The following is a 71,532-nucleotide window of genomic DNA, read 5'->3' as shown; positions in this document are numbered from 1 at the left end:
AGTAATCCCATGTGTAAAAACTAATGATATCTCAAGAATTTTATCGGAAAACTGGTATCTCGAGAATGTCATCGAAAAAATGAAAGATGAGAGATAAGGCGAGGAGGAGTGGAGCGTGGTGGTGACTGGTAGTCGGAATGGGCGGAGGCATGGGGATGGACGATGCCGGCAGGCGGCAGCGGCCACCATGCATGCTAGATTGTTCCAGAGACTTACTCCCTTTTTAATTGCTGAGCAATGAGGTTGCTGGAGATAATGATGTGGGGAGAGGTGCGGGTATCTTTTGTAAAATTATCATAGTTTGCTTTCTATCCTCAGATATAGATCATACGGTCTGTATTACAAGATGGCAGGCACACCATCACCACCAACTCGTTTTTTTATAAGGGTACAGATGATAAGTTTGCTGACTACTAAAGTAAAGTGGAATTTGTCCATGTTATGCAAGTAAATAAAGCTGATTGTTCATCATATGGGTAAGGTTGGATGAAGGGTGGTAGGAACACATGCTCCACCTAGAGCATGTGTGTGTGAGATGGAGTCTTAGTGTGTGTGTGTGTGGGGTGTGTGTGTGAGAGAGAGAGAGAGATGGAGTCTTAGTTTGTGTGTGTGAGAGAGGGAGAGAGATGGAGTCTTAGTGTGTGTGGGGGGGCGGGCGTGCGTGCTTGCGTGTGTGTGTGTGTTTATGTGTGTGTGTGAGAGAGAGAGAGAGATGGAGTCTTAGTGTGTGTGTGTTGGGGGGTGCGTGTGTGTGTGTGTTGGGGGTGCGTGCATGTGTGTGTGTGTGTCGCGGGGTCCTCTGTGGCGGATGTAATTTAAGTGTCCATGGCTTTCATCATAGAGAGGTGATGTGTATGGCAGAGGCCACCAACGATGGGGTGCGAGAGAGAAAATGCCCGTAGAGAGGGAAGAGAAGGTGTGTGCGCGTGAGAGGAGTCGACTTCGAGAGAACGTGTTTGTTCGAGAGACACCGAGGAAGACTACTATATATCAATGGTGCATGTAGGCGGGAATTAAACTAATGGATGGTCTTATTGGTTTCAGGGATATAGGGGAAGAGTGAGAGGCGGGGGGTAGCTAGAAGGAGATTGTTAAGTGTGAGTGTGTGTTTTACCCATCCAGGCGGAAGTTATGTGCACAAAAGAGGAGAACGATTCGATGTGGCGTTAGGATTGAGGGTAATTAACTACGTATGGAGACATAGAGACCTTGAACATGCATGTGTGAGAGGTATACATGTATACGTGGGATGTGTGTGTGTGCACGCGCGCATGATCGAGATAAAAGAAAGAAGACATAAGTCATAAGATCAACGACATGGGAGAGACGGATCGGTATGACAATATGCATGCATGTGAGAATGCATGGAAGAAGTCCCGACAATTGAGCATGTGTTTTTGTCTTTAAGAGATAGTGGCGTGGGCTGGAGCATGCATCTATGGCGAGCAGAGGGAGTGAGGTGCAACGATTGTGCAAAAGAGACCAACCTATAAATGCATATGTATGGAGAGACATATATAGTGTGGGTGATAGGAAGCAAGACTCCGTGCGAGAAAGAAATGTTGATGGAGAAACTACAGATAGATACAGAGATGGAGATGCTAGCTAGAGGGACATCCACTAGTTTGGGTGTTGGAGATGACCGTCGGGTGGTTCAAAGGGTGAAGTTATATATGTGTGTGAGAGGGCACTTGACTGCATGTAGAGAGAAACATATGTAGTGTGCGTGATAGGAATCAAGAGTGAGGGCGAGAAAGAAGGTTGATGGAGAAACAGATAAATAGAAAGATAAAGATGCTAGCTAGTGTGCGTTAGAGATAGGAGTATAGTGGATCAGAAGGCTGGGTTATGTGTGTGGGTGTGAGAGAGAGAGGGTGCGTGTGAGTTACATACAAACAGATATCAGAGAGAAATGAGATCTAGAGAGACGGAGTTTTGTGTCTGCGAGAGAGAAAGATATTTCACAACGAGAGTGATAGCTAGAGAGACATATGAGGGAACGCAAGATATCTCTAGGGAGAGAGGGTGTGTGTGAGCGACATACAAGAGAACAATGGAGAAATATGAGACCCTGGGAGACAGAGTTTGTGTTTGTGTGTGAGAAAGAGATATTGAAGAGGAAGAGTCGTAGGTTCTCATATCTAAGGAGCGAAAGACATCTCTGTATGAGGGGTGTGTGAGTGGCACACATGGGAATAGTAGAGAGAAATGAGACCCTGGGAGACAAAGTTTTGTGTTTGTGTGAGAGAAAGAGATTCCACGTGGAGAATCATAGTTAGAGACACATAGCAGGGAGCGAGATATACTTAGAGAGAGATAGAGTGATGAAGGTCGAGGGAGAGAGTACCGTTAGTGTGTTATGAAGATAAAAGATCATTGTCGACATACAGGTAGCACAAGAGATACCTGAGAGACGATGAACGCGTATAGGTCCAGAGAGATAGTCCTATATAAGCATGAGTGATAGCTATATGAGACGGATATCTGGATTAAAGGGGATTCAAATATTTAAACTGGAGATCACGACATCGATAATATCATAACGCAAATTGGTGTATCAAACATGCATATTCATTTGAATTTGGGCACACGTGTAATGTTATAGAGTTTATCAATATTGGTGATCCATAGATTCTTCAATTACAAACAATGCATGGTTTATATGCAATTAATGTCTAAACAGGATTACACTATATGTTGCGTGTGTGAAACACATTATACATGTTTGAGAAGTAAAAAACCCCGCATGAAACACACATTAATTGGAGACGGTTAGCGAGGAATGCATACATTGGATTTCAACATAAAGTGGTTTCAAATATTTGAAAATCCAAATTGATGGATACAACCTTAAGAGTCTGAGATCATGCCATTTGTAAACCATATTTATGTATAAATGGTGTTGTGCTTTTGAAAGTATATATAAAAAAATGATGTATATAGAATGTAATTCCAATTGAAAATGGATCTCGCCCGAAAAAAATAGAATGCAAACGGGATTCGAATTGAGTTGGCACGGTAAACGTGCACTCTGCAAAATTTGAACAAAGCGGGGAAAGTTGCAGTAACCGCCCGAAACCAAAATATGCGAGATGGAAATCACTACTGCCTATCCCTGCCACGCAAAGCCTGTATGCTGGATTTCTATAGGTTTCGATAGGGGTAGGTTTGTAATTTCACCCCAAACGTGGCGTAACCGCCTCACCCGGATTCATACATGGTGGGCGCCAAAACACAGTGTGTCCTCGGCCGAAATCGACTCCCTCCCCGATTCATATTCATACATGGTGGGCGCCAAAAACAAACTCTCGTCGGCAAATATTCGGTGTATGCGAGATTACCGTCCTATCTGTCACATCCCTAGTTCTGGTATGACCTAGGCTAGCCTTCATGTTTGCATCATGTTTAAATTCCATTTAAATTTGAAATGGGGATTTGTGAAACCCTCAGAATCATTTCTGAAAATGACCCAAGTAAAAATTGCTCCAAAAGGGTCCAAGAAAATGCTCATGTTGCTCTCTGAAAATATTGGACAGAGATAAAAATCAAACCAATATTTTAAAGAGCTCATAAGTATTTATTTTGGGCATTTGGAATTAATCCAGTATTTATTTGCGTTGGATAAATATTTTTATATATACAAAATATTGTCCAATAATTCTGACTTTTGGTGAGGGGCTTTGGATTAATTCCTTAGGTCCCTACAAAATTTGACAGAATTAAATAAAATGATTTGGTATTTTTATTAAATCAAAACAAATGTCAGAAAATAGAAAACAAAAACAAAATAAAAGAGAGAGAGGGAATCGTACCTGGCCTCACCTGGCGGCCCACCTGCTCTGGCCCAACAATCCAGCCAAGCTGACTGGCCACGCCAGTCATCCCCTACCTCGCGCCAGTGGGCAGGGGCGCATGGCCTCCGCACGCCAGCGCGCGCGGCCACCTCCTGCTTGCCGCCGCTGCTGCTGGAGGGCGCCAAGAGCGCCACACAAATCTCCCCGACCGCCTCGCACTCTCCCCCGTGCTCATCCCCGCCTCTGCCGCTCTCTCTCCCAAAAACCGAACGTCGCCGTCACCGCCGTTCTCTGCCAACGCGCTCCCCGCCATCCCCTTGACCGCCCGTTGTGCTTGCGAGCTCCGCCTTATCGCCTGCTACCTCCCCGTCAAGCTACGAGGCGCCGAACACCCCGTGGAGCCGTCACCACCGCCTTCTTCATCGCCGGCCGCCCAAGATCGACATCGCCATTCAGCCCACGTCGGACCACCTCCGAGCTCGCCATTGGCTCCACTGCAACCATTGTGAGCTTTCGCGTTGACCCCCCCTCTCCTCTGGCCCTTTTGCTTCCGCTAACGCCATTGTCGTCGCGGCCAGGAGCTTGGCTCCGCCGGCCATGCCGCCACCGTGGCCATCGTCACCTAGAGCCGCAACCGACCATGCCATAACGCTCAGTGCAACACCAGGTGCCGTAGCACCCCTCCGTGGCGCCTGCCGTGCAGTATAACGCCGACCCCGAGCACACCCGCACGCCGGCCGCTGCCACGAGCTCTTTTCCGGCGAGCTCCGGCCACCCCAGCTACTCCCACTTGCCCCGTTGGTTGCGCGCGTTTGCCAGCTTCACGTAGGTAGTCTCCGCCGCACGTTTGGTCGCCGGAAGGCGATTTCCAACGCCTCCGCCGCGTCTGGCCTCGCCGGCGTTGAGTCGCCGGCGGGCTTTGACCCAGCAGACAGGAGGTTTGACCTCTCCGTGGGTCACCGACATGTGGGGCCTGGCCCTGTTACGTTTTAGTTAGGATTAGTTTAACAACTAATTAAACCCTGTTTAGCTAATTGGGTCACTGGCGCGTGGGCCCAACCCCATTAACTAAACCAGTTTAGGTTTATTTTAAATCAGGATTAGCCACAGACACTGACGTGTGGACCCCACACGTCAGGTTTGACCTGGTCAGTCGCCTTTGACCTGCTGACCTAAGCAGGACGATGTGCTGACGCAATATATCATTTTCTGGTATTAATTTAAATCAGGAAATTCCAGAAATTGTTATAAACTTCAAAAATTCATAGAAATTCAACCGTAGCTCAGACTGAAATAATTTATATATAAAAAATGATCAGAAAAATTCGATCTATCCATTTGTACCATTTTCATGCATGACAAACCAACCTATACATGCTGTATATATGAAAACATATAAATGGCATATTTAAGAGCTTAATTTGGAATTGCCTTTGAACCCTTGGTTCAAATGGACTTCAACCAAATAAATGCTAGATGCATTAACTCAAACAACATCACATACTCATGCCATGTTCATGCATCATATTGTTGCATATGCTTGTGTTTGATTTCCGACACCGTTCCTTCTCGATAGGTCCTGCTCCGGAGAGTGTTCGAGAGTACCTGTCTGAGGAGCAGTGCCCCCTGTTGATCTACCAGGCAAGCAACCCCCCCTTGTTCATTCCGATACAATCCTACTCTCTCGCTCCTGCTCTCATTTATTGCATTAGGACAACAATGATTCAACTGCTACTTTATGCTGCGGTAGTTGAACCCATTCCTCTGCATGACCTGTCATTGCCACAGTAAATAGTTAAAACCCACTAGCATGTGTAGGAGTTGATTGAGCCATGTTGTGTTCTTGCCATGCCATGCCTGCTATTGCTTAGAGTATGTCAGATCTGATTCATTGGGAATGAATTGGAGTACAGTGCTATGTTCTGATGTTGAGAGTTAAGCGTGTGAACACGATTTGGTAAAGGTAGTGGTGAGAGGCCATGTAGGAGTACATGGTGGGTTGTCTCACTGGAACTGTCCCTAAGAACTGAGTTCTATGTATGTTGTCCAAGGACTAGCTACTACCACACATTGGGTTCCGGTAACTCGACCCCTCTCGACTTATTAGCCAACTTGATCTCTGTCCAGGAGTTGCAAATAGTTTCTGGTGTTTGTAGGTAGTGCTATTTTTCTACCGAGTGGCACCCGGCAGGGTGGACTTGGGACAGACTAGGCACAGGTGGCCCGGTGTACCGAGTGGCACCCGGATGGTGGGCTCGGGAACCCTGTACACATCGTTTGGGGCCGTGAGCGAAACCCCGGCCGGATCTCCTTGCGGATGGAACCCGAATAGGCGATAAACCTGGACTAGAGTCTTGTTTGGTTAGTTAGGTCGTGGCCGACACCCTCGCCAGGCTTCCGCTTGAAGGTTGCCGAGATACATGACGTGTATATGGTGATAAGTGGTGAGAGCGTGTGTGAAGAAGTACACCCCTGCAGGGTTATCATGATCTATTCGAATAGCCGTGTCCTTGGTTATGGACTTCTTGGATGCTTACGTGGTACATAGACAACTTTAAGTGGATACTCTAAAATGCTCAAGACAAGTGTGAGTGCTATGGATGGCCTTCTCGTAAGGAGACGAGGATGAATCCATAGTAGTGTATTGATGTGGTGATTAGTGGACTCGTGTGCGCTGCCTCATCTCAAAGAAGTTTCTCGTTGTCATAGAACAGGATAGCCACCGAGTCAAAGCTGGCTTGCTGCAACTAAACCCCACATTACCTTCTTGATACAAATGCATGTATGATAGGATCTGATGTAAGTCTTGCTGAGTACCTTTGTACTCATGTTTGCTTTATTTATGTTTTGCAGGTGAGACATCTGTCTCACTAGTAGTACCGCTTGGACTTCGACGAGTAGCTTGTTACCTCAGCTATGATCTTGTACCCTTGGGAGGGTCTTGTAGATAGTCAGGCTTCTGAGCCTTTTTCCTTTTGTAGTTGTCTGTACTCAGACATGTAATGCTTCCATTGCTTGTATGCTCTGAATGATGGGTCATGTGACCCCTGTTTGTATTAATGCTATGTGGCTCTTCTGATCCTTTATCTATATGAGTTTGCGTTATGTTGTGATGCCATGTTGTATAGCACATACTTGCATGTTATGCGTACGTGTGACGTGTATTGCTATGTGTGGGATCCGATAATCTAGTTGTTTATCCTTGGCAGCCTCTCTTATGGGGAAATGTAGTCTAGTGCTTCCTTGAGCCATAGTAGTCCGCTACAGCCCGGTTCACCGGAGTCCTGCTAGCCCAGCACTACTGCTCAGGACACTTGACTGGCCGGCATGTGTTTCACTTCGTTCCTGTGTCTGTCCCTTCAGGGAAATGTCACGCGGTGACATCCGGAGTCCTGCCTAGCCTGCTACAGCCCGGGTTCCCGGAGTCCTATTAGCCCAGTGCTACAGCCCGGATTCACACGCTGCTGACCAACATGCTCGATGTGAATCATGTATGCCTGTCCCCATAGGTTAGTGCCGCTTTGGGTTCACGACTAGCCATGTCGGCCCGGGTTCTCTGTCATATGGATGCTAGCGACACTTTCATATACGTGAGCCAAAAGGCGAAAACGGTCCCGGGCCAGGGTAAGGCGACACCCGTGGGGATACCGTGCGTGAGGCCGCAAAGTGATATGAGGTGTTACCAGCTAGATCGATGTGACTTGGAATCGGGGTCCCGACACTATCCCCAACCGACTAGTGTTGCTGTGATGTAGTAGAAATTTGAAACGGGGGCTAAGTTTGTAAATTTCCTCGCATTTGAGACAAGCGCGCCCTGAATACATGGTTCCCCCCTTCCTCTCTACCTCCCTTTTCCCCATTCGTACTCCGTGGGTGCCAAAACACCCTCTCCACCCCACCCTCCTCCGTCCGCCGCCGTCTGCCACCCCATCCACCGCTGTCCTCCTCCACCATGCCGGAGCTGATACCCCGATGCTGCCGTCCATTACGAGAGATCGACCTCTCTCATCCACGGCTTCGGACCGGGATCCTTGCATCCCATCCTCTCGCTTCATCCCCGCCGTCGTCCACCTTGTCGGTGCCGCTCCTACGACTGTCTCGTCCACTGCGCCCCGCCGCCACCGTCTACCCTCCTAGATCTGCTTCCACGCCGCCGACAGCCATCGCTACCGCGGCACCGTCAAATTCTCAGCAGATGCGTACACGGCGCCGCACCAGAGGCGGTACTCTTTCGTATCTGCCCAACTTATTTATCGCCGCAAGAAAATAGATCGCCACTGTTTTACTCTGATTTCTTGTCTTGGTTGCGAAGTTGCCTTTGTCCGGTTTGCACCTTCAGATCCGCCATGGCATGCTCAACACCATACTCACAATGCTCATGGTTTTCCCCTTTTATATTCCACACTAGTTAAATCACAGTAGACTAAATTTCAAAATTGGGTCAGTCAATTTTTCAGAGCTCTCCGGAGTTCGCCGGTGCGATTTAGGGGGCTCGGGTGGGGACGGTGGTTTTGGGGGGCAGTGGTGGGGCCTCGTCGAACGAAGAAAACTCGACGCGAGTGGGGGCGGGGGTGGTGGAGGAACACGGGCGGTGGGGCCGGTGGTTCGGCCGGCGGCCCGTGCGGTGTTCTGTATGGGAAGCACAGTATGTTCCTTGTCAGGAAGGGGAGCAGGGACATCTGCAGCCTAACAGCTGATAGAGCTGGCCTGTACGTGATCGATAGGCTTTCAATTACTAGCGGCAATACAACACCGTAATTTCCAGCCAGTTCCACTTTCCCGATTTATATATATCCTGGTTATGGTGTACCCCTGTTATGTACACTATGATCTGCCTAGTTGCTGTGTGCTCTTGTTATCATGGTTTGGCAATAAACTCTCTATACAGTATATTATGAACCTATCATCTGCCAGCTATCCTTACTTCTGGAGCCTATTTTTTGTGTACTTGTGCCAGATTATATAAATGCACGCACCATATTACAGCACACATGAGCTCTCTCATCAGAATCCAGTGATAGCACACAAGTGTTTACAGGGGCGCCCCTATATTAGAATATCATCTGCATTACAAAGATAATCTCACAACTATTTATGTTTTCATGGTTCTCAGATATCATACGCAATTACAGTGAATATCAGAATCCGCGCATCAGAAGAATATTGTGGAACACTGCAATGACTTACAAAATTGGCACCAAGGCATTGAGTGCCATTCTGGAAGCAATGAAACTCGTATGCTCCCCATCTGTTGATTCTTGTTCAGAATATCATCCTAATGACTATTCTAACCTCGAGGAGTCAAAGGCAGATGGCCTGTCCTGTTCACCCATCAAGGTGCCTGTTCTAATTTGGCAAGGTTTTATCGATTGCGCGTATCTTGCATATGTTGTCTTGTATTTCTTCTACTTTGTTGCACCGCCATCTGCTTAGTTTACTAATCATATATGTCGAGATGCCATGCCCATCCATTATCAATACATATTCCATCTGTCATCGTACCATGTTTTTCCACTCAAATGCTTACATTAGTGTAGAATATATCCAATGCCAATGTTTTTATCAATTGTTCGCTCCAAATTATCTGATCTGTATGAATGGTTACATTAGTGTAGAATATATCCAATGCCAATGTTTTTTTAGCTCTACATTGTTCTTGTAAGTACATGTTGTCCTTTATCAGTGTACTTATAATGACAGGTAGGTGTTCATGTACCATCACTCTGCAGCTTATTTTCCTTTGCCCTCCATTTTCTACACATCAGATCTATATTTACTCTTACCATAAGGTTGGTACTAAAGAAGTTTAGCTGTGCATTGCTCTTGGCTATACCTTTTGCCTGTATCGCTGCACTTACATTTATAGCTACTTGGTTATGTAGCATCACTCTTCATCTTATCTTAAATATTCTCCATTTTTTCGTATATTATCACATCTATGTTTACTCTTAACAAAATGTAGAATAAAGGCAATGCTTTTGAAGAAGATTATGTGGTAAACTTCTTGAATTCCCCCCCCCCCATCAGCATGGACAAGGACTTTATAGAGCATGTCTTCACCAATAATGTAAGTTTGTCCATCTCAAGCCTTCAAACTTTGTTGTATATATTTGGTTAGGCATGACTGCAAGAGCTGTTTATTTTTGGTGTTTGCATCAAATTGCTTGTTTAAAGTTTATTATATGTAGTTCATAAACAAAAGTTCGTCCTTTCTCAATTTAAGTTTTCAATTGTACAACCAAGTTCCTTCTTCATACCATGTAAATTAAACTATACAGAGCAAGTGACCTTCTTTTGCACTGCATGTATGCTTCTGTTCTTCATCTGTAATCCAGTGGTGTGATGAACCTACCCACTACAGCACAATGTCATATTCTGCAATGTCTTAACTATGAACAATGTCATATCATTCTACTATTATTTAAACCGTCTCTTTATTTGCCAATCTGAAATGGTATAAATTGATAGCACACTAACCATTGATACTTATGAGTTCTTGATCTGTAATCCAGTGGTGTCGTGAAGCTGCCAACTCCTTCACAATGTCATTTCCTACCATGTCTTGACCTGAACAATACCATATTGTGTTAATGCAAATTTAAACTGTGTCACTTTATTCATCAGTAAGAAATGTGATGAATTGTCAGCACTGATACTTTTATGTGCAAAACCTGTCATCTGTCTGCTTGTTTATCTTTTAGAGTGAGAAAGATATAAGTGTTGAACAAGCGCAGTCTCATCATCTTGCTCAGCTGCTTGCGCTGCAGCTCCCCAGCAGGGCTAACCTTTCTTGAACTCTATTTAAGTGCTGTCGGTTTTGTATATTATTTTGTCGGCGTGTTTATTTGCACTGGTGGCGATCTTTGATGCCCAGTGTATGTAATCTGTTGTCTGCTTGTGCTTTATTATCATAGTGGCGAACTTTGATGCCCAGTGGATGTAATATGTCGTAATTTCTTTATTGTATAGTATAGGTTTTTTCTTATTCACGATGCTGCAGTTATTTTACTGTATATATATCATGTCTTCGCAGTAAATCGGCCAACCCGTAAAATTACGGTACATAATCGGGCCGTCATGCAATCACGATGTAGGTTGGGCCTGAAACGTGTCGATCAGCTCACGGGCCGGTAGCAGCCCGAAATGAACCCCGGCCCATGATTGTGCGAATCAAATCACGGGCTTTTAACAGGCCGAAAAATTGTCTCGGTCCTTGTTTGGCCCAATCAGATATCGGCTGCGAGCAGGCCGGATGCAAACCGGTCATAGTTAGGCACAACTATATGACAGGCTTTTAACAGGCTGAAATTAATATAGGGCCGAAATGTTAAACGGGCCCTTAACAGGCCAAAACTAATATCAGGCCGAATTACTAAGTGGGCCTTTAGCAAGTGGGCCCAAAAGCATAGTGTCCAGTTGACGGGCCGAATCTGATACGGGCCATAATTGAGCCCAAAGCCTCTTAAAGGGCCAGACCTGATCTGGGCCATAATTTGGCCTAGAACGTGGTAGGCCTTTAACGGGTCGGATCTCATATGGGCCACTATTAGGCCCGGAGCGTGGCAGGCCATTAATGGACCGGATCAAATATGGGCCGGCATTTGGCCCAAAACATGCCAGGCAGTTAATGGGCCAGCCTACTAGGGTCCACAAAATCTTGTGGGCCTACAGCTAGGCCGGCCCGTTAATGCCGGCGAAATCTCGTGGGCCTTTAGCTGTGTCGGCCCATTATGACCCGTAAGAATCTTGTGGGCTTTACCTGGGCCGGCCCATTATGGCACAAAAAAAATCTTGTGGGCCTTTACCTGGGTCGGCCCATTATGGCCCGCAAAATCTTGTGGGCCTTTAGCTGGGCCAGCCCATTATGGTCCGCAAAATCTCGTGGGCCTTTAGCTAGGCCGGCCCATTATGATCCGCAAAATCTTGTGGGCCTTCAGTTGGGCCGGCCCATTTAAACTTGATGGGTCGGTCCACGTGTCAACATATCATTGGCGCGTCTCGCCCATTGGATGAGTTGACACGTGTCTCCTCCAGCCAATGATGATTTTACACGTGGAAAATCCCCATTGGTCGGGTTTGTTAACGGGTTATGATCCAAAACCCGACCCGGTAGCTTAACGGTGTTCCGTTACGGTGGATGCCACCTGTCGGTCACCCTTGACGAAAGCACTTCTGTGACGCGCGATTTATTTTCATGGAAGTGGACACTTCCGTGATGATAATTTTGGTAATGTCATGGAACACTTCTACGATAGCATAGGTATGACTATCTTGATTCTGTCATAAATTTGTCATGGATGTACATGCATGACAAAAAAATGACCTACTATGACAAACACGTATCATCACGGAAGTGTTTTTTTTGTAGTGGGGGCTTCCTTCTCAATGAGCATAGCTATGCTTACCCTCTTGATCAGGCTTACATGCCTTCTCGCGGGTCACTTGGGGGCTTCCTGCTCAATGAGCATAGCTGTGCTTACCCTCTTGATCAGGCTTACATGCCTTCTCGCAAGTCACTTGGGGGCTTCCTGCTCAATGAGCATAGCTATGCTTAACCTCTTGATCGGCTTACATGCCAGGTGTAAACACCAAATTTTGGGTTATCCGGCATGTATGTCATTGTTACTCCGCTCAGGTAATCCTGGAATGACCCGCTGTACTCTTGACAGTCAATCTTTTAAATAAGACCCTGAACTCGCTAAAGTTAAAACGGCGGTTTGTCATGTGAGGGCCGGCTTACAGGTATGCAGGAATTAACCCAGTGGTTGTGCGTCCCATGAAAGCACTTGGATTTTTAGGCTTGGCGGTCTATGAAAGCCTCATTTTTTCTGGATTTCTATTTTTCTAAAAAAATTGGATTTATATCCTTCTTCCATGTTACCGTATGGTTTTCACAAATTCAGGACATGTACCTTGATTATATGACTCATAATTGAGCATATTGGGCTTGGTAACCCGCCTTGAGATAGCGGACTTTAAGTCGCCAAGATATTTTTTCCTTGAGCGATCAAAATCATGATATTTCATGACTCCGAGTTGATACCCACTTCGGATTATAATTATCAAGGTATCACCATGGTATCAATCTACAGGTATGTCTTCCAATAATTGTATGCATATTTGGGGTTTGATAACCCGCCTTGGCTTTTGACGTTAAGTCGCCAGTATACTTTGGATTGCGCAATTGGAATCATGCGTTCACAAAATCTTTGAGTTGTCACCCTCACTGGATATGGCGATGTAAGCCGGCAGTATGAGACAATTTTACAGGTATGTTTTTAATTGTTATAAGAATATGCGAGGTTTTATAACCCGCTCTAGCTTTCGAATTTAAGTTGCCAATATATTTTGGCGTTGATGGACTTAATTCTAGTCTTTTCCATAATTGCATAAGACTATATTATGTTTCGGTTGTTACCCGCCCTGCCTTTTAGCGTTAAGTCGCCAGGGCATATGTTGTTTAAACTTTGTGCAGGACATGAAGAGTTATGGCTTACATAAATGATTAAGTTCAAGCCCATCATCAAAGATTAAAATTGGTGTTTCAAAAGGGTTATCAATTATTGATTTTTACAAAGGCTATAAGCCGCCGGGTTGCATCCGGGAGTACAATGGATGCGCATTAAGTTGCCATCGGCCAAGAGCCGCAGGGTATTTCACTCCGGATTTACTTTTCATACCAGATTAATTTATTTCAATCTTTAATAGCCAAACTTGGCTGGATTTTCATTATATTATTGAATGATTGAGGTTTTCATACCGGATTATATTATTCAAATCTTTAATAAGCCAAACTTGGCTGGATTTTTATCATGGTTATCAATAACTAGTATTATGATTGAGGTTTTCAAAAGCCGCTCCAGAGCAATAGCTATTATTTATTTATCCAAGAATACCGGCTCACAACAGAGAGCATGGTTCAATATTGAATATGCAAAGGCTTTCAGCAACATCATCCAAACAATGCATATGGTTTTATTTTACAATGGAAGGAATAGTCCCGAGTCGCTCCAGGCACACGACCCGGCACTTGGGGGCTACATTATTCAAATCATGATTATATCAAATATGAAAGTCCCATGTCGCTGCAAGCATGCACCACGACACTTGGGGGCTAATGCAAGGTCATTTTTAACTCACCTCATTGAAAGACCCGACCCATCACATAGTGATGAGCCGGCCTTGGGGGCTACTAATTGCTCCTGTCAAAGTTTATGATTGGCGACTTACATGAACAACCCGGATTTCTCCAAAGTTGCAGCATTTATATTAAAGCAAGTCTTAAGCTATCACTACGTTCTCCTCTTAAGACTTGGGGGCTACAGGTGATATGCATATAAGGGACGAACATCTTCAAATTCTCTATTTTGAGCAAACCAGGTATTATATTATTATTGGAGAAATTTGCAAAGTTTATTTCCTCTAAGCTATTCACAGAAAGGTTTAGAGAGCCGACTCAATGATTGGAAAGTTGCATTTACAAAAGGAAGCACCAAGTCGCCATAAGATTGACCCGGCATCAGTAACAATCATGACCCGGCATCATCTGTTTTATAACCCGGCAATTTTGGCAAGCTCTATATCTTTAAGCCGACTGAAAATCAGATGAGTATTTCAAAACCAATATTTTTGTCAAACTAGAGCATTGGAAGCCTAATCAAATGGATTATTCTTTATAATATTTTTCTACAAGAAACCAATGTCACCAAATTGATTTTTAAGATGGCCTATTGACCCGGACTTTTCAGAAATGGATTTTTTGCATTGGCAAAGTTTGAACATATCTGCTAAAGGAGATTTGCTATGAGGTCATGGACACGTATCAAGAAGGAAGTGACAAGGACTTAAGGATGATCAGGTGCCGGTTCAGAAAAACTTTTAACCTGGAGCACAACCTGTCAAATTTGTTCTTGTGTTTATTTTGCATGATCAGTTTAACATGGATAAATCCAAATTAAACTGGGGGCTAATGTCGGGGATATAACCCGCTGTATAACTCGGCCAGATGTATGACCCGGCTGGGACTTGGCGCTTCATCGGTAATCCTCCCAAACACTGGCGACTCACTGGTCTGACGACTCACTGATGACCCCGATGGCAGGTCAGATAGATGACAAGGCCAAAGGCCCAAAAGGTCGGCTCATGTTATGGTAGGCCGGCTTAAGACGAAAGGCATAAGTAATATTCCCTTACAAAGGAAGCAAGACTAGGACTCTACTTGTAGTAGAGTAATCCTAATCCTACTATGACTAATCATGTAACCTGCCCCTCCAACTTATATAAGGAGGGACATGGCACCCCAAGGGGGACAAGTTAAGATAGACAAGTCAATAGCTCTCGAGGTAGAGGTAGCGAAAGAGCACCCTTATAATCATGAGCATCACCATGATCAATATCAATGAAGTAGGATGTAGGCTTTTACCTCCGCCGTGAGGGGCCGAACCTGGGTAAATCCTCGTGTCTCTCGATTCCGACCAACCCCTCTCAAGCTACCAGTTAGATGCGTTGGCCTCATGACTAAGTCCTTTTCACGAGGACATCTGGCGTGACAAACCCACAACAAGGGGCAATACCCAAAATAGTATCGAATGGTTAGACATAAAATTGCAACAACCCTACGAGTCCTGGGTTTTTTCTTTTGAAGCTCTAGACCCACTAACTTTGTATTAATCAAAAGGCAACAAGTTACAAGTCCTGGGTCAATCCAAGCTCGATGTTTCTTTCTGTAGGAACTTATTGGAGCATTGTCTTGTTACGTGAAATGAACTGCTCACACGTTTGGAGTCCATCCTATCAAATGAGACAAACATTTTTAGATGAAACTTGCACCAGAATGAAAAGCTCCACGTCAAATCTATATATGCGTTGATTGCCCATAGTGATGTCCCTAATAATAATAATAATAATAATAATAATAATGATGATGATGATGATGATGATGATGATGATAATAATAATAATAATAATAATATGGAAACTCGAAACACCTCTTAGAGTGAAGATATTCTTCTAGTTTCTACACCGAGGAGTGGTCTTGACTAGGACAATCTTGTGCATCATAATTGGCAAGGTAGCAAGTGGCATGTCTTTTGCGACCATGATGTGTCAATTAAACACCTATTTTTTAGTGTAAAAGTTTGCTCATGTGGTGTGGTTCATTGCTCAGGTAGTTTGAAAATATTTAATTCATCCCCACCCCTACCCATGTAGTGTTAGTTATATGTTCATATTGCAGCTGATATCATAGACAACGCAAAAGGGCTGCGCCAAAGGGGACCCCCTATCGCCGCTCCTCTTCGTAATAGCCATGGACACCCTTGCATCAATGGTCAGCTATGCTGCAAAGGCCGGAGTCCTCAACCAGCTCGACAAGACCTGCTCTAGTTTGAGGGCGTCACTTTATACCGATGATGTAATCTTCTTACTCAATGCAAGAGAAATTGAATTCTGGGGAGTCATGGAGCTTCTTCGTATGTTCGGCGATGCAACGGGACTATATGCAAATTGGAGCAAGAGTGCGGCCATCCCCATGGGTGGTGCTGATGATCAACTCGCAACCAACCTTGTCCAGGACTCCGGATGCCCAGTGGCAAAGTTTCCGATAACTTGCCTTGGTATGCCACTCTCCGACTCCCGGCTGCGGTGCATCGACCAACAACCGATCATTGACAAGTTGTCCAAGCGCATGGGTGGCTGGAAGGCGAGACACATTGCACTATCGGGCCGTGTTGAGCTCATGCGCGCCATGCTCTCGGGCATGGTCATATTCCAGCTCATGGCTTTGGATCCTCTGGTTTGGTTGGTAAAAAAAGTGGACAAGCTTCGCCGTGGTTTTCTCTGGGCGCAGCACGAGGAGGCAACAGCCGGTAAATGCCTGGTGAACTGGTCAGCGGTGTGTCGCCCATGGGAATACGGTGGTCTTGGCATCCCAGACTTGCAGAGGCAAGGCAGAGCTCTACGCTGCCGTTGGAAATGGCTTATCTGGACTGACCGCTCTAGGCCATGGCACGGACTTCCCTTACCCGCTGACTGCACTGCCGAGGAACTCTTCCAAGCATCAACCAAAATCACCATTGGGGATGGTAGGAGCACCCCTTTCTGGGACTCGCATTGGGCAGAGGGTCTGCGCCCAATTGACAGATGGCCCGAGCTGCTGCAACACTCTACCAAGCGCTGCCTATCGCAGCGTGAGGCTATCACAGACAATCGTTGGATGCGCCTCATCAAGCCCAACCCCTCTGCACTGGTGCTCAGGCAACTTTGCTGCTTATCGGAGATGGCTGCGGTTATAAGCTTCAGCGACTCAGTGGTAGACACCGTGACATGGCGTTGGATGGCTGATGGAAACTACATTGCCAAGTCGGCGTACCTATGCCAGTTTGAAGGTGCTCTGCAATCCGACGCCAAGGCGCTCATCTGGTCTGCCAGAGCAGCACCTCGAGCCAAGATGTTCCTCTGGCTTGCTGCTCGCGGACGATGTCTAACGGCTGACAATCTGGCTATCCGGGGCATACCACATAACTCGGTCTGCTCACTCTGCTGCGCTGCACCGGAGACCGCCAACCATCTGCTTGTCAACTGCAGATTCACCAAACAGTTGTTAACGGTGCCTATCAATAAGCTAGCCGGCCCATTCCTAAACCTGACGACAGCGGTGAGCTTGAGCGATCAATGCTTATCTCTAAAGACCAACTGGATGACACGGCTCCAGTCACTCCCGGTGGATGAGAAAAAAGTTTGGAAGGCAGCCATCTGCTTGATCTTGTGGTTGATATGGAAAGAACGCAACAACCGTGTATTTAGTGGCGACAGGTGCTCCATTCCACAACTCATGGGCCGGGCTTACCCTGGTTGACAGATTTTTTGAGCCTCCTTGAGTGCTGCTGGCTGTATTTTTCTGGATGCCAGCTCCAGGCTTTTCACCTAGTCTCTAACTCTAAAGTCTTTGTATTTGTTCCTCTCCTAATTAATCAATGAAATACGGCTCTAGGGTCGTCTTTTCGTCAAAAAAATTGCCTGAGGGGTATTGATAGAAAAAAGGTTCACATATCATAGTAGGGTGGCGGCCTTATGTTGGCCTTGTGGCTTCATAGGATCGGTGTGGTTTTAACCAAAAAAAAGGTGTTTCAACTCTTGCGCAGGTTATTCATGTTATACACAATGACTACGGACTTTGTCTATCTTGTAGAAGCCGGAGGACAGAGATCTTTTTATGGTGATGTCTATCTGGTGGAGCATATGCCTAGTGAGGTTCTCTTCCATAATGAATGACGACGTAGTATTTGGATAGAACTTCCCCCATCCTATGTTTTTTTACTTATGTCATAAGACAATATCTTTTTGAACGTGTTGAGGTATGTCTTGTGTACATCTTGTTCTGAATATTTGCTTAACGCTCTTGCATGAGAACTATAGAATGAAAATTTTCAAAAATTTGTAGCCAATAAATTGTCAACAGTTGTTGAGTTATCGAGTCTCATCTCACAGAGAAATAAAACTTGAGTCAACTTACTAGTTCGAGTATGATTAATCGCTGACACCATGACGATATCAATTTATTCCTTGCATATACTATGAATAATGTCTCCAGAAGTGGGATAAGAGAGGCGAAGCTCACTGTACCCAGGTCCCCATGTGAATATTTGAGGCACCGTCTTTGTGGAAGTTTGGTATGGAAGATCATGAAACTGCTCTTATTGCCTGGGATAAAATTTGCAAACCCAAGGACTAATGTGGCCTTGGTATTCTGGATGTCACCGCTCACAATAAAGCTCCGCTTATTAAGCATCTTTACAAATTATGTAACAAGGATGATTTACCATGAGTTAAGCTTATCTGGGAAAAATATTATGGTTGAAGCTCACTTCAAAATAAACTTGATGGTTACTTTTGGTGGAAAGATGTTCATGTTAGCATACAGAGTGTGAGTGCGTGTGTGCATGGTCACTGCGCCTGTACGTGGCCTAGGTAGTGCGTGAGTGGGTTTGTGTACGTGCGAGTAGTGGCACACAATCTGGCCCCTGAGGCATTCTGTAACTGTATATATACGCCCTCAGATGGCTAATGCAAAGTGTGTTGAACCTCATTCCTGCTTTCATGGTATCAGACGCTTAGGAGCCTCATCCTCTCGCGCAACCAACCACCTTCCGCTGCCATGGATGGGTTTGACAACCACGCCCCTCCCCCCTCCCACAACGGCGATCTCCCTGATGATGGCGGCCACCCTGCCGCCGTTCCCCCGCCTCCAGTCGCGGCTCCAGCTGCGCTCCATCTTGCGCCGGCCGCTCCTGTTGGCGTTGCTCCCCTCCCGGCTGCCTCTGTTCTTCCCATCGTGGACATCCGGCGCCATGTCCCGGTCATCCTCGACCTCAACGCCGGCAACCACGCTCAGTGGCGCCGTCACTTTGACGCTATCCTCGGCATGTTCGGGCTTCGCGACCACGTTTCTGTGATAGCACTTCCCCGCCCCGACGGCCCCGAATGGCTCATGGCGGATCACACAGTGGTTCATTGGTTGTACTCCACCATCGCCCCGGAGCTGCTTGATGCGGTGATGCAGCCCGAGGACTCCGCCCTCGCCGTCTGGACTGCCGTCGGCAAGCTCTTTCACCGCCAACCATCTCTCGTGCGCCGTCTACGTCGACGCCGAGTACCACGCCGTCGTTCAGGGTGAGCTATCCATTATGCAGTACTGCACGAAGCTGAAGCTTTTCGCGGATCAGCTCTGCGATCTGGGGCAACCCGTCACCGAGACCCGCCAGGTTTTCCATCTCCTGCGTGGTCTTGGTCGTCAGTACCACCATGCCATCCCGCACATCACTGCTCGTGTGCCGCTCCCCACCTTCCTGCAGACTTGCGCCTTCCTCATGCTCGAGGAGCACCGCGCCGAGCAGTCCGCGCACCTGCAGACGGCGCATGCGCTGGTGGCTGGGTGTAGCACTTCTACGCCGCCCTCGCCTCCTTCTCCAACTGGTGACCCATCTGGCGCCGGACGCGGGCGCGGACGCGGCAAGAAGCGCGGCCGTGGGAACGAGGGGGCGCCCCCCAGCCGGCTCCTCTCCCGCCCCAGGCACCTGGCTACCCTGCCCCTGCTCCCGGATCCAGCTCCTGGACGGGTCTTGTTCAGGCCTGGCCCGTCGCCTGGCGTGCTCCGGGCGTCGGCGTGCTCGGACCGCGCCCTGGCACACCCCACCAGCAAGCCATGCTGGCTACTGCTCCCCCCGCGCCACCACCACCATATGGCTACGGAGGCTACTACAACAACTACGCGCCTCTGTGGGCTGCTCCGGCTGGTCCCGCCCCACCACTCGGCCTCGCGCCCGCGTGGGACATGACCTCCCTCCAGGCCACGCTCCACAGCGCTACTGCCGGTCCGTCCTCGTCAGGGAGCACTTCTGACTGGTACCTCGACACGGGGGCCACAGCGCACATGGCCTCTTCTCCTAGTAATCTCCACAACATCCGTCCCTCTCTTTCTTCCTCCTCCATCATCGTCGGTAACGGTGATCACCTTCCTATCACTCATGTGGCCACGGGCTCTCTCATCACTACTTCCTCTCCACTTATACTTCGCAATGTTGTCCTGTCTCCATATCTTATTAAGAATCTTCTATCAGTTCGTCAACTTTGTCATGATAATCCTGTCAATGTGGAGTTTGATGCTTTTGGTTTCTCTGTAAAGGACCGCCGCACCCGGACAGTGATTCTGCGCAGTGATTCGACCGGTGATCTCTACTCTATTGCTGGTTCTTATTCGGCTCCCCCGCGTTCTGCCTTCGCCGGCGCGGTCACCGTAGACCTCTGGCACCAACGTCTTGGGCACCTGCATGTCGCCTCGCTTCGTCAGTACCCCTTCAACTGCAGCAATTCCACTCCACACACTTGTCGGGCATGTCGATTTGGCAAGCATACCTGCCTCCCCTTCCATGCCTCGACGTCGCACAGTTTCTTTCCCTTTCAGTTGTTGCATTTAGATGTCTGGACTTCTCCCGTTGTAAGCATTTCAGGATATGAATTTTACCTTGTGATACTTGACGATTTCACTCATTACGTGTGGACTTTCCCACTCCAGCGCAAATCTGATGTGCTTCCGGTTCTGCGCTCTTTTTTTGCCTATGTTCATACACAATTCCAGCGTCCTGTCCTTGCACTATAGACTGACAACGGTCGAGAATTCAACAACGCTGTCGTGCGATCACTCCTTGATTCTCACGGCACTGTGTTTCGTCTTTCCTGCCCTTACACAAGTCAACAAAATGGAAAGGCTGAGTGCTCCCTTCGTACACTAAATTATGGGGTTCGCTCGCTCCTCTTCCCTGATTCCATGCACCCACGATTTTGGGCCGAGGCTCTCAATACTGCTACTTATCTTCAGAACCGGCGTCCATGTCGCTCGAGCTCACCGGTGACACCGTATGAACTCCTGCTTGGCACTCCCCCCAACTACTCCCTCTTGCGTGTGTTCGGTTGTTTGTGTTTTCCCAACACCTCCTCCACCGCTGCTCACAAGCTCACACCTCGCTCGGTCGCGTGCATCTTCCTCGGTTACCCTGCTGATCATCATGGTTACCGCTGCTTTGACCCTGTTACGCGGCGTGTGCTCACCTCTCGCAATGTTCGGTTTGATGAGCTCAGCTTCCCGTTCGCTGCTCCTAACCTAGCTCCGCCTCCTACACCACCATCTGCAGCTGCTTCGCCCGTTTTGCAGGTGCTCCGTGGCTCTGGTGCTGCCCCGGCCGTCTCTCCCGCGGTGCTCTCTCATGCACCGAGCGGGCCTGCCCGATCAACATCTGACGGTGCTCTGGAGCTTGTGCGTGGCGCGCGTGTTTCTGCTTCAAGCGGGAGTGCTCGATCCGCATCTGATGGTGCCCAAGGGTCTCCGCCTGGCGTGCGCGCTTCTGATTCAAGCGGCTCCGTCCGATCATCATCCAGTGGCAGCGCCGCCTCGACGCCCAGCGCCTCTGCTGCGTCCTCCTCGCCGAGCCCTGCTCCCTCCGCGGCGCCTGCCGTGCCGGTCGCTGCTGGGCCCCTGACTCGTGGCCGCGCCGGCGTCTTCCGCCCAAAAAAGCAGTTCATCGACTACGTGCTAGTCGCCACTTCCACAACCTCGCCGGACATCTCACCGCTCCCCAAGTCGGTGCGATCTGCTCTACGCGACCCCAACTGGCTCGCCACCATGCGCGACGAGTTCACCGCCCTCATCCGCAACCAGACATGGGAGCTCGTGCCCCGTCCTCGGTGCGCCAACATCATCACCAGAAAATGGGTTTTCCGGCATAAACCTCGCGCCGACGACACCCTCGAACGGTAGAAAGCACGTTGGGTCGTGCGCGGCTTCCATCAACGCCCCGGCATCGACTACGGCGAGACTTTCTCCCCCGTCGTCAAGCCTGCTACAATCCGGACGGTGCTCACGCTCGCCGCCTCGCGCGATTGGCCTGTCAATCAACTTGACGTGAAGAACGCTTTTCTTCATGGCAAGCTTGACGAGGAAGTTTTCTGCCTCCAGCCCGCTGGCTTCGTCGACTCCGGCAAGCCGGACCATGTCTGCCGCCTCTCGTGATCGCTCTACGGTCTCAAACAGGCGTCGCGGGCCTGGTTTCTGTGCTTTGTCGGGTTCCTGCGCACCATCGGCTTCGCTGCGACACGCTCCGACACGTCGCTGTTCACCTACCACGACGCAGACGACACCGCATACTTGTTGTTGTATGTGGACGACATCGTCCTTACTGCCTCGACCACGTCACTGCTTCAACTCGTCATCACCAAGCTCATTGCCGAATTTGCTATGAAGGACCTCGGTGCTCTTCACTTCTTCCTTGGCATCCATGACTCGCGGTCGTCCACTAGCTTCTTCCTCTCGCAAGAATAGTACGTCGATGACATCCTCGACCGCGTTGACATGGACAACTGCAAGCCAGCCGTCACGTCGGTCCACACCAAGGCCAAGCTTCCCTCCGCTGATGGTTGTAACACCCTCGATGAGGCTATATCTCCCACGTGTCGGAGCACGACTTAGAGGCATAACCGCATTGAAGGCAATGTCGCAAGATAGGTAATCTTCACACAACCCATATAATGAATAATGAAAGGGATACATAGTTGGCTTACAATCGCCACTTCACACAAAACATGAATATAACATTACATCATCCAGATACAATCAAGGTCCGACTACGGAACCAAAATAAAAGAAGACTACCCCTAATGCTACAGATCCCCGATCGCCCCAACTGGGCTCCACTACTGATCAACTAGAAAATGGAACAACATAACGAACACGAACTTCATCGAGCTCCTCCTTGAGCTTGGTTGCATCACCTGCACGATATCATCGGCACCTGCAAGCTGGTTTTGGAAGTATCTGTGAGTCACGGGGACTCAGCAATCTCACACCCTCGCGATCAAGACTATTTAAGCTTATAGGAAGGGTAAAAGGTATAATGTGGAGCTGCAGCAAGCGACTAGCATATATGGTGGCTAACATACGCAAATGAGAGCGAGAAGAGAAGGCAAGGCACGGTCGAGAATCTATGATCAAGAAGTGATCCTAGAGCAACCTATGTCAAGCATAACTCCAACACCGTGTTCACTTCCCGGACTCCGCCGAAAAGAGACCATCACGGCTACACACGCGGTCGATGCATTTTAATTAAGATAACTTTCATGTTTTCTACAACCGGACATTAACAAATTCCCATCTGCCCATAACCGCGGGCACGGCTTTCGAAAGTTCAAATCCCTGCAGGGGTGTCCCAACTTAGCCCATCACAAGCTCTCACGGTCAACGAAGGATATTCCTTCTCCCAGGAAGATCCGATCAGGCTCGGAATCCCGGTTACAAAACATTTCGACAATGGTAAAACAAGACCAGCAAAGCCACCCAGATGTGCCGACAAATCCCGATAGGAGCTGCACATATCTCGTTCTCAGGGCACACCGGATGAGCGCTCCGTACAGCTAAAACCAAACCTCGAGTTTCCCCGAGGGGGCGCTGCAAAGGACTCTAGTTTGGACCAAAACTCAAAGGAGCACTGGCCCGGGGGGGTTAAAATAAATATGACCCTTGGTTGGCTGACCCAAGGGAAAAAGGGCTAGGTGGCAAATGGTAAAACCAATGTTGGGCCTTGCTGGAGGAGTTTTATTCAAGGCGAACTGTCAAGGGGTTCCCATTATAACCCAACCGTGTAAGGAACGCAAAATCAAGGAACATAACACCGGTATGACGGAAACTAAGGCGGCAAGAGTGGAACAAAACACCAGGCATAAGGCCGAGCCTTCCACCCTTTACCAAGTATATAGATGCATTAATTAGAATAAGAGATATTGTGATATCCCAACAAATCCATGTTCCAACATGGAACAAACTCCAATCTTCACCTGCAACTATCAACGCTATAAGAGGGGCTGAGCAAAGCGGTAACATAGCCAAACAACGGTTTGCTAGGACAAGGTGGGTTAGAGGTTGACATGGCAATATGGAAGGCATGATAAGCAAGTGGTAGGTATCGTAGCATAGGCAAAGAAATAGAGCGAGCAACTAGCAAGCAAAGATAGAAGTGATTTCGAGGGTATGGTCATCTTGCCTGAGATCCCGCAAGGAAGAAGAACGAGTCCATGAAGAAGACAAACGGACGTAGTCGAACGGATCCTCACAAACACGACGTTATCGGAACCAACCCGAAGAATCACACCAGAAACAAGCAAACAACATAGTAAACAATCATCACATAATCATGGTATGATGCACAATCAAGTATGATGCATGTCCGGTTTAATGAAGCATGGCATGGCAAAGTGCAACAAGCAATACTACAAATTAAGTGGAGCTCAATATGCAACGAGTTGCATATTGACGGAACACCACATCAATTAATTTAGTTCGATCCCGTTTGTGAACTCAACAATATTAAATGTTGTTTAGCATGGCAAGAGGTGAAGCATAATAAAACTACCTATCTAGGAAAATTTAAATGAGGCCGGAACAACAAACAACAAGTCCGAAAAATCCTCATGTGCATATTATGAATTTGGTACTGTTCTGCCCTAAACACAATTTTAGAGTTTTTAAACATGAAAAGTAAAGCCACCATGATAATCTAGGCATTTTTCCACCCCATTTACATATAAAGTTTATTAAATTCCGAGTTACGGTTATTTAGTTACGAAATAAAGCATTTTAGCATGGCATAGGAGCAAATTTAATCAAACATCATTTTAAGCATTTTAAACATAGATGAAAAAGGCATATTATTAATCTACACATAATTCTAAGCATTTTCATATATAATTTATTTTAATCCGATGCATGGTTCTGAAGTTATTATATGCATGAACTCTAGGGACTTTTCTGCAAATCTGCAGTCTTAGGATTAATAGAAAAAAACGTTCTGCGGAAAAAAAAAACATGTCCCGGGCCGAATTTGGTCGGCCCAAAAGTGCACAGGGACAGGGGGCTGCTCACCAGGCCTTATGGGCCGGTCGGTGGAGAAGGGAGGCCGGCAGGGCGCTGGGCCTTGGCGAGGCAAGGAGGCCCACGCGCGGATCTGGCCCAATCGGGCGACGTGCGCGGTCAACGGGGATCGAGCGGGTCCAGGCGCGGGCAAAACTCGTCGTCGCGGTCACCGTCCTCGCGTGTGGGCGCAGCGACCTGAAGAAGGCGGCGCCGATGGCAGGGAACGGCCGGGAACAGGGGTCTCCGGCCCGGATCTGGTTCGTGGCGGATTGGGGAGGCGGACGAACTCCAGGACGGGTGCGCGGTGGACGGGGAAGTCCATGGAGGCGCGACGGGGCTGACGGAGGCTGGCCGGACCTGGCCGTTCCGAGGTCAGGCGGCGAAGCTTGCCGGGGTGGTGAAGGCGCTAGGTGGCTCGGCGCGCTGCAGGAGCACGTCGGTGCGGGAACGGCTTGCGGGTCCGAGCAAGGGAACTTGGCGCGGAGACGATGGAATGGAGCAGATCTTGGGGGCGGCTTGGAGCTCCCGGCGACGATGGTGAGCGAGACAAGGCAGGCGCGGCGTGGACGAAGACCGACTCCACAGCCGCGGGTCCAGGGAGGCACAGCTCCGGCGGGCAGGGGCCGGCGACGAGGTACGAAAGGGCGGCTTCCATGGCCTCGTCATGTTCCTGTAGAAAGAGAGAAAAAAAGAGATTTGAGATGGGAGGGAGCAACGAGATGAACAGGGAGAAGGAGGGGTGGAGCGGGGACGCGGGGTCCTGCTGGTGCGGTGGCTTGCTGCGGTGGTGGATCGGGCAGGCGATGAGTGGTTGGTCCGGTTGGATAAATCGAGGGAGGATTTGAATTGGGGAAGAACCCGAGGTGGGAGGAGACAAGAGGAGTGGCGGCGGAAGCTAGGAGGATCCCTAAAAATTAGGGATTCGGTCTCGGGTTAGTCTAATATATATAGCGAGTTGGTTAGGTTAGGGGCTATCTTGTCCCTCCGATCAAAATTGTACGGTCGGGAAAAATAGGCTAGGGCGTCTAATAAACAAAACGGAGATGTTTTGTAGACGTTTGGGGATGATCTGGATCCAACGGTGATGACTGCCCGGGTCGGGTCCGGGACAGCTTTCAGACGCGCGCGTGGAGGACCGCGGGCTGACGAGAGAGGTTAGGTTCAACCTGGTGGTAGGTAGCGGACTGTGTAAACGGACTAGAGAGGAAAGAGAGGGAAAGCCCGGCAACAGTTTTCGGAGACCGAAAACGTCCGACGTTAGACCGGCTACTATGCCGCTATAGTTTAACGGTTGGGCTATCAAACGAACTCCGATTGCGATGAAACTTGGCAAGCGGCCTACCTACAACATAACAACACCACATGCCAACTTTCAACCCATTCCGAGAACATTTTCCGGCCACTTATAAAATAATATTTTGGACATGCCGCGGGCGCGTGCGAGTGTGTCTGGGCTCAGAACGGACAACGGAAGAAACTGGAAGACCCGGGCTAATGCAAGTTTTGAAAGCATGATGATGCAATGCACATGATGACATGACAAGATGCAACACACAAGCGAATGACACGGCAACAAACAACGAATAACTGGAAGACACCTGGCGCATCGGTCTCGGGGCATTACAATGGTCCTCCTGTCGCTGATCCCACCGCGTACCGCAGCTTGGCCGGTGCTCTACAGTACCTGACGATCACCAGGCCCGAGCTTGCCTACGCGGTGCAGCAAATATGCCTCCACATGCATGACCCACGCGAGTGTCACCGCACACTCCTCAAGCGCACGTTGCGCTACGTCCAGGGCACCAGTGCGCTTGGTCTTCATCTTCACGCATCGTCGGCGGTTGATCTCCGCGCCTACACGGATGCCGACTGGGTCGGCTGCCCTGACACGCGCCGTTCCACCTCCGGATTCTGTGTGTTCCTCGGCAACGCCCTCGTCAGCTGGTCGTCTAAGCATCAGGCCACTATATCGCGCTCCTCCGCCGAAGCTGAGTACCGTGGCGTGGCCAATGCCGTCGCCGAGTGCGTGTGGCTCCGACAGCTGCTCGATGAACTCCACTGCCCACTCCGCTCCGCCACGCTGGTTTTCTACAGCAATGTGTCGGCCGTCTACCTCTCCAGCAACCCTGTGCACCACCGGCGTACCAAGCATATCGACCTGGACATCCTCTTCGTTCGGGAGTGCGTGGCGCTCGGCGAGTTCCGCGTCCTTCACGTCCCTACGCGTCAGCAGTTCACTGACGTGATGACGAAAGGATTGCCCACTGATATCTTCAGGGAATTTCGCTCCAGCTTGTGCGTCTCTACACCCGACGCTCCAGCTGCGGGGGGTGTTAGCATACAGAGTGTGAGTGCGCGTGTGCATGGTCACCGCGCCTGTACGTGGCCTAGGTAGTGCGTGAGTGGGTTTGTGTACGTGCGAGTAGTGGCACACAATCTGGCCCCTGAGGCTTTCTGTAACTGTATATATACGCGCTCAGATGGCTAATGCAAAGTGTGTTGAACCTCATTCCTGCTTTCAGTTCAAAACAACACTGTGTGTGTAAAGCATGAGGAAGGGGATACAATATTGTTCTCGCATGATAATTGGACTGATGGGGCACTTGCTCATAAATTTCCTGAATTGCACTCTTTTGCCAAAGATGTTATGGTGCCTCTTTCATTGGTCAAGGCCTCTGTTGACCTTTCTGAACTCTTCCATGGGCCATTTTCAGTTCAAGCATATGATCAGTTCATTGAGCTTCAAAACCTTTTGCCACAGGGCTCCCAGCTGGATGGAAAGGACATCTGGATTTGCAGTGATCAGCCTAACAAATACTCCTCCACCAAAATGTATACAAACGTTACGGGAAACTTTAAAGGCCATGTGATTTTCAAAAAAAAAAACTCAAAGAATGAAAGTAGACTCAAACGTAAGATCTTTTTCTGGTTGGCTCTCCACGACAGAACAAACACCAAAGCTCTGCTCAAGAGGAAAGACTTCTATATGAATAATTATAATTGCAGCCTTTGTCAACAAAGCACTGAGGAAACTCTTTTGCATCTCTCCTGGGACTTTGAGTTTGCTTTATCATGCTGGGATTTTCTTCTCCGTGACAGAAGAAGAGGTCTCTCCTTTTATGACGAGGCTGTTCTGGTTCTGTAGTAAATTCCCTACGTAGATTGCTATTGATATAATCATTCTCACTTGCTGGAATATTTGGATGCAAAAAAATATGACAAAATTCTAAGCTGACCCCAAGCCTCAAAATTCGCCTACTATAACAGGAGGACAGTTTACACACTCATAAATCAAGTCACAATGCCTCTCAAAAAAAATCAAGTCACAATGGCATACAAACAGGAACATAATATCAGCTACTTGATCTCCATCCATTTCCCACTCGCAACGGCAGCCCAAGATCCCACAGAACTACCTGTAGGACGCTGGCTGCGGCGCATACCCGACCTGAGGCGGCATCGGCTGATCGATGCGCGACATCTGCTGCATCGGAGGGACCGTCATCACAGCCCCGCCCAGCTTGCCGTCCCTCTTGTCCATCTCCACCTTGTGCTGCGTCTGGAAAATTCCATTAGATCGATCGCCGTGTCAGCGTCGGCTCAAGTGTTCAATGTCATCAAGGAATAAGAAAACTTCAGTTGTTTGAGAAGCAAAGCTCGTGTGCCATTACCTGCATACAGGAGCAAACCCTGCACAAACAAATTCATGCAGTTCAGAAAGAATGTTTCTTCAAATGGCCTGGGGAAGAAGTCAGAGAGTGCCTTACGTCCAGTAGACCGTGTCAGAGACGCAGGAGATCGCCTGCGAAGCCTCGGAGAGCTCCTGGTTGCCTACGATGCAGGCGACCAGGGAGCAGATGCAGGCCAGCTGCTGGAGGCAGAACATGGAGCTCTGCACGCACGCAGTGACCAAAACGGGTTCAGAGGTAAGTTATAATCACCTGCAAAGTTGTGAAACGAAGATAGCAGTGGGAATGAGGTGATGGTGGTAAGTACGATGATGCAGTTGTCGCACTGGGTCGTCTGGATGTTGAACTCGTCCTGCAGCAGGAACCTGGTCGAAGCAACCGAGCTGCCGAAGCAGAGGAACGCCTGGAAATCCGGTTGATCAGAGCTGAAAATCAAGAGGAGGCCAAGAGGTAGAAGAACGCATGTGTCACGCACGCACCTCTGTTGCGAGGCATAGTTCTGGGCATTTGCTCTCGCCGCACCTGCCGCTGCATGGCATGTACCCGGCGCAGCACACATATCTGGAACGCCGACAGAGACGCATGGATTAGCGAGACTAAAGAACAGAGAACTGCACCAGTACAAATCAAAGGAAATACTAGAAGAATCAAATTTAAGCCTCACCTCGACATGTCGTGGTAGAGAGCACGCCTGCGGAGCATGTAGGAGACGCATGGGCCGCTGGATAACATCAGAACACAAAACAGATACACATTTGTTAGAATTCATCCGCTGGGATCCAGAGGATCGGAACAGTGCCCACTCACCACCACAGCGACAGACAGCAGTCTGCATCAAAAGGAAGAACAAAAAGACACAAAAAGTAAGTCAGGTCCTGGCATATCTTAAGAAATCAAAACAGCTACTGCTTCATAAGTTGGAAGAATAGGATACGCACATGGGAAATCCGCCTGGATGGCGTTGGTGAGGTCGGTATGCCAGACGTTGCGGTAGCTCCGCCGGAGCAGCGCCTTGTCCATGTACTCCTGCGACGCCGCCATCTCGCCGCCGCGCGCGCTCGGTTGCTCCGGCTCTCGCAGTCCCACGCGATCGTCTTGGCGGCGACTGCGAGGGAGCTGTGGCTAACTTAGGTAGCAATGGCGAATTGGCGATGGCTGGTCGCTTAAGGTAGGCGCGCTTTGGTGCCAGTCCCGGTCGGCCGCCGGAAGAATGGTCGACGGTCAATGCCAGAGTCGTCGCCTGGAAAGTGAGAAGATGGTGCACGTTGGAAGCTTCCATTGCATGCGATCAAGCAGTGATCAGACCAAGGCGAAGGATGACCGGCTCGTGAAGTCTCTGCAGCAAGAGTCCGCACGATGGGTCCAGCAGGCAGTTCGTGACTTGAGAGCGTCCTTGCCGGCCGCGCGGGACACGCCAAGCTTTCTGAGCAGCAGAAGGGCGATGAGCTTTTTGTTTCCTCTTTCTTGATCTACGCAGGGGGATTCACACCTACCAGAAATAAATCGGTGGTACTTAACCCCGAAGAAAGTTTGGAGAGGCTTCGCAGTTTGCAGATCAGGTTGATCTTTTCTTCTTCTTTGAGGAAACAGATCAAAGTAGCTTGTTTTGGGACCTGGATTTTTCCCAACACATTTTGCGCGCAACTCATATCTCTTCCACACATCTAGCATGCACGTCAAATCAGCATGCAGTCAGGTCCCACAAAGATTCGTTGTATTCTAGCGTACATCAGTTTTCTTGTGACATTCTCTCTCCCGTATTGCAGATACCAGACTGGCCCACACAGACTGGCCCACACAGACAGGCACAAGGAATCGGAGTGGTGTGGGTTGGGTCTAGTACTGCACAATTCTAATTTTAAACTACATCTGCGCGAGAGACAGAAGGGCTTTTAAGGCTAATTGACCGTTAAATTAAATGCGTAATGAACGATAATCATGTGTTCAACTAAATGTGACAAATGATTATAGAAAAAATACCGAAATTATTGTCAGAAAAAACTAATGAAATTAACTACTGGATAATACCAAAGAATTTTTTAGATGAGTGTAGAGAACTCTATTGGAAATCCCACAGAACTTTACAAAATACAAAGTAACTATTACAGAATCTGGTGGTTTTCTCAAAAGTTCTTCTGATTTTTATTGAAAAGTTCATTAGTTTTTCAACTGAACTTTATGTTGACCATCCAAGAACTTGATTGAGACAATCCAAAGGACTTTATAAAATTAACGAGATAAGTTCTTCATATCTTAGAAAGTCCTTTGAGTTTCTTTTGTAAAGTTCAGTACAAATATTCTATTTGATTCATTTATTATTAAGTCCTTTGGATTTTTTTGATAAAGTTCTTCTGAAAATATTCATGTATTGTTAGAAAAATTCCCAAACTAGGTTAGTATGTTTCGTGTACAAAACCAAGGCAATAATAATTACAGTAACCAAACAGTTCAGAGATAGCAGTAGATCCTCGTTTCTTCCATTAAATTCAGGTAAGAATTATAAGATACACATTCAGATCAATAAAAAAATTCCTGAGTATGGAGACTGGAGAGGGGCAAAACGAGTGCAGTCAATTGCTGAAAACTGCAATGGAGGAAACAAAATAAGATCAATCCATATTCCTAAGTGTGCTGGAAGAAAAATACATCGGATAGAAGCTACTATCACACACGAAACCAGATGTATCTTGAAAGATTGAGAGAAGAATAAAAATCTTGCTTAAGAAAAAACAAGGAGAGGAATCTCTGCTACCTATACTCTTTGAAGAAGACAAACGGGGAAGATGAGGAGGAGCTCTTGACTCCTCACTGGACTCTAGATCTGGCCACCACCGAGCTGTTCCAGTGGTGGTGGTGGTGATGCTCGTTGTTCGTGGACGCCCAGCATCCTTTCACCATCCCCACCATGGCGATGAGGCAGCCACACTGCTCCATCTTTCCTCGATGGCGGATCTGGCGACAGAGGCAGCAGGGCATGGGCGGAGAAGAATTGCCTGCCGGTGAAGAAGCACATCTCACGGGAGGTGGTCTCGCGGCCATGGAGGAGGAGCGACCCGACGTTGTGTGGCCATGGTGGGGGAGAAGGGAGCCGGCGGTGCGCCAGAATCGACAGAAGATGGGGATGGGGAACGAGAGAGAGGAGGACTGAGCGGTGGGGAATGGCCGAGCGAGATAGGTACGATGTGACCTGTATTTCTACCGCGGTGCCGCGTATAGCGCTGAGAAAATTAGAATAGGGGTTGTTGGGTGGGACCAGGTGGAGCACGCTCGCGCAGATCCACATGACGCAGCGACGGCGACGATTGGAGTTGCGCGACTAACCAGTTAGGCATAGACATATTCGCTTGTTTTGTTCGAAGATTTTGTCCGGCTTAGGCTGGTCATAGTGATGAGTAATTTATACTTATAATAGTGTCATGCATATGACACTAGTTTAAGTTATTATTTTTATAGTGTAAAGTAACATAGTAGTAGTGTCGTAGAGGATTTCATTTATTAGTTTGTAGACTCATCTTGTATTGGGAAGCGCTATGTTACATTAACATATTATGTTACCACTTCTCATTAACTACATGCCATATAAGCAAAATTTTCTTGGAGTGCGCTATGTTACTAGCTAAGTTACTCTCAGTATGACTAGCCTTATATACACTTTTGTCACTTGACCGCTTTGCCTTTCCCCACTTTTGCCAGTTTACTGCTATTGCCACATACTCCCTAAGTATAAAGTTGAGTCATCTATTTTGAAACGGAGGGAGTAGCGCATAACACTGTAATTTTTCAAACAAATTACGTTAGAATTAAACTAGCACATTATCTAGTAGAACCCGAGTATGTATTTTTAACTAGGATGAGCTCGTTCAAATTAGTGTGATTTATAAACTAGGACATGGAAAAGTTCAACTCTAATGTAGATTCACCGGCTGATTTCTCTGGTATTTGTTTGTTTGTCAAGCACTTTTTTTTCATTTTTCAAAAAGGGGGAGCTTCTTGGTCTCTGCATCAGAACTAATAAGCAAATAGGTCCAACACAAGTCTTGATGTCTCAAACAAAAGAACAAAAAATGCTCACAAAGAGCAGAAAAAATAAAAGTAAAAGCCACGACCAGCTGGCATAAAAAAGATAGGAAAACTAATTGCTATCCTATTACATAACCGTCATCCAAACCGGTTGAAAATAGCCCGTGCTACCATCTCCCGTCGGATAGATCCAGTAACCATACGCTCCCTGGCTCCGTCGGAGTGAGTAGCGACCACATACGAATCAACGCAGTGGCTCAGAAGATAACCTGCAAAAAATGAATATTTGTTTGTTAAAGACCAAATCATTTCTGCAGTTTCAGACTGTGTCAAGCACATGGGTGTCAACTCTATGATAGTATCCATAGAATAGTGTAAGGTTGTTTTTGATTGGAAAGTATTATCCTACACCTAAGATAATACGGTTAAGAAACATTATTATGAATTTAAGCAACATGACAATGGCCATCTAGCCCAATCATGGGAACGAATGACAAAGATGCTTAGGATTTGTCCTGCTCATGGGTTGGATGAACCTTGGAAGTGGTATGTTATTATAATTTTTGCAACATTTTTTCTTTGGTGTTTCATATTTCCTGTTCAGGTCATATACTTCAATGTTTAGCTCTCCTGCTCGTTACAATAGTCGAATCTGGTCCATTTAATGGTCCCTAGCAGCAACGTCAGCCTCACGCCTTCGCTTCGCCTCCATGTTGCATGTCGTTGCTCGACGCTCGACTGCATGTGGACAAGCTCTGTGGTGGCCATCGTGTCGCCGAACTCCGTGCCTCGGGTTCGGCGGCAACAATGTTGAGGACACTGTATACCGAAGCGACCATGCCGAGAAACGAAACGAGAGATAAAGGAGGAACGACCAAAGTGACAAACCCTCTCACCCTCCGCCCACATTCCCATTCCAATCACCATTCACATGCTGGTGCTAGCGGAAGTAGGATGCGTGAATTGGCAGTGGTAGTAGCAGATGGGCGGGGTGAACTTAGCGTTGTTCACCCGGATCAATTTCACTTAGGATCATGTCTAAGTCCCGAACTGGTGTCCTAAAGAACCTTACCCTCAGTCGACCCATCATTCTTGACATCATCGACCCTTTGTGCCGTGACGGAGGACCGCCATGCTTCACGCCTGCAACGTTTTGGCCAGACGGTCTCTCAGTTCCTCCCCCCGCATCATATAAATACATTTACTCTGTAGTAAAGCACAAGTGTCATGCTGGTACAAGAAAAGAAGCAAGACGAGAAGTAGGAGTTTTATCCGTATTGGAGGCCTCGACCTGGGTATATTGTGTGCCTCGCTTTACTTGTGTTATAATTCCAAATCCAACGGTAGCCTGACGTGACGTCTTGGCGATTACCAATCCGCATATTTGTCTTCCTACCGATGTTATGACCCAACGAAAGTTATAAGAACATCCATGGAAAATGGATAGTTCCTCAAACTAGGAATACGAAAAGCTGAGCGGGCGAGCCATGACTTTGCTGAAATGAAAACCCACCCAAACCTCCTGATGCAAGTTTCTTTTGAGACAAACCTGATATTTTTCATTGATGGGTAATCCTGATACATGTAAATCAAGATAAAGTCATCGGGTTGATACAAGCCCACGCAAATAGAAAATGAACGTGTCCCATCAGGAGACATTTTGTCTGTATAGTGTCCTTCGAGAGCTTCAGCCACATGGTAAGCCATAATTCAAGGCAAGGACTTGCTCCGTAAGGGCCTAATTAGGAGAATAGGGAACGGAATGAAAGCGGAGGTGTGGTATGATCAGTGTATTCAATGTCAAGGCAAGATGAAGCCGATGAGACAACTTACAGAAAATTCAGCCCATATGGTAGCCGACCTTCTGGAACCTGACTCCGATCAATGGAGTGAGGAGTTAGTTCGAGACACTTTCTATGCTCTGGATGTGCACACAATCTTAAGCACGCCAAAGGCTGGGGCGAGCAAATGAAGACATATGGGCATGGGCATGGGAGAAGTCAGGTATTTATACGGTAAATCTACTTACAAAGAGTTGATGGATGAACGTTTCAAAGAAAAAGTTAGAGAGACTAAGGTGCGCTGACAAGGATTGGAAGGCACTTTGGAGGTTAAGGTTCTTCCTAAAATCAGAGTATTCCCGTGAAAAGTGGTGCAAGCTTTGCTGCCATGTTTGGGCGAGCTGCGGAGTATTATGTAAAATGATGTTTTTTCGTTATGTGGGAATGATGACAAAAGTTTGTACTATACTCTCTTGACATGTGATCACGCTAGACGTTTTTGGGAGGCAATCGAAACTCACTTCAGTATTAAAGCCCCCAAGTTGCACCCGATCACATGGCAATGGACAGGTTGTATCCAAGCATTGTAGCTCGGGACAAGGTTGCGACAATAGTTACCATCATATAGGCGCTGCAACACTCCCATGGCAATTACACCCATGGTGAATTCACGTACCAGCCACATGAGTCTATGGCTATCATTGATGATATTGTGCGGACCTTGAAGTTCTAGCACATATCATAAATGTGGTTGCTCAAGCGCATGAGAAATGAACCAGAAAAGCTATAATGGACCAAGATAAACACATATGGGGTGACAGATGAGCGTCGTCGAAGAGGAGGAGCTGGTTTTGCTGCCAGGGACCATTCTAGGTCTTCCATTGTTGTAGCGAGAGCAAGTTATGACCATGTTGTGGATCCTTTATCAGTTGAGCTACTTGCTTGCAGAGATGCCGTCTGTTTTGTGAGAGATAAAGGCCTCCAAAAGATGCACGTGAAGACTGATTGCAAAGAAGTCCCGTTACTCTTTTTTTTATATATAAAGAACATTTCATTGAATTGATATATCGAGGTGATAGAACCGCATCGAAAGAAAGACCGGCCTCTGCATAGCTTGATGCACACAACCAATAAGTCCAACCGACCCAAAAAGTCCCGTTACCCTAGGAATCAAACTCCGAACGATCAATTGCATTCCATATTTTACGTGAGATTCGTGAGTTAGTTAGTTTTTTCTAAGGATTTTAAACTTGTCTCTTTGCGTTTTCTCGAAAAAAAGAGTTCTTAAACATGCAAAAGAGGTTGCTCATTTAACTGCTCGAAAGGCTTTGGACATTAATATCCTGTAATAAACTATGATGCAATCCCTATTTTTCTGGCCTGCGTGCAAGTCGCTAGGCCTTCGCAAGTTGAATAAAGTGGCGAAGTGTGTTTGAAATAAAAAAGGAAAATAAAATGAACGTGTTCCTTTGATCACTTTCGGCTCTGCTGTCGTGTGGGGCCAAACGGCACCAATAGTCCGACCACCATATCGTCACTTCTCATCCGGTTCTGCCGTTCTGGTGCAAGGCCCAGGCACCGTTTTCTCTCTCCGTCGATCTACACCGCCCACCCGGAATTCAACGGTCCAGAACTCGGCAACCTCCCTAATAGGGTTACGGCATCTCCTCCCCGCTCAGTCTCACACGGCAGACGAACCTACGCCGCACATCCTGCCATCGACGGTCCGGACCCTGGCCACGCTCCTTCCTCGGACGTGCCCACTCGGGTCGCCCTGCGCACGAGCCGCGCCGCCGTCACACCCCGACTCGATAAACCCTTCCGCGCTGTGCCTCCGCGGCTCTCCCCTTCTTCCTCCTCCCGCTCCCACCCGCTCCACCTCCCGCCGCTCGAAACCCTAACCCTAGATCGCGAGGGCCGGCTGACATGGCCAGCAAGTTCGGGCTCGCCGGCGGAATTCCGGAGCGGCGGGTGCGGCCGATCTGGGACGCCGTCGACTCGCGACAGTACAAGTCCGCGCTCAAGCTCTGCACCGCGCTCCTCGCCAAGCACCCCACCTCACCCTACGCCCTCGTGAGTTCCCTCGGTCCTCCTCGTCCCCATTTTTCTGTAGTTCCCGTCACGGTCTGATGAATCTGGCTTGGAAAATGGGTGTGGTTTCTTTCGATGCTTATATTTGGAGCGTCCTGTGTTTTTTTAATCAAACGGATCGAGGTACCAGTTGCATCGATGGAAGCTATATGGCTTCTTGTGCATTGTGCTGAATTGCTTGCTAGTTCTAGCTCATACTAACTTGCTTGAGCTGTTCACACTGATTTAAAGACTCTTAGGCCACCTATGACTAGCTGGGCGCACAAATTCAATAGGAGGCTTCTTATTGAGGGGTCTGGTAGGAAGAGGTTGTGGCAATCCTAGGAAACAAAATGCTCAGACTAACGTGGGGAACTACTGGCATTCTGAAGCCACTCCCATTAAGCTGAGCCGTCTAATTCACAGTGGGTTTATTTGAAGGCCTTAAATTCCTCTCCCTAGCAAAAGTTTGCTAGATTGCTGCGTATCAAGTTGGATGGGAGGAGAGGATATGGTGGGAATGAGGTGATATATAGAAGTAAATGGGTATTGTGGACTGATGGAACTTCCATTGAAGCTAGAGAGGTAGGGGACAAAGATATTTTGTTAAGAGAACTACAGGGGTCCTATCCCAGATGAACGGGCTTTTACTTGCTTAGCTCACAAGTGTCAACTAGCATGCCATTTAGTTTAAACCTGGCCATTCGTTTTTGTCAAGCTTAGCCCCAGAAGTGAAACCAATGCCTTGGTTCCAGCAGGTGGCAAGATACTAACTCTTGAGCTGTGGTAGCAAATCAATTAGTTCAGAAACTTGAGATTAGGCACTGTTTGTACTTTATGATATAATGCTATTAAAGTTAGGATACTAAACTCTTCCTTAGACATTTAGGGACGTATATTGTCTGTAGTATTGTAGAGCTGTCTCTCAAATCAGCCTGGACCTTGCAAATCTGACATGCTGTATTTGTTTTGTGTGACAATTTCAGTTAGCATGGCCTTGACTTATTCCTTTTTATCTGTTGAAGATCTTGTAACAGAACCACCGTTTTCATGCTGCTACCGTTTTTAGTCAACATGATCAACTCAGTTTTGATAAGAACTAATGACTTTATGTTGGCTGTATTTAGAATGCGATTAAATGACACTGTTTAATTATCTAATTTCAGGCTCTCAAGGCTCTTACTTTGGAAAGGATGGGAAAGCCTGATGAAGCACTGAGTGTCTGTTTGGAAGCCAAGGAGCTATTGTACTCAAATAACATTTTCCATTTTGACGATCTCACCCTTAGCACACTACAGATAGTGTTTCAAAGGCTTGAGAGATGTATGTTTATACTTCACTGTTTGCCTTATCTGTTTGACGTCACCATTTTTCTAAATTATAATGTGACTGATTGTATTTCTGCCAGTGGACCTTGCAACTTCATGCTATGAGTATGCTTGTACAAAATACCCTAATAACTTGGAATTAATGATGGGACTCTTTAATTGCTACGTCAGAGAGTACTCATATGTGAAGCAACAACAGGTATGATGGTATTTTGCTAGTTGCTCAATTTGAATTCTTTGTGTTCCCTTGTTCAGTTCTTGATCCTCCCACCTTTATGTGTTTTGCAGACAGCGCTTAGAATGTACAAAACTGTAGGAGAAGAAAGGTTTTTGCTTTGGGCAGTCTGCAGTATTCAACTGCAGGTAGGTTCAGCATACATACATGAGTTACAAGTTCTGCATTCACAATTTTAGTTGAAGCAATTGTAATGGCACACTATCATTTTCTTGCTCACTGGAAATTAAGAAATCTCTACATGAAAACAATGCATTGCATGACTCCTATGGATGTATGGACACGCTGATGGAGTGATGGTTCTAGGGTTTGGTAATTGGACAGAGGATAGGGAGGCCATATACAGCATTCAAGCAGTTGATATCATTCCGTCGTTCGGCTTCCCACTTTTGGGAGACTTCTAGTTTTGGATTTTCTTTCTTCCAAAACGGACACCATATTTGAAAATTAAGTATAATAGAGGGAAATACTTCTTGTGTGAAGCTTTCAGTATAAATGTGATGGGGAACAAAAGAAATGTACCGTGGGAGCAATTGGAAGATGCTTCAGTACAATAATAGAAGGTACCACGTGGATGCAATCCAGAGTGTACTACTAGAGCACATACTTCATAATAGAATATTAGTGGAGCAAATACAAATTATTAGTCTAACAAATAAACAATGTCAGTGTAACGATTCTGAAGATATCTGGTGGAAGAAATAGAAGTATCAGTGGAATAACTAGGGCTAGTAGAACAAATGGAAATGTATTATTGGAACTAACAAATATTATTAGAGTAATATATCTTGTTGGTTCACACGTGGAATTGTCTTTTCATTGATCACACATGCATGACTGGATTAAAATGTATGACCTTACTGAACAAAGCTGAAAAAGAGAACACTACGACCGTTTTGAGTAAACTTATGCAAAATGAAGCAGGACTCTTGTTAAGAAGAATAGAAGATCTTGTGATGGTTGAAATGGATTGCGGTTAACCTGTCTAAAAGATGCATTCTTTTCTAATCTATGTATTAGATTCTGGAGCTGCCAATCTCTAAAAACCACCTTTTATAGGGGAGGGAGGGATGAGTGATACACGCTTATACACTGTTTTTGTATAGCATTCACTGAAGATAGTGGATGGGGAGAAATACTGTGAGGGATTGGGAGCACTCTGTGTGTATAGATATGCTGAAGATAGTGGGAGGGGAAAATAATACTGAGGGACACTGTGCATGTATAGCACTTACTGATTTACTGAAGAGAGTGGGTAGGAAAATAATACTGAGAGGGATTGGGAGCACGCAGGACATAAACGAAAGTGGAAGATAGGAAAAATTGCTACTGGTCTCATGGACTCCATCTAAGGGCTGACCTATCAATTCTTGTATATTACAAAACCACTGTAAATTTTGGGCAACATACTAGTTTTGTTAGGTGTGATGCATTTGTCCATTGGATGCAATGTAGTAACTTGTTATAGTGTAGGCACTATTTTTTGTACTACTCTGATAATTGGCGAAATAGATACGATGCATGAATGCTCTAGGTACGAATTATCCATCTGATGCAATGCGATATTGCATCACAGGAAGTATACAAGTTGTGTTTGGTTTATGCCCAAGGTTGCCCTACCAAAACATTGGCTAGCCAAAACTTTGGTTGAGGTTTTGTTTGTCAATGAGTTGGCCAGCATTAGGAAGTACTCCCTCCGTCCCAAAATAAGTGACTCAACTTTGTACTAACTTTGCACTAAAGCCAGTACAAAGTTGAGTCACTTATTTTGGGACGGAGGGAGTAGAATGAACTAGAGTTGGCCAAAGAGCATTGGCATGCCAAAAAAATAAGCAACCATCCATACATAGACTAATTTTTTGGTCATAGCCAAAATTTTGGCAGGTGACACTTTGGTCACAATCCAAGCACACACTGCATGTGAACCTAATTCTTTGAAGTCTTCAGTGTGAAACGTTATTGCACATGTGCACTAGCATATTCCTTCTCCGATCTCCTTTTTTTCATCTGGAAAACATTCAATTCAATATTTAATAGCAATACTTATGCCATACCTACTAGCTAGAACATGTAAGTTGAGGGCTTGCATATAGCATTATTAGCTATGATTACCTTGCATTCCATATGTGCTATTATGTTACATGACTTCCATTTTGCCCATGGCAGGCATATTTTAGCAGCGGAGGTGAGAAATTGTTAGCATTTGCTGAAGCATTGCTTAAAAAGCACATAAGTTCACATAGTTTACATGAGCCAGAAGGTATCCCTGCTTACCTAAAATGCACAATGTATGAGGTTATCTTTTTCTCCTCAAGATTTGTTCTCTTTTAACGTGGTTATACTACTTGCAGCACTTTCTCTCTATGTTTCAATTCTGGAACAGCAGGCAAAGTATGATGCTGCTTTGGAAGTTCTATCTGGAGACTTGGGGTCTCTTATGGGAAGGGAGGAGGACAAGCTTCGTTTGCAGGTAATTTCAAGATTCATTTATTTGACAGTGTCTTGTCTTGATTGCTACTCATCTGGAATCTGGATACCAGTCAGAAGTCACAGTTTGTTTTATCATCTTTATAATCATCAAGAGGAATTTATGGTAACTTTACATTATTTTCTTATGTCAAGAGAGGTCGGGGTAGACCAAACTTGACAATGGGAGGATCTGAAGGACTGGAATATCACCAAAGATTTAGCCATGGACAGGTGTGCGTGGAAGTTAGCTATCCACGTGCCAGGTTTCGATATCTTATGGGTTTCAACTCTAGCCTACCCCAACTTGTTTGGGACTGGAAGGCGTTCTCATTGTTGTCATCGTTTAAATGATTTTCCAATGAAGGGGAGCCTTGGCACAGTGGTAAAGCTGCTGCCTTGTGACCATGAGGTCACGGGTTCAAGTCCTGGAAACAGCCTCTTACAGAAATGTAGGGAAAGGCTGCGTACTATTGACCCAAAGTGGTCGGACCCTTCCCCGGACCCTGCGCAAGCGGGAGCTACATGCACCGGGTTGCCCTTCCTTCTTCTAGAGTATAGACTGAAGTATTACATACTTATTCTTTCTTATGGTTATTTCTGTTCATTAAATGGGCAACAGGGTGGGTGAGAGTATTATGGCAATGTGGCGCTCTCCGACCTCAGTGATCACACTGAACTTCAGTGCAGAGGCTAGAGTGCTTTTCTGCATGTACACCATAGCAATATCTGAATTGATAGCTAAACCAGCTGTTCTGTACTTCTTTCTGCATTGAATTACTATGGAATACCGTAATTAGTTCAGAACCTGGCAAGTTTCTGAAAACTATGATGAACATACAGTTAAAGTAGTTTCCTGTACTGTGGTTTTAGTGAAAACGTTATGCCCTTAGTGTTTCTACTGGTGGTTATCTAATGTCTGTTGCACCTCTAGCACTTACAATCTGTACATGTGTACAAAAGGTTACTTTAACTTCTAACTTTTAAGTCCTTTTTTCTCTCCCCCTCTAATATGCTTGGTAATGAAATTGATAACCACTTACATTTTACCTGACTTCAAGTTGACAGGGACGTCTTCTTACTCAAGCGTGTAACTATGTGGCCGCTTCTGAGATATATCAGAAGGTTCTTGAATCTTGGTAATGCTTTCTGTCATTAACTCTACATTTTCAGTTGTTGTACAAAGTTTGCCTTTGACCAATTACTGCTTAAGTGTGCGTTATCAACTTGTTCCAAGACATGTATTGCTCTACCCACTTAGAAATTTCTCACTCAACAGCTTATAGGAAGAAGTAGCACAATACCAACAACTCTGTTCATGATCATACTCGATGATGTGCATACTACTCCCTCTCTTCCGGTTTAGAGGGCTCAAATAAATCTCATCAACCAAGGTAGATGGTGAGTGGATGGCATGACTTTTGTGGACACAGAACTGCCCGATGAAATATTTCCCACACGTTTGACTCCCGAAACAATAAGTGCAGCACCCTTCCTCTAATTGGACTTGCATGGTGCATGTAGAATAAGATGCATGCATGACCACTAATTCCCTCTCTCTCATCTCTATGAATTAAATGTGGCGTGAGACTCAAAGCACTTTAACTCAATTGGACTCGTAAGTGAAACTAATATAATATATCTTTTTTTGGAGATGAGCCCTTTAAAATAACACCATAAATGTGCTACTAAGTACAAAGGCAGGCCTGTCTTTCTGAACGCGCTGTTTGCTTCCTAGAAAATGTGTATGGACTTACCTATTTTGATATAGAATCATAATCCTGTAATTACTGTGGTTTTTATTTAATTTCAAGCTTTTGATGTTGATATCTCAATTAGGGACCATTGCTATGCCACTCACTGTTTTGTTTTCATGTTTTTTTATCTCGCTCCTTCCTCTAGTTGTCGCAGCATATTTTATCCATACATTCAGCGTTTGGAAATTTCTGCTTTCTTCTGTTTAGTTTTTGATAATTGTCTTTTTCTCTTTTGACTGGGCAGTCCTGATGACTGGGAGTCCTTTCTCCATTATTTAGGCTGTCTGCTGGAGCGTGACGTGAAGCTGCCTAAACCAACCACTGGCGAACATACTTGTTCTTCCTGCTCTGTAGATTCGAACAAGACTTCTCTCAGTGAGGAGGTGGTACGTCCTCCACCTGAAGCAATTCTCTTTTACCTTGTTTTGGTGACATGCACCCGGTTTACTGAAATTACATGTTTGTAGGTTGAATCTCGCCTTGCAAGTGCATTGTTATTTGTGCAAAAGCTACAAAAAAATGACTCCAGTGACTCTGTTAGAGGTCCTCATCTAGCCAATATTGAAATTGAACGGCAACACCGCCTCAGTGGAAACTCAACAAAGTTTATGGAAGCTTTGGTAAACTATTTCCACAGGTCTGTCGGGGTGCATCTTCTTTCTGTTTCTGTGCCCATTTGGAATCTCTTTATACTCTATACCATGTGCAAGCATGGAGATCACAGTCTTCAGCTTGCAATAAGCCAGTTTCTGTTGCTTCTGAAATTTTGATGTCCAATATGTATAATTTATGAAAGCTTATTTAAATAGTCACATTTTGAATTTCTAGAAAGTTAATTGGATATTTCTCTATTGCTATTCACTTCTCTATTATCATGTGTTGCTGATTCATCAAACTTTGTGTTCGGTGCTCTTTAGACATTGGTAGAGGCTATGTTTCCTACAGATTCTGGCATATTCATACTATCACCTCCTTGGCATCAGAAGCAACCATCCAAAAATACTGGGAGATTGTACCGTACCTTCCAATATGCATCCTCACCTATGCCTCTCTTTTTCATTTGATAGTTGGCACCATTACACATGACCCATGCTGTTGCTATAAAAGCATGGGTATAAGCTAAACTATTCTGTCAATAGTTATAAACCACACTCCATATATTATTAACTTTGATATTTAAATGTATGACACTGTATCCATGTGAGCTCACCATTTTCTTGTAATGGTAAAAGTTTCGCTTTTCTAGCCCATACCGTGTTATGCGGTGCCTTGTACATGTGTGTCCATGTCTGTGCAATCTTGTGTTTTAGATGTCTAATTTTAGATCTACTGGTACTACATCATGGCACCATCTGTATCTGCATTCTTGAAAATATTGATAATAGTTCTTTCTATGTTTTCACGTTCATCTCTAATTTGTAGCTAACAACAGTGTTTGGCCTTGCAGATTTGGTCACTTGTCTTGCTCATCGTCAGATGTTGAAATATACCTCCACATGCTATCGGGTGATGAAATAACGGAGTTGCTAGATACAATTTCCAGATCTTTTGATGCATCATCCGTTTCAGTCAAAGCATTGGGTTTGACAATAACTACTTTTAAGGTTCAAGAACTTTTGGGAACTTTATTATCAAAGTCAACTACAGGTCCACCTTCTCCAGAAATCACATTATTGTGTTTCTATATGTTTGTTTAATTTGAAAAGCTGTACTATGCTGTGTTAACCAACCATTTATTCTTATACCTTAAATTGATATGCCAATTCAGATCTTCAGCGCATTGCAAAAGGAATGGTCGAGACATTTTACAAAAACTTGCCTCTCTCAAGAGACTTAGATCCTCAGGAAAGCATGCATGGAGAAGAACTGCTGTCTATGGCTAGCAATATTCTTGTGCAGGTATGTAGCTGTAGCTGATTATTACTTGTATGAGAGAAACAGGGTCTGGGAAGTGTCCATTTTAGTAATTTATAATCCGGTACCACAGTCCGTTATTTGCCACCTGCTTGAAGAGTGCATTCCTATATCCTCCTGGTCAATGCATCGTGATTGTGCTATATGTTTTTACATGAACTTTCGAGAACAATTATATTATCCAGCTGCTTGCACATTTCTCAGTGTCATTTTTACATTTATTAATATGAGAAATTACACAAAAGACAAGTTTAATATAGCAGCAGCAGCAACAACAACGACAAAGCCTTGGTCCCAAACAAGTTGGGGTAGGCTAGAGCTGAAACCCATAAGATCTCGCAACCAACTCATGGTTCTAGCACATGGATAGCTAGCTTCCACGCACCCCTGTCCATGGCTAGTTCTTTGGTGATACTCCAGTCCTTCAGAAATTCAGATCTCTCTTTATGGACTCATACTCCAGTCCTTCAGATCTCTCTTTGTGGACTCATACTCCAGGTCTTCAGATCTCTCTTTATGGACTCCTCCCATGTCTAGTTCGGTCTACCCCGACATTTCTTGACATTATCACCACTGGAGCTTCTGGAGGCTTGCGCTGAATATGCCCAAACCATCTCAGATGATGTTGGACAAGCTTCTCTTCAATTGGTGCTATCCCAACCCTATCCCGCATATCATTGTTCCGGACCCGACCCTCCCTTGTGTGGCCACACATTCATCTCAACATGCGCATCTCCACTACACCTAACTGTTGAACATGTCGCCTTTTAGTCGGCCAACACTCAGTGCCATACAACATTGCGGGTTGAATCGCCGTCCTATAGAATCCGCCTTTTAGCTTTTGTGGCATTCTCTTGTCACAGAGAACCCCAGAAGCTCGGCGCCACTTCATCCATCCGGCTTTGATTCGATGGTTCACATCTTCATCTATATCCCCATCCTTATGCAGCATTGACCCCAAATGTTGAAAGGTGTCCTTTTGAGGTACCACCTGCCCATCAAGGCTAACCTCCTCGTGCCTAATAGCATCGAAACCGCACCTCATTTACTCGGTTCTAGTTCTACTAAGCCTAAATCCTTTCGATTCTAAGGTTTGCCTCCATAGCTCTAACTTTTTATTAACCCCCGTCAGATTATCATCGACTAGCACCACATCATCTGCAAAGACCATACACCATTGGATATCTCCTTGTATATCCCTTGTGACCTCATCCGTCACCAAAGCAAAAAGATAAGGGCTCAAAGCTGACCCCTGGTGCAGTTCTATTTTAATCAGAAAGTTATCGGTGTTGCAATCACTTGTTTGAACACGTGTCACAACATTATGGTACATGTCCTCTATGAGAGTAATGTACTTTGTTGGGACTGTGTTTCTCCAAGGCCACCACATGACATTCCGCGGTATCTTATCGTGGGTCTTCTCCATGTCAATGAACACCATATGCGGGTCCGTCTTTTGCTCTCTTTATCTCCATCAGTTGTCGTACCAACAAAATGGCTTCCATGCTCGACCTCCTAGGAATGATACCAAATTGATTTTTGGTCATGCTTTTCATTCTTAAGCGGTGCTCAATGACTCTCTCCCATAGCTTCATTGTATGGCTCATCAACTTAATTCCACGGTAATTAGTACAACTTTGAACATCCTCCTTGTTCTTGAAGATTGGTACTAATATACTCCGCCTCCATTCTTCTGACATCTAGTTTGCCTGGAAAATGAGGTTGAAAAGCTTAGTTAGCCATACTATCGCTATGTCTCCGAGGCCTCTCCACACCTCAATGGGGATACAATCAGGGCCCATCGCCTCGCCTCCTTTCATCCTTTTTGAAGCCTCATTGACCCCACTCCTGGATTCGCTGCCCAAAATGCCTGCTGGTATCATCAAAGGAGTCGTCTCCTAGTATCATCAAAGGAGTCATCTAGTTCAATGGTTGAGTTCTCATTCTCTCCATTGAACAGCTTGGTGAAGTACTTCCGCCATCTATGCGATCTCCTCGTCCTTCACCAGGAGCTGATCTTCTCCGTCCTTGATGCATTTGACTTGGTCGAACATCCCTCGTCTTCCTCTGCTGGATCTTGGCCATCTTATCGATGTCACTTTTGACTTCCTTCGTGTCTAACCTATGATGTCTGCACTCCTATCCAGGTAAAGGCAAAACATTATTTCTTCTCCTTAATAGCCTTCTGGACATCATCGTTCCACCACCAGGTATCTTTAGCTTTGCTTCTACTTCCCCTAGACACTCCAAACTCCTCTGCAGCCACCTTACGAATGCAAGTCGCCATCTTCATCCACATATTGGCTGCATCACTTCTTCCTCCCAAAGGCCCTCCTTAATGACCCTCTCGAACGCCTGAGCCACCTCACCCTTGAGCTTCCACCACTTCGTTCTAGCGACTTTGGCATGCTTATCCCACTGGACATGAATCTGGAAGCAAAAGTCAGCCACCACAAGCTTATGCTGAGGTACAACACTCTCCAGATATCACCTTACAATCTAGGCAAGCACGCATGTCTTCTCTTGTCGATAGAATGAAATCAATTTGGCGAGAGTGTTGACCACTACGAAAAGTCGCTAGATGTGATTTTCTCTATTTAAAGAGGGTGTTAGCTACGATCTTATCATAGGCTAGAACAAAGCTTAAGACATCTTCTCCTTGATTCCCGATGCCATAGCCAAATCCTCCATGCACCCCTTCAAAACTTGTGTTAGATGTACCCGTGGCCATTGAGGTCTCCTCCTATGAAGAGCTTCTCGCGAATAGGTACACTGCTAGCCATGTCATCGGGCCTTCCCAGAACTCCCTCTTGGTGTTCTCATTGTGGTCTACTTGCGTACGAGCTGATAACATTGACAACTAAGTCCCCAACTACTAGCTTGACCAGGATAATCCGGTCCCCATGCCTCTTGATGTCTACCACTCCATACTTGAGGTTCTTGTTGATCAAGATGCCTACTCCATTTTTGTTTGCAGTTGTCCGTGTGTACCACCGCTTGAAGTTGGTATCCTCCACCTCCTTCGCCTTCTGTCCCCTCCATTTGGTTTCTTGGAGGCAAAGGATATCAACACCTCTCACCGCTGTATCAATTAGCATCCGTAGCTTACCTCTCAGGGACCCTATGTTCCAGCTACCTAAGCGGATCCTCCTAGGCTCAGCTAGCTTCCTTGCCCTTTGCACTCGTCGAGTCAAATGTGAAGACCCTTGCTCATTTTTCACTACACCCGGGCGTCGATGTAGCGCACCACTAAGGATGCGACGACTCGATCCTTGCTCACTTGTCACCGGCCCTTGCCCATTTGATACCACACCCGGGTTCCGCTATGGCGCTTCGCTGAGAGGTTTATGCCCCTATGATTTTCTTCTGGGTTTTATCTCCATATAAGAGTGGCCGAGTTTTGACGTTGGCTTGCCAAGCCTATCACGATCCTCCTCCTTTACCCAGGCTTTGGACCGCTGTTGAGACAACATAGGCTGAGTTAAGTTTAATATAGCACATAAAAAATTCCCATACTTGACCAATTTCACAGAATTAGACTTGGAACCAATTATATCAGAAAGCTCTAGACTTGTGGACCAAGTTTACCGAAGTGCTGATTTAGGGCCAGTTGTATCACAAAACATGTTTACGATGCATTTCCACTGATGCTGGGTCCACATTGCATACTCAAAATCCTAAATCTGTAGTTTTGTGATGTGATCTATCTGTAGGTTTATGAAATTATTCATAAGTATTGAGTTTGTGATAATTGTTAAATTTGTACTTGAACGAAATTTACCCTTCTTCTGCACTAAAATATACTCGTGATGTCTTGGAACAGCTTTTTTGGCGTACAAGGAACTTGGGGTACTTACTTGAAGCAGTTTTGGTGCTAGAGTTTGGATTGACTGTTCGCAAGTAAGTCTACTGTGATATGCACATATCTTCTGTTGAAACATGGGATTAGAAGATCCATTTGTCTATCACTATCTTTTATCATTGAGTTCTGTGGTTGATTTATTGTCAGCCAAATATCTACTCCGTCCGCTCACAAATGTAAGATGTTACTTTTGTGTGAATCAGATGTATATAGACACATTTTAGTGTGTCTGTTCACTCATTTCAGTACGTTCCATATTGAAACATCCAGAACATCTTATATTTGTGAAGGGAGGGATTAGCTTTTTAGGACATACTGAATTATGCTACCGAGTTGACTAAGATGGTTACATTTGAAGCATAAGAGTATTATTGTCCAAGCGTTGTTGCTACACTTGTACAAAAGTGACATTAGATTTTATCCTAGTAGCCACAAACTCTATTTCTTTTTCTCTCTTCTAATTTTCATGACTTATCTGAATTGGCTATCTAAAATTTGCTATGTCCTGTGGTAATATATTATCTTGTTGATGAAGTCTAAAAATACAAAAGTTAGGTAAATGAATGCTTTTGTTCCACTTTATGAAGCCAAGATAATGTCAAATAGTTACTACTCCCTCCGTTCCTAAATATAAGTCTTCTTAGAGATTCCAATATAGACTACATACGGAGCAAAATGAGTGAATCTACAGTTACACTCTAAAATATGTCTATACATCCGTATGTAGTCCATATTGAAATTTTTAAAAATACTTATATTTAGGAACAGAGGGAGTATACCATATTCAATCAAGTTATGGTTTTGAAAGAAACAGAGGGAGTATACCATATTCAATCAAGTTATGGTTTTGAAAGAAAAACATATTATACCTGTTTATTTTACGTAGCTGAATGATAATATCGATTTTGCTCGTCTGCTCAGGCATGTCTGGCAATACAAGATTACTCTGGTGCATCTGTACTCTTACTTGGGAGCTCTTCCGTTGGCACATCGATGGTAATCTTTCCCCTTGCAGATCTATTTTGAACAGTGCTCTCACTATTTAGAACGTGCTTCGTAGCGGACCATTGTCCCATAGGTAACTCCATGGTAAAAAGGTGCTTTCACAAGAAATTCATTTGTTCCATCCCATGCGCTTTTCTTATAGATAAATTCAATGTTCAAGAAAGTGTTTTTAGGCTTAAGCATGCTTAAGCGCTAAGCGACAGCTAAACGCTTTGCTTCTGCCCTAGGCGGAAGTTTTAGCGTTAAGCGAAAAAAAGCGGGATTTAGCGGCCGCTGAGCGCGCTTAAGCGTTCAAAAAGCGAGGAATGGGCCACGGGCTGGAGGTAAAAGGGGGGTATAAAGGCCTGGCCCAATACTGGCCTGTTCAGCTAGGGTTTACTGGGTTAAAAGGGGAGGGGGGAGAGGAGAGCTCCAGTGGCGGCTGTTCCTGTTCTGCATCCAACTCAGCTCCATGCATTCTTCCTCCTCGTCCCCGGACTGGATCTGAACTACTGCTTGGGCTGGGCTGGGGCTGCTGTTTGGCTGCTGCTGCTGCTGCTTGCCTGCAGCTGCCATTTATCTTATATGCTCTAAGACAATATTATGCATTTATGCTTGCTGTGTGAACCACTGAACCGTATCCTTATGTGTTATTTGGCTATTTGTTGTGGTGTGTGAACAACTGAACCTGAACCTTATATGCTATTTCATATTTTCTGTTACCTGTGTGCTATATTTCCTGTTTTCTTGTGCATATTATTCAAAAACAGCCAAATTCTGGCCAATTAAAAAAACGCTTAATCCCGGTTAAGCTGCGCTTAAGCGGCCATTGCTCTAAGCTGTGGCCTTCCACTTCCGCTTAATGCTTTCTTGAACATTGGATAAATTGTGTTTATGTAAAATGTTGATCTGCTAATTATTTCTTAGTCATTAGTGGTTTTTGTTTGTTTCCTCGAGGTTGTTCGATGAGACCAGGGTTTCATCTATTTATCCTGACCTGTATTCTTGTATACAGGTATGTAAGCCTGGAGGTCAAAAACATTCTTCTAGAATCCGTCTCACACCACATCTTGCCACAGATGTTGAGTTCTCCTTGCTTGCAACAAACTGCCAGTCTTGTGAAGGATTATCTTAGGTTCATGGATGATCATTTGAAAGAATCTGCTGATCTTACCTGTCTTGCATATAGGCACCGTACTTACTCAAAGGTAAGCAACAGTTTTTTACTTCTCACTACACTGTACAACATAAAAGTAGTGGTGTAATCTGTATTTGCCCGCTGATTGTGAGCACTACTACTTAGTTTCCACTATTTGTTCTCACTGTTCACAGCCAGGGCTTGAAAAGTAGTACCTATCACCACGAGCAAGAACAGATATGTAAACTGGAATCTAGGGCGAAAATTTTCATGGTCTTTTGTTGCTTAGTTTGTGTGATTATACTCCCTCCGTACCAAAATATAAGACGTTTCTGCAGTTCAAATTGAACTACAAAAACGTCTTATATTTTGATACAGAGCTAGTAGTTTGTATAGCTCAATGTTAGGGTATTATAATTTATAGAATTCTTCTCTACGATACATACTTGCAAAGCTGATGCCATATTTATCTAAATTATTGCATTATTTGTTAAATAAGTATGCTGCTTAACTTTGGAGCTTGGATCATGTCACTTGTTCCCCAAAAGGAAATATGCTTGGTGTTGGGCAAAATTCATTGAAGCTGTTACTCTGACAGAAAAATAATCTCAAAAAACAAATACCCCCCCCCCCCCCCCCCCCCTAGTTATGTTGTTTACTTATCGAAAGAAATATTCTGCAGCATTTTCTCATTATTCTGTGATATTGTTGCCCAGGTAATTGAATTTGTGCAGTTCAAAAATCGCTTGCAACGCTCCATGCAGTATCTTGCTGTAAAATCTGATTCTGTAATACTGAGCCTGAAGCAGAAGTCTGAGTCTCTTGAGGAAGTGGAGGTTAGTTGTCACTTATGAATTTCAAACCCCAAATTCAGGAAGTAGTTTTATTAAAATTATCGGCACACATCGATGCTTGAAGGAAATACATTTACTTTTTCTTTTCCAACCTGTAGCCATTTTGAACCGTGCATACAAAATTCTATTATTATAAATGGATATTCTATCAGGACATCGTCTCGTAGGCGTTAATATTTTCTTGTACAAGTAAATAGTACTACCTCCTTTCCGGTTTATAGGGCCCATTCAAAAATCTCACCAATCAAGGTAGATGGTGAGTGGTGGAATAATTTTTGTAGTTTGCAAAAATACTCAATTAATGTGCTCGTTTTCCTCAAAAACTTGTGTTTACCAATGCACTAATTGCAATGCATGCATGCATAAAGTACATGCATTGGTGAATTTTCTCTTAATCCTTCCATCCAATGATTTAATGCACCTTAAAATCTGAACATGTGATGGGGAACAATCAAATTGAGACTTATAAAATGGGAAACCTAAAATTGTGAGATAAGCCCTATAAACCGTAAAGGAGGGAGTATCGGTACCTTTCATTTTTTATGTAACCCGTGCCAATACTGATAATTGTCCCTAATTGCAGTCTGTTCTTGAAAATGTGAATCATGGAGGAGGCTTGGTTGATCTATCAAGTGAAGACAACATGAAACATTTAACTTTTAATGAAGATCTCGAGGCACGTCCTTGGTGGACACCAACAACCAGTGTAAATTTTCTTTCAGGTAGCTTCTCATGCTATGCAAAGTTTCTTATCTGTTTTGTGCTTGACAATAGCACCATTTTGAACTCACTATGTTGCATGCTTGGTAGTTAGTTTTTTCCATCCATTTTGGTGTCTTTGTTGGATCATTTATGGTCTTGGAAGCACAAAAGTTCTTACTATTGTTATGGACTTGTGATTTTACAGAACCAATTGATGAAAGTTCGACACCTGCGTGCTTTAGGGCCAAAGTGGTATGTCATTTTCTTATAACCTTCATTTACACCGGCTCAAACATTTTCTTTCTTATCACCTTCATTCATTGCATTACTTAATTAATATTTTGAAGAAAAAAATATATGCATCACCCGTGTGACATCTAGTTGACTATCTGAACGATCTGAAAACCTAGTATACCTCCGCGTGGCAGGTGACATAACCCTTGCACATGAAGGGTTCCACGTGCCAAGCCTATTATTTATTTATTTTTCATCGTTAGCCTGGACACTTTATTTTTTCAACAACATGCTTCTTCATTCTTCTCATCTCCACCTCCCTCCAAAATATGGCGTGTTTTTTTACTTCACCAATGCAGCCTGCCCACAGGTTGCACCTTCCAATGCCGATTCGACCCTGTTTAATGTCGATGGGCCTGTGGCGATCCTTAGTTGTGGTGGCTATGTCCCCTTCCCATGAGTGACATGATCCCTAGCCCAGTGAGTGGATATCGGTGCGTGCTGAAAAACCCAGCCCACTTTCTTCTGCACCACAACTCCGATTGGCTCCAAAATCCGTAAGGCCTGGAGGCAGTTGCAGTCGCCTCCTCGGTGCATTGCATGGAGAGATGATAAACACTTCCTATGTATATTACAACAAATGCAAGAAGTGATAAGGCCTGGAGGCAGTTGCAGACGCCTCCTCGGTGCATTGCATGGAGAGATGATAAACACTTCCTATGTACTCCCTCCGTTCCAAATTACTTGTTGTGGTTTTAGTTCAAATTTTAACTAAAACCACGACAAGTATTTTGGAACGGAGGGATTATATTACAACAAATGCAAGAAGTGATATTTCTATCCGACTAGGCACTAAGCAAAAGTTCCCTACAAATTTGTTTCAGCCTGTCAACTAAATCATTCCTTCCCTCTAAATTTTTTATATGTTTATTGCAGTGCAAGCACAAATCTACTGAGAAGGATGGCCCTAAGATGAGAGATGCTGAGAGAAAATGTCTTGTCCCCCGGCTTGTTTACCTTTCCATGCATGGTTGTGTATCTTCCCTCAGGGAGACTGAGCCCAATGGGTCTGTTTCTGATATCACTGTTGGGGAAATGAAAACCTTACTTGAGAAATATGCTAGGACTATTGGCTATTCCATGGATGATGCTCTAAGCATGATTCTTGGTATATCTTCAGGCAAGAAGTCTATGAAGGTATGAATTAACTGAATATTTGTTCCCTTTTTGTATTTACTTTCCTAATAACCTGCCGATATTGTTCACCTATCAGCTATTCTTTTCTTCAGTCTTTTTGTATCTGAAGAATGATTTAACTATTTGCCTATTCATCTTGCTTCGGTTAGAAAGTAAAAAGCACATGGTTCTTTCCATGCTCTTACAAAGCTAAATCTTGAATTCTAAAGCAGTGTTGCTTTTAATAACTGTACTTGGTATTTATACCTTTTTTTGTTGAAAGCGCAAAAGCACTACCTTTAAGATTATGTAATCTGTTGCTCCTGGTATGCTGAATGGAATGGTTCAATCAATTCAACCCCTAATGTTATGCTTCCCTTTGACTTTTTCTACAAGTTAATTACATCCTTTGTGGAAATAAACTGTTTTGCACTTCACTGAAATGGATTTAATTATTTGAAACAGTAGTTTTGACTCCTTGCTCTTATTGCTGCACAACTGCAGTACCATGATTAACCCATCAACTGCACCTTGCTGACAACTGTATTTTCAGGATTTTGCTCCTGATATTGTGAGCTGGATGAGTTTTGCTGTATTTATTAATGCAATGAACTTGTGGTCAAATGAATCAGTGATCCCCAGAACTGATCCGAGCAGCCCAAGTTCTTGGGAGATTGTGGACAGCTTAGTGAAAATTTGCATAGAGGAGCACCTGACTGATGCCAATAGAATCCTAACTTGTCCTGGAAATAAAATTCCACTGTTAGTGCAAATGGTTACAGAACCCATTTCTTGGCATCTCATCATAATCCAGTCCTGCATGAGAGTGGTGGCCCCGCAAGGAAAGAAGAAAAAGAAAAGCGGCCCATCGCTGCGACCAAACATGCCTCAGTTGCAAGGAATTCAAAGATCTGTTCAGTGCTTGATTGAAACACTCCGAAGTGTCCAAAAATGGTTATCTGATCAGATGAGTCCAGAGGAGCAAGGTTTGGATATCTTAATGTCATATTTGCAAGGAACTGGCGATGAAGGTCCAGGACAGACATTCAGAGTCTTGGAAGAGAAACCAGCAGCACATGCCTCTGAGCTTGGTGATCGAATTGCTCAGTCTCTGGAAGCATGGAGTTCTACTGGTGTGGTAAGAAGAATTGTTGGAGCAGAACATGAGGTGCTAGCCGAGTTCAAGAAAATGGTTGACTCTAAACTCAAGCTGCTCATGTCGGAATCGGCTTCTCTATCTTCGGTGTTACACTAGAGTTGATAAAATTTTGCACATGAATTTTGTTCTATTCTTGTTGTGGCGTTCCATTATACATATGTTGTAAAAGTATAACAGAATGGCTGTGCGCTTTTGTTGTTTGACTTTCTTTTATTCGATTGAGGACATCTTTTTAACCTTTGCTTTTGTGTCTCTGCTCCTGATTTGGTATTGTGGTATAGTTATTGTATTACTCCAATTTGATTTTTGTTGGCGATTTGTTGCACAAGCCATTTGGTGTCTCATGTCTTTAACCGGTCGACACAAGCGGGCATGGCTTTGACGGGGAACCACTGCAATTATTTGTTACTTCCATGACAATCAGTTCTAGTCCAGCGAAGAGCGTGACCATGACTTTGGGAGATAGTACCTTTGTTCCAAAACGGGTGCAGAACTTATGGGCATCTCCAGCGCCGGACCAGAAAATGGGCATAATATTTGTCCGAGGACGCGAATAGTGTATTCATCACTTCGGGAGATAGAACGTAGGGGCATCTCTAATGGAAGGCGGCCATCAAATGCTTGTCCCAAACTTTGGTCCGTAATTACAATATTTTGTCAGTCAAAGTAAACTTAAAAAAGTTAAACTAATCTGTAATAGACGGTGTCAAAGTAAAACTTAAAAAAGTTAAACTAATCTGTAATAGACGGTGTCATCATCCGAGTGGCCCTTCTAACGGTGTAAGGGTGAGGGTCACCTTGTCCGATCGCGTCACTCTTACCAACATTAATGTCGTGGAGTCACGCCCGCTTTGATGCGGCCTGACCAACATGAATATGCGGCAACCGCTTCACGCAGAGAGGGTTTTGGATGGGACGTGGCGGTCAGACATGTACGTGGCGGACGTCTGGACACTGGCAAACCTTCAACCGGTTTGCGTCCGGTTTAAAGGATTTGAACACGCGGATGCGTCCATGGATCGATAGGCACCGAGTTGGATGACTTGCATCATCCGGACACGTCGGTCCGCTCGTTTGCATGCGTTTTGTGGGTTCACGTTGGAGATGCCCTATAATAGGATAAATAAAATCTCGAGTCCCCAGAAAATAGTTACTGGGGTCCTTGTAATAGTTTTCAGATCATTAGGGTGGGTTGCTTTTGTAGATCCTAATAACCTACCCCTAATGCGCAAACTGGCATATGGGCCCCACTTGTAATGGGATATACTGATTGCTTCCTTTGGTGATCCGGAAATGAAGCAGAAAGGATTCTCGCCTTTTCCCCCGGAGGCGACCCTAAGTAATCGAAACCACAGGAGGACGATGCCCTTTAAGCTAAGATTTCAAACAAGGTTTGGTTAGAGAATTAATTCCAGCTTTGTATCGGATGATAAATCAAGTTGACACTAAAAGAACACTTATAATAAAAATAGGCTTGGATATGAGGACTTATACTTACAACCATATATTTGTGTCGGGACCTTCTTACTTTGTGCTCTGGAAGTCACCCATCAAGATATGCTTGTTAAGTATCAAAGTGGGGAATATGTCCAAATTACATCTTGACCAGCACACGTCCTGCATCAAGAGTCAATTGTCCAACCAAAGGCCCTATCCGCCGCGCGGGGTTGCCTCGATAATTAAGATTGCAATAATCAGACAAAAGCATTGGACGTTTAATGACTACACCTCGTGAATCCCCAGGGATAGGATCCGTGTTACCGTACTAAACCTTTCTGTCACTGGTGTTTAGAATAACACTTCACGGTCTCCATTCCCTTAGCCTCTTCATGGCTCGTTCTCTATGATTCTGGGTAGCTACAGGGATGAAGAACACGAACGAGACAAGAGACAACTCAGAACAATTTTATGTTACACATACGAGACGTTAATTCAAAGTCCTTTCATTGACCCCTCCAACAAATACATTAGGAAGGCCCTTGCCTTAACCCATGACCTTATCGAACTACTAACACATGATCACACGAAGGACACATCGAAGAACACATCATGAAGATAGATAGATTGATAATATGTCTTAAAATGGATGTCGTGTGTGATACATGATTACATGTATGACTAAATTGCTGAGAACTATGGTGGTGGTGAAGGTTGTGGCTATGGAGATGGGAAATGGCGGTGGCTAGGGTTGGTGGAGATGGCTATGGTGGTGATGACGAAGATTGGCTTGTTCTGTGCTCCCTTGTTATCCATTTGGCGTCGGCCCTTTATAAAGGCTGTTCAGGGGGACCAGGAGCCTCGGTTTCCGTGCCATACGATCGCCCATAAGAGCGGGCGCGCTCGTATGAAACGCCGTCCTTTGCTCTGTTTCCTATGGTGCGCCTCCCAACTGATCCCCTCTATCTCCACTTTACTCTTTTCATGTATTGGCTTGATTTCGTCCATAAATAGCCATTTCCCGTGGAAACAAAATAAAGGAAGGATATTTGGAATCCAATGCATTCATTAGTCAGTAGTGGCAATATTGGAGCAAATATCTCGGTTCTAATGAAATATATCGGTTTAAACTCATGTTAGAGGAGTGTAAAAAAGAACACTTGTCAACTCCCCCAAGCTTAAACTTGATCGTCCTCGAGCAACATAGAGGGAAACCCAAATCATAAGGAACTCAGTTATATAAACTGAAATAATGAGAAGGTTTTGGTTCACTTACGACAGGTACGTCTAGATAGCCCCCCGCTTCCTACCTGAAAACTTAGTATAGCTGTAGTGGTGGCATGATTATTATGTAAGTGTTAGTGAAGCAAAGATAATCAACTCAAAGCTCTTGCTCAACTAGATAAAATAATATGGTAGCACCTAATTCTATTTCCCCTAGTTAACACTTGTTTGCCAGGAGTGCACGAAATAATTTTTTCTTTCTTTGAGCAATGAAAACATAAATTAGGGAGTGAAAAAGTATGTAAAGACAACATGATTCTAGAGTAACCCGCTAGCACACCCACGAGTGTCTCGTCGTCCAGCCTCTCAAGGACTATGTTTCAATCATTGTTTGCTAAAAAATTTGTTGTCACGTGACAGGATTATGCCAAATAGTGAGCATGCACAAGGTTTCATAGTGGCTCAATTTTTGGGAACTATGGACCAATGTGTTGTCTCTTGTGATCTCTTGTGACCAGTTCCCGGTATTTACCGCATACACACATTCCAGAGAAAGCTGAATAATTGTGACGCCCCCGATTCAATCATACACTAATCATACACGCAAACGTGTACGATCAAGATCAGGTACTCACGGGAAGATATCACAACACAACTCTACAAATAAAATAAGTCATACAAGCATCATATTACAAGCCAGGGGCCTCGAGGGCTCGAATACAAGAGCTCGATCATAGACGAGTCAGCGGAAGCAGCAATATCTGAGTACAGACATAAGTTAAACAAGTTTGCCTTAAGAAGGCTAGCACAAACTGGGATACAGATCGAAAGAGGCGTAGGCCTCCTGCCTGGGATCCTCCTAAACTACTCCTGGTTGTCGTCAGCGGCCTGCACGTAGTAGTAGGCACCTCCAGTGTAGTAGGAGTCGTCGTTGATGGTGGCGTTTGGCTCATGGGCTCCAACGTCTGGTCGCAACAACCGGTTATAGAAAGGGAAAAGGGGGAGCAAGGCAACCGTGAGTACTCAACCAAAGTACTCGCAAGCAAGGAGCTACACTATATATGCATTGGTATCAATGAAAGGGGTAGTATATGTGGACTGAACTGTAGAATGCCGGAATAAGAGGGGGATAGCCAGTCCTATCGAAGACTACGCTTCTGGCAGCCTCCATCTTGAAGCAGAAGAAGAGAGTATATGGTAAGTTAACCAAGTATCAACGCATAGCATAATCCTACCCGGTGATCCTCCCCTCGTCGCCCTGTGAGAGAGCGATCACCGGGTTGTATCTGGCACTTGGAAGGGTGTGTTTTATTAAGTGTCCGGTTCTAGTTGTCATAAGGTCAAGGTACAACTCTGGGTCGTCCTTTTACCGAGGGACACAACTATTCGAATAGATAAACTTCCCTGCAGGGGTGCACCACATTTCCCAAGACGCTCGATCCCCTTTGGCCGGACACACTTTCCTGGGTCATGCCCGGCCTCGGAAGATCAACACGTCGCAGCCCTACCTAGGGATAACAGAGAGGTCAGCACGCCGGTCTAAATCCTATGGCGCAGGGGTCTGGGCCCATCGCCCATTCCACACCTGCACGTTGCAAGGGCGGCCGGAAATAGACCTAGCCTCCCTAATACAAGAGCAGGCGTTCCAGTCCAATCCGTCGTGAGCTGCTCAGTCGCTGATGTCAAGAAGGCTTCGACTGATACCACGACGTCGAGTGCCCATAACTGTTCCCGCGTAGTTGGTTAGTGCGTATAGGCCAGTGGCTAGACTCAGATCAAATACCAAGATCTCGTTAAGCGTGTTAATTGAATTAACCGCAGACGCCAACCAGGGCCAGGCCCACCTCTCTCCTAGGTGGTCTCAACCTACCCTGTCGCTCCGCCACAAAGGTTCACTCAGAGGGCCGTCAGGACAAACGTCCTTTCGGTCCCAAACCATGAATCACTCGCGGGTACTCTACGAGCCGACCCGACTTTAGTCACAACAAGTATCATATATTATGTATAAAAGAATATACCCGTGATCACCTCCCAAGTGATCACGACCCGATAGTATAGCATGGCAGACGGACAAGAATGTAGGGCCACTGATGGAATACTAGCATCCTATACTAAGCATTTAGGATTGCAGGTAAAGGTAACAACAGTAGTAGCAAGGACATGCTATGCATCAGAATAGGATTAACGGAAAGCAGTAACATTGTAAACTACTCTAATGCAAGTAGTAGAGAGAAGAATAGGCGATATCTAGTGATCAAGGGGGGGGGGGCTTGCCTGGTTGCTCTGGCAAGTAGGGATCGTCAACAACGTAGTCGATCGGGGCACCAGCAACGGCGTCAGTCTCGTAGTCTACCGGAGAGAAGAGGGAGAAGAAACAATGAATGCAATGCAAACAGATGCATATCGATGCATGACATGACAAGTAACGGTGCTAGGTGTGCCCTAACGCAGTAGGAGGTGATACCGACGAAGTGGGAAAACAACCGAGAAAGTATTCTAGGTGTTTCGCGTTTTCGGACAGACGAACCAGAGGGGGAAAGTTGCGCATTAGCTATGCTAGGGATGTGTGGCGGATGAACAGGCTGCGTATTCGGATTCGTCTCGTCGTTCTGAGTAACTTTCATGTACAAAGTTTTTCCATCCGGGCTACGGTTTATTTTGTATTAATTTTAAAAGATTTACACCATCTTTAGGATTTATTTAATTATTTTAAATCAACATTATACAGAATAGTGTTTGCCGACATCATCATGACGCCAGCAGTCAACAGGGCGTTGACTAGGTCGAACTGACATGTGGGTCCCACATGTCATAGGCTGAAGACTAACTATTTGTTAACATTTAATTAGCATGCTAATTAGAGTTAATTAGTTAACTAAACAATATTAATTAAACATGATTAATTAATTTACCTACTTAATTAATTAAATTTATTTTTATTATTTTTAATCTTTTTTTATAAATCGTTCTGGGGTGGGGCCCCCTTGTCATAGGCCCACGGGAGCTAACGGGCGGTGGGTCACGGGCGTCGGGCAGCGGTTGCGGGCACACAGGCGAGGGGCGGGCGCCGTGGGCGCAGCCGCAACGGGCGCCGCCCAGCACCGCGGGGCGCCGGCGGCCACGACACCGGCAAGCGACTGGAGCGGCGCGGAGGGAGCCGCGCGGGCAGAGCAGAGGCGAGGCCGCGGGTGTGCGGGCGGTCGCCAGAGAAGGAGGGGGAGGGCGTCGGGGCCGGAGTGGGACGGCGGGGGCAGAGCAGAGGCGAGGAGGGCCGTGGTGAAGGGCGCGCACGCGAGCTGTGGGCTGCGCAGGTGAGCGCGGGTGCGCGTGGCAACGGGCGGGGTAGCAGCAATGCACGGCGAGCAGTGGAGGCCGACCGGTGACTACGGGCGGCCGGCCACGCGGCGTGCGCGCAGCGAGCACACAGGTGCAAGGGAGCACATGGGTCGGGGCGCGGTCGAGGCGCGACCATGGCGGGGCGAGCGCGTGACGATGGGCGCGTGCGAACTCGTCAAGACAGGGGGAAAGAAGGGGAGGCCTCACGAGGTAGATGTAGGGCAATGGGAGCGGGGCTTGAGGTGGGGGACGGGGACGACGCGCACAGTGGAGGCAGTTCGGCTGGGAAGGCTCGACGAGGTGGCCTCCGGCGAGGTCCTCGGGCGGCGGCGACGTGCAGTCTAGCAGCAGGCGTCGACGGGTCGTCGAGCGGCGACGGGGTCGCAGCCCTGTTCCAGATCGGATCGGGAGGGGGGAAGCGAGAGGGAGTGGGGAAGTGGGGGGGGGGCGAAGGGTTAGGGTTTCGGGAGGGAGTGGGGATAAGGGAGTGGGGTGTGGGGTGGGCTGGCCGGCTGGGCCTTTGCCCAATTGGGCCACAGATGGCCCAGTGGGGGGGGGGGGCTGTGCCTTTTTTTTCTTTTTCTCTTTTTCTTTTCTGTTTTTATTCTTTTCCTTTTTATTTATTTCCTTTTTTGTTTTATCTCACTTTAAAATATTTATGCATTTTCTAAAAAAATGTTTTTTCCACAATAATTACCAGTGCAATATTTGGCACCAACTGAACATTTTTGTTTCAATGTTTGAAATTTTTGGTGGTTTGCCATATTTTGAATTTGATTTTTGAACCGATTTTGAACTAACGAAAGATTAGCAACAGTAACGGAGGTGACGTGGCATCATTAGCAGAGTTTCACTGTAGCTTAATCATCCGGGCGTTACAAAACTCTTCCACTACAAGAAATCTCGTCCCGAGATTTAGGAGGTAGAAGGAAATAATGCGGGATATTCATCACGCAGGCGGTCCTCGCGTTCCCAAGTGGCTTCATCTTCAGAATGGTGCGACCACTGGACGTTGAGGAATTTGATCGCCTTTTGACATGTGCGGCGTTCAGCTTGGTCGAGAATGCGGACCGGATGCTCTTTATAGGAGAGGTCGTGTTGCAATTCGAGCACTTCATGATCCACTGCTCGGATTGGGTCCTTGAAGCAGCGACGGAGCTGTGACACGTGGAACACATCGTGAACCTGAGAAAGGTTCGGCGGAAGCTCCAGTTGATATGCCACTTTTCCACGCCTTTCCAGAATAGTGAAGGGACCGATATAGCGAGGAGATAGCTTGCCCTTGATCCCGAAGCGGTGAGCACCCTTCATTGGTGTAACTCGAAGATAAGCCTTTTTACCAGGTTGATAGTCCATGTCTTTGTGATGACGGTCATACTGACTTTTCTAACGTGACTGAGCAGTCTTGAGATTCTCGCGAATAATGCGGACTTGTTCTTTGGCCTGTTGGATAATATCCGGACCATAGAGTGGACGTTCCGCAGTTTCTGACCAGTTCAGAGGGGTTCGACACTTTCGTCCATATAGCACTTCGAAGGGGGCCATCTTCAGACTAGCCTGATAGCTATTATTATAAGAGAACTCAGCATAAGGGAGAGATTCCTCCCATTTCTTGCCGAAGAAATTACACAAGCTCAAAGCATGTTGAGAACTTGGTTGACACGTTCAACTTGACCTTGCGACTGAGGATGAAACGCAGTACTGAACGACAGATGAGTTCCCATAGCTTCTTGGAAACTTGCCCAGAATCTTGAAGTGAACAAGCCGCCACGGTCTGAACTGATAACCAGTGGAATACCGTGAAGTGAAACAATTCTGGACATGTAGAGAGTTGCAAGCTGACTAGCAGTGATTGTTTCTTTGACCGCTAGAAAATGTGCAACTTTAGAAAGCCGGTCAATGACGACTAGAATAGCATCGTTACCTTTCTGTGATTTGGGAAATCCAGTGACGAAGTCCATTTCAACATGGTCCCATTTCCATTCAGGAATTGAGATAGGTTGCAGAGTTCTAGCAGGCCTTTGATGCCCTGCTTTGATACGACGGAAAACATCACACTCAGCAACATATCGAGCAATGTCTTGCTTCATATTAGACCACCAGAATCTCTAACGAATGTCCTGGTACATCTTTGTACTACCGGGATGAATAGACAAAGGCGTATCATGAGCTTCTTTCATAACCTCCTGTGTCATATCCTGGCTTTCCTCTGAACATGGCACCACTAGGCGGCCCTTGAAGTACAAGGTGCCATCATCAGCAATAGTGAAGAATGAGGGCTTGCCTTCGGCGAGGTAGCGCTTAATTTTGTGGGCTTGAGAGTCATACTTCTGTATCGTTTTGATGCTGTTCACGAGATCTGGTTTAGCAACCAGGGTATTGAGAGAACCCTGGGTAACAACGTGGAGGTTCATCTTGCGGCTCTCAGGAGAAGGGGGAGCGAGTGCACCAGGAGGGAGGAGGGACAATATGAAGGTTTAGCTTTCTAAATTCTTCAACAAACGAGGGATGAACTTTGTGAATCTGGAGGTGGTTGCAGTAAGACTTGCGGCTCAAGGCATCAGCCATTACATTAGCCTTGCCCGGTGTATAGGAAATGCCCAAGTCAAAGTCCGCAACAGTCTCCATCCATCTCTGCTAACGAAGGTTCAGGTCTGGCTATGTAAACAGATACTTCAAACTTTGGTGGTCGGTGAAGATCTCGCAATAATTACCGAGAAGGTAATGTTGCCACTGCTTCAATGCATGAATGACAGCAGCAAGCTCGAGGTCGTGAACTGGGTAGTTTTCTTCGTGAGGGCGCAATTGACGAGAGGCATAAGCAATCACTTTGCGCTCTTACATTAGGACACAACCTAATCCTTGACGGGAAGCGTCGCAGTAAATGACGAAGTCCTTTTGTAACGCTCCGGATACAACTTTCCATATTTGTAACTCCGACTCTTGCCTTTTCTGGAGACGCGATACGATATTCCCTTCGTGGTTGGGTTTTGCCTTTGTTTTGCTTTTGTTCATGTCATGCATTTCATATCATGTCATCATGTGCATCGCATTTGCATTCGGGTTCGTCTCATGCGTCCGAGCATTTTCCCCGTTGTCCGTTTTGCAATCCGACACTCCTATGTGCACTAGCGCAGCCCTCTTGTCTCTTTTCGTGAGCGGGTGTTAAACGTTCTCGGAATGGACCGAGATTTGCCAAGTGGCCTTCGTACATCACCGGTAGACCGCCTGTCAAATTTCGTGCCATTTGGAGTCCGTTTGATGCTCCAACGGTTAACCAGGTAACCGCAAAAGCCTCTTGTGTGTTGCAGCCCAACACCCCTCCAAAACGCCCCAATAACCCATCCAAGTCTCTTCCATGTCCTCCGTCGCCGGATCACGATCGTGTGGGCGAAAACTACACTCCATTTGGACACTCATACCCCCTTCTAGCTATAAATAGGTGCCCCTTCCCGAATTTTCACGCAGACCTAGCCCCGCTCCTTTTACCGCGCCGGACACCGTCCACCGCCGACGTCCGCAGCCAACGAGGCGCGCCACGTGGCAGCCCCGCGCCCACTTTTCCGCCCCTCCCGCGCAGGCCCGCCGGGCCCAGGCGGGGTCCTCCCGGCCCGTTCGTCCCGCCGCCGCCCGGTCGCTCGCCCCGCCGCCAGACTCCTCCGCCGCGCCGCCCGCGCCTCGGATCCGCGCTGCCGCCCAGAATCCCTCGCCGCCGCGCCGCCCGGCTCCGGCCGCTGCCCGCCACCTCGCCGCACCTCTGCGCACCGCCTCGCACGCCCGCCGCCCGGCGACCCGTCTTCTCCCTCCTCCGGTGAAGCTCCGGCGACTTCCTCCTCCACGCCGGCCCCGTCTCCTCCCTCCTCTGGTGAAGCTCCGACCGTCTCCCTCCAACTCCGGCGAAGTTCCGGCCCCACCTCGATCCACGTGTGCCCGGGTCAAACCCTAGATCCAGATTCGGAGGTTGATTTCGTCTTATGTCTTTTTCCCTGTAACTTTTTCATGCTCTGTTCATTGCCTCATATCTCCATGACCGTAGCTCCGTTTCATGCATATGATATATCAAAATGTTCATTGTGAGATGCCCTTCATTTCATTCCATTGTGGCATGCTTGTTTGAGTTCATCTTGAGGCCATTTTGATTGATGCAAGAGGGCTATAAAATGTTTACTGCTGCTACTTATCAGATTATGATGATTTGTCATTTTTCTCACATTTGATGTGTGCTTCATATGAGCATGAGCTCTACATGTGTTTTGAACTACATCAATCCATCTTTACATAGGTGCTTGCCTTGTATTTTTGTGATCAATGTGGTGACTAGCACAAGCATGCAAAATAGCCTTCGTGATGTTGCTGTTTTCGAGGACTTAGGATTTTGCCAAGTCATTTTTCCTGCTGTTATTTTGATGCCATGTAAACTTGATGCTATAGTGATATCCATGGTTGTTTTGAGATAATTTAGTAAGGTTGTTTTGAACATGTGGTTATGCTCTATCCATCCATGCCCCTGTTTGCATTTATGGAGTTGTCTAGCAGGTCTTGTTCTTGCTCTACTTTTGCTATAAAATGTTCCTGGCAGAATGTTAACATGTTAATCAATATTGCCATGGTTGTTGCTAGTGATCCATGCATGCTATGAACTTGCTCTTGCCATGGTTAGCTTCATGAACATGTCTTCTATTTGTCAGTATGCTTGTTTTGTGATAAGTGGTTTGAGCTCGCAAAGTTGCCTTCATAATTTTTTTAGTCTGAAATTGTTAATAAAACTTTCTATGTTTACATGGGTTCCATCATATCTTCTGTGCCTTTTTGGCTCATGATCATTAAGGGACTTTTGTTCTATGAATTTAGTAGATTCATGCCACGCCTTGTTTTGCTATGTTATGTTCCTGTAGCATGTTGTTTGCTTGCTCTAAACATTGCTTCCTGATGTTGTTTTTGACATGTTAGTAATTTCTCTAAGTCTGTGAAGCTAATATCTTTTGCACTTTTTCCATGCTTATTTGAACCTGCTCTTCTGTGATTTAGCCGTAGCTCAGTGTTCATGTTTTGTCAAGCATCTTGTGTACATCACTGCCATATGCTTTGTTGTTATCTTGGGGTGCAGTAGCTTAGTTTATTGTTGCATTCTAGATGGCATCGTGTTGTTAATCGCAGAATTGTGTCAATCTTGTTTTGCTTGCCATTTGCAAACCGTGCATCCATTTCTGGTGATCTTTATATCGATTTCAACTGAAATCATCTCATCTATCCAGCGACATACTTGGTTTGCCAAGTTGATGCCTTGTTCATCCTTTCCCTTCCAGAGCACGCATATGCATTGCATATCACATCTCGCATATCATGCCATGTTTTGCATCATGTTGCTTGTGCGTTGCACCGTGATTGGTTGTTGGTCCTTTGCTTGTGTTCTTGCTTTGGGTAGAGCCGGGAGACGAGTTCGTGACCGAGGAATCTGTTGAGTACGCTTACGAGGATCAAGCTTTCGGCAACTCTGAGAACATTGCAGGCAAGATGACCATACCCTCGAAATCACTTCTATCTTTGCTTGCTAGTTGTTTGCTCTATTGCTATGCCGCGCTTCCTACCACTTGCTATATCATGCCTCCCATATTACCATGTCAAGCCTCTAACCCACCTTTCCTAGCAAACCGTTGTTTGGCTATGTTACCGCTTTTGCTCAGCCCCTCTTATAGCGTTGCTAGTTGCAGGTGAAGATGAAGCTTGTTCCATGTTGGAACATGGATATTGTTGGGATATTGTTATTATATCTTATTTACTTTAATGCATCTATATACTTGGTAAAGGGTGGAAGGCTCGGCCTTATGCCTGGTGTTTTGTTCCACTCTCGCCGCCCTAGTTTCCGTCATATCGGTGTTATGTTCCTTGATTTTGCGTTCCTTACGCGGTTGGGTGTTATGGGAACCCCTTGACAGTTCGCTTTGAATAAAAATCCTCCATCAAGGCCCAACCTTGGTTTTACCATTTGCCTACCTACCACCATATACCTTTCCCTTGGGTTCTGCAGACTCAAGGGTCATCTTTATTTTAAACCCCCCGGGCCAGTGCTCCTCTGAGTGTTGGTCCGAACTAGAGTCCTTTGCAGCGCCACCTTGGGGAAACTCGAGGGTTGGTTTTAGTTGTACGGAGTGCTCATCCGGTGTGCCCCAAGAACGAGATACGTGCGACTCCTATCGGGATTTGTCGGCACATCGGGCGGCTTTGCTGGTCTTGTTTTACCATTGTCAAAATGTCTTGTAACCGGAATTCCAAGACTGATCGGGTCTTCCCGGGAGAAGGAATATCCTTCGTTGATCGTGAGAGCTTGTGATGGGTGTAACACCCCGGATGTAATTTACCTTATCTGTACTCCAACTCTTGTCGTTTCCGGCACTAAGTTATTTTATTTCCTCGTTGCCGGGTTTTTGTCTCCGTGTGTTTTGTCTTTGTCATGCATCTCATATCATATCATAATGTGCATTGCATTTACATACGTGTTCGTCTCATGCATCCGAGCATTTCCCCGTTGTCTGTTTTGCATTCCGGCGCTCCTATGTCCTCCAGTGGTCCTTTCTACCTCTTTTCATGTGCGGGTACTAAACGTTTTCGGATTGGACCGAGACTTTTCATGCGGCCTTGGTTTACTACTGGCAGACCGCCTGTCAAGTTTTGTGCCATTTGGACTTCGTTTGATACTCCAACGGTTAACCGAGGGACCGAAAAGGCCTCGTGTGTGTTGCAGCCCAACACCCTTCCAAAGTGGCCCAAAACCCACCTAAACCCCTTCCATCATCTAGAGCGTTCGATCACGATCGCGTGGCCGCAAACCGCACCTCATTTGGAGCTTCCTAGCTCCCTCTACCTCTATAAATAGGTCACCCTCTCGAAATCCTGGGTCTCTTCTACCCCCAAACCCTAAAAATCGCCTCGCGCCACGCCGGACATGTCCGTCCCTGGCCGGACGCTTCGCGCCGCCGCCCCGATCCAATAGTTGCGCGCCACGTGGCACGCCGGCTCTCCCCCGCCGCACGGCCCGCCGAACCCAGCGCCGGCCCTCCCGGCCCGCGCGCGCTGCGCCTCCCGCCTCAGCTCGTCGCCCCGCCGCGCCCGGCCCCGTCGCCGGCGACCTCCGCCGCGGCCGCCCCGCTCGCCGCCCGGCCGCGCCTCGCCGCCCTCTCCGTGCCCGGATCCGCCCCGGCCGCGCCTCGACGTCCACGCCCGCAAGGCTGACGAGCTCCTTCCACTACTCCGGTGAGCTCCGTCACCTCCGGCGAGCCCCGCTCCGGATCTGGTCACCTCCCTCCTCTCCGGCAGCGATTTCGGCGAGATCCGCCGCCTCGGTTCGCGTGCACCCGGCTGCTACAATAAACCCTAGATCTGAGGGTTGACTTTCTCTCCTAACTCCCGTAATTTTTAGCGTTTTTCGTCATGCCATAATTCTGCATCCGTAACTCCGATTCGTGCGTGTAAAATGTTCGCCTCGACGAGTACATCATTTCATCTCATTGCATCATTTTCATTTGAGCTCATCTTGATTCCCGAAATGCTGTTGGAAGAGGGCTATGTGAGGAATATTTCAGATCTTTTTCAGCAAATGGCCTTTTGTCATTTTTGCCATGTTTAATGTGTGCATGCTATGATCCTGAGCTCTACATGTGTTTTGTTATATGCCATGCCATCTTTACAGAGGTGCTTGCCATGTATTTTTGTGATCTTTGTGGTGACTAGAACAAGCATGCAAAGTAGCTTACTCGATGATGCTGATTTCAGAGACTTACAATTTCACTAAGTCCTTGTTCTGTTTTTGTTTTTATGCCATATGTTGATGTTGTTTCCTAGTGATCCGTGCCTCTTTTGAGGATGATCAGTAAGGATATTTTGTTAATATTGTTGTGATATATCCATCCATGTCTTTGTTTGCAATTATGGAGCACTGTAGCTTGAGTCAATCGAGCTCTACTTTTGCTATAAAATGTTCCTGGCAGATCGTTAACATGTTTAGCAATTTTGCCGAGGATGTTGCTATTGATCCGTGCATGTTATGTTGTTGTTCTTGCCATGTCTAGCTTCTATGCCACGCCTTCTTGATGGGTGTATGCTTAGATTGTCATGCAATGCTCTGTAGTGAGTGCATCGAGCTCGTAAGCATGCCTACATGTTAATCTGTTTTGCATGCTCCAGTTTTTCACCAAGTCTGAATCTGTTTGTGTTTTTGCTATGTTCACATGCTTGTAATTGTATTTTTTGATCCCTTTTGGCTCAAGGTCACTAAGGGACTTTTGCTATATGCTTTGAGTAGTTTCATTCCATGCCTTGCTTTGCCATGTTATGTTCCTGTAGCATGTAGTTTTCATGCTCTAAAGATTGCTTCCTGATGATAAATTCCCAAGTTGTTGTTATTTCACTAAGTCTGAAACTAGTAATCATTTGCATTTTTGCCATGCTTGTTTGAACCTGTTGATGAGTGAATTAGACGTAGCTCAGAGTTCATCTTTTGTCAAGCATCATGAGTGGATCCCTGCCATGTATTTTGTTGCTATGTTTGAGTGCTGTAGCATAGTTATCTTGTTGCATTTAGTTGGTCACTTGCTGATTATCGCAGACCGATGTCATATTTGTTTTGCTTGCCATTTCCAAACCGTGCATCCGATTCCGGTGATCTTTATATCGATTTCAACCAAAATCACCTCACCTTTCCAGTGGAACTCTTGGATTTCCAAGTTGAGGCCAGGTTCAATCATTCCTTTGCAAATCATGCATATGCATCACATATCGCATCCCGCATATCATACCATGTTTGCATCATATTGTTTGAGCATTGCACGTGGTTGATTGTGTTTCTTTTGCTTTTTGTTCTTGCTTGGGTAGATCCGGGAGACAAGTTCGTGAATGAGGAGCCCATTGAGTACACTTACGAGGATCAAGGCAACTCTAAGTATCTTGCAGGCAAGATGACCATACCCTCGAAATCACTTCTATCTTTGCTTGCTAGATGCTCGCTCTTTTGCTATGCCTATGCTACGATGACTACCACTTGCTTATCATGCTTCCCATATTGCCATGTCAAACCTCTAACCCACCTTGTCCTAGCAAACCGTTGTTTGGCTATGTTACTACTTTGCTCAGCCCCTCTTATAACATTGCTAGTTGCAGGTGAAGATTGGAGATCGTTCCTTGTTGGAACTTGTTTATTGTTGGGATATCACCATATTGTCTCGTTTATCTTAATGCACCTATATACTTGGTAAAGGGTGGAAGTCTCGGCCTTATGCCTGGTGTTTTGTTCCACTCTTGCCGCCCTAGTTTCCGTCATATCGGTGTTATGTTCCCGGATTTTGCGTTCCTTACACGGTTGGGTTATAATGGGAACCCCTTGACAGTTCGCCTTGAATAAAACTCCTCCAACAATGCCCAACCTTGGTTTTACCTTTTGCCACCTAGCCTCTTTTTCCCTTGGGTTTCCGGAGCCCAAGGGTCATCTTTATTAAACCCCCCGGGCCAGTGCTCCTCTGAGTGTTGGTCCAAACTAGAGACCCTTGCAGCGCCACCTCGGGGAAACTCGAGGGCTGGTTTTAGTTGTATGGATTGCTTATCTGGTGTGCCCTGAGAACGAGATATGTGCAGCTCCTATCGGGATTTGTCGGCACATTCGGGCGGTGTTGCTGGATTTGTTTTACCATTGTCGAGGATGTCTTGTAACCGGGATGCCGAGTCTGATCGGATTGTCTTGGGAGAAGGAATATCCTTCGTTGACCGTGAGAGCTTGTGATGGGCTAAGTTGGGACTCCCCTGCAGGGATTTGAACTTCCGAAAGTCGTGCCCGCGGTTATGGGCAGATGGGAATTTGTTAATGTCCGGTTGTAGATAACATGAAACTTAACTTAATTAAAATGCACTAACCGCGTGTGTTACCGTCATGGTCTCTTCTCGGCGGAGTCCGGGAAGTGAACACGGTGTTGGAGTAATGCTTGATGTAGGTTGTTCTAGGATCACTTCTTGACCATAGTTGTTCGTCCATGCTTTTGCCTTCTCTTCTCGCTCTCTTTTGCGAATATGTTAGCCACCATATATGCTAGTCGCTTGCTATAGCTCCACATCATACCTTTACCTTTCCTATAAGCTTAAATAGTCTTGATCGCGAGGGTGCGAGATTGCTGAGTCCCCATGACTCACAGATTACTTCCAAAACCAGATGCAGGGACCGATGATACCGTTCCAGATGATATGACTGAGCTCAAGTGGGAGTTCGATGAAGACTCTCGTCGATACTATGTGTGTTTCCCAGATGATCAGTAGTGGTGCCCAGTTGGGGCGATCGGGGACTTTGTCGCATTTGGGGGTTGATCTTTATTTTGGTACCGTAGTCGGACCCTGAGTGTATTGGATGAATGTAATGTCTTATTTATGTATTTGTGTGACGTGGCGAGTGTAAGCCAACTATGTACTTTTCCCCTTTATTTATTTACATGGTTTGTTGTGAAGATTACCTCACTTGCGACATTGCTTTCAATGCGGTTATGCCTCTAAGTCGTGCTTCGACACGTAGGAGATATAGCCGCATCGAGGGCGTTACAATGGGCTAAGTTGGGACACCCCTGCAGGGTATAAACTTCCGAGAGTCGTGCCCGCGATTATGTGGCAGATGGGAATTTGTTAATATCCGGTTCTAGAGAACTTGGCACTTAACTTAATTAAAATGAATCAACCGCGTGTGTAGCCGTGATGGTCTCTTTTCGGCGGAGTCCGGGAAGTGAACATGGCCTTGTGTTATGCTTGAGCGTAAGTAGCTTCAGGATCACTTCTTGATCAGTATTAGCTTCTCGACCGTGCGTTGCTTCTCTTCTCGCACTCTTTTGCGTAAGTTAGCCACCATATAAGCTAGTGCTTGCTGCAGCTCCACCTCACTACCCTTTCCCAC

The 71,532-nt window shown here is 46.1% G+C and overlaps 2 protein-coding genes and 1 pseudogene across 9 annotated transcripts; 2 read left to right on the top strand and 1 right to left on the bottom strand.

The window, feature by feature from the left end:
* Positions 1-18,940: 18,940 nt before the first annotated feature.
* LOC147991245 (uncharacterized) lies at positions 18,941-20,953 on the top strand (annotated as a pseudogene).
* Positions 20,954-28,416: 7,463 nt separating this feature from the next.
* LOC125512242 (uncharacterized) lies at positions 28,417-32,122 on the bottom strand. 7 transcript variants are annotated; one of them, XM_048677354.2, is made up of 11 exons: positions 31,690-32,122; positions 30,431-31,521; positions 30,259-30,360; positions 29,876-30,177; positions 29,745-29,766; positions 29,602-29,658; positions 29,417-29,498; positions 29,245-29,340; positions 29,016-29,140; positions 28,920-28,938; positions 28,417-28,807 (listed from the first exon to the last, which is right to left on the bottom strand). In XM_048677354.2, exons 4-11 carry the CDS (start codon positions 29,976-29,978, stop codon positions 28,661-28,663), a joined length of 651 nt encoding a protein of 216 aa, XP_048533311.1. In that variant the 5' UTR covers positions 29,979-30,177; positions 30,259-30,360; positions 30,431-31,521; positions 31,690-32,122; the 3' UTR covers positions 28,417-28,660. The 7 variants fall into 7 exon arrangements, with proteins under 7 accessions (XP_048533311.1, XP_048533296.1, XP_048533325.1 ...); XM_048677339.2 differs by having other exon boundaries at positions 29,876-30,360; XM_048677368.2 differs by having other exon boundaries at positions 29,876-30,360; positions 30,431-30,601.
* A 4,376-nt stretch (positions 32,123-36,498) lies between these two features.
* LOC125512229 (Tetratricopeptide repeat (TPR)-like superfamily protein) lies at positions 36,499-54,855 on the top strand. Of its 2 annotated transcripts, none has more exons than XM_048677330.2 (19): positions 36,499-36,811; positions 37,975-38,131; positions 38,217-38,335; positions 38,425-38,499; positions 40,538-40,631; positions 40,723-40,841; positions 41,906-41,976; positions 42,839-42,977; positions 43,062-43,231; positions 44,042-44,241; positions 44,363-44,493; positions 48,332-48,408; positions 49,292-49,366; positions 50,370-50,562; positions 51,209-51,328; positions 51,930-52,068; positions 52,254-52,300; positions 53,219-53,479; positions 54,012-54,855. In XM_048677330.2, the coding sequence occupies exons 1-19, from the start codon at positions 36,665-36,667 to the stop codon at positions 54,711-54,713; spliced, it is 3,036 nt and encodes a 1,011-aa protein (XP_048533287.2). In that variant the 5' UTR covers positions 36,499-36,664; the 3' UTR covers positions 54,714-54,855. The 2 variants fall into 2 exon arrangements, with proteins under 2 accessions (XP_048533287.2, XP_048533282.2); XM_048677325.2 differs by having other exon boundaries at positions 36,500-36,811; positions 42,839-42,980.
* The last annotated feature ends 16,677 nt before the right edge of the window (positions 54,856-71,532 follow it).

Source organism: Triticum urartu, chromosome 1A (assembly GCF_056163025.1).
Source record: "Triticum urartu cultivar PI428250 chromosome 1A, HENAU_Tu73, whole genome shotgun sequence".
Classification (NCBI taxonomy): Eukaryota; Viridiplantae; Streptophyta; class Magnoliopsida; order Poales; family Poaceae; genus Triticum; species Triticum urartu.
Note: the sequence above shows the minus strand (reverse complement) of the source record. Positions and strands in the feature narration are given on the sequence as shown.

Excerpts from the sequence above, each read along its gene's own strand:
- LOC125512242 (XM_048677347.2), bottom strand. The coding sequence starts at position 29,978 with ATGGCGGCGTCGCAGGAGTACATGGACAAGGCGCTGCTCCGGCGGAGC. Across the intron at positions 29,499-29,601 it reads CTCTACCACGACATGTCGAG|ATATGTGTGCTGCGCCGGGT; the intron begins GTGAGGCTTAAA and ends TCGGCGTTCCAG. Across the intron at positions 29,341-29,416 it reads AACTATGCCTCGCAACAGAG|GCGTTCCTCTGCTTCGGCAG; the intron begins GTGCGTGCGTGA and ends CCGGATTTCCAG.
- LOC125512229 (XM_048677325.2), top strand. The coding sequence starts at position 36,665 with ATGGCCAGCAAGTTCGGGCTCGCCGGCGGAATTCCGGAGCGGCGGGTG. Across the intron at positions 44,242-44,362 it reads ATTATCAAAGTCAACTACAG|ATCTTCAGCGCATTGCAAAA; the intron begins GTCCACCTTCTC and ends ATGCCAATTCAG. Across the intron at positions 44,494-48,331 it reads CTAGCAATATTCTTGTGCAG|CTTTTTTGGCGTACAAGGAA; the intron begins GTATGTAGCTGT and ends GTCTTGGAACAG.